We start from the raw sequence: 72,089 nt of genomic DNA on the forward strand, positions 1-72,089 counted from the left end.
GTATACTGATGTGTTAGGAGCAGGTGTGGCCTTATTAAGGAATTATGTGGTAGAATTTCAGATAATTAAAGGCTGTTTACTATCTCTGTAAGTAGGGTGGTTGAAAGCCAACTTTGGTAGTTTCATTTATAAGATTTATTTTGATATGATGTTGTAGCCTAACTCAACTGTATTAACTATTGATAACGGTCTCACAAAGTAATGTTATCTTGAGACTAACAATAGTATCCCATACTGGGGCTATGAGCAAACAACAAGGTTAGCTGTTTCATCCAGGACTCTGCTTTTAGATGTTGAACCAAGAGAGCTTTGATAAAAGACAGTAACTTACTCAAAAATAGAATTTGAAGTTGTTGTTTTGACTAAGATTTAACTTTTATTTCCAGTTTGTTTCCAATGTAAGCTAGGCTATTGGCATTTCTGTAACGTTGCCTATTTTTGTAAGCAACAGTTGAAATGTTTTAAATGAATTGATATTTTTGTGATAATAGTAAGTTCACTCTTGTGAATGTTTCCCCTCGTGTAGATACCACTGTGTTGGTTTAATTCGTCCAGTATATCCTGAACTCTAGCTACAACGTTAGTAGTTAGTTTTTTCGTGCTGCCTTTCTTCTCGGGCACAGCTTTTTTAAGTTTTCTAAAATCTCGTGGTAACGCGCATGTTGCTTGGCGCGTGCCACCGGTGTGGCAGTGAGCGGGTTAAAGGCAGACAGTGAGACCGTCCTATCAGTGCTCTACGGTGCAGCCCCCCCCCGGAGAGGGAGCAGAGAGTCGGGGCTGGAGTGTGTGTGTGTGCGGCTGTTTGTCATTCTGGCAGGACACACTCCCATGAGAAACAGCCCGCTCTCCCCGAGACTTATTTCCTTTCTACGTAGCGCATTGTTTGTTTAGCAACGCTTGCGGGACATTTTGTTGGCTAAAACCGAGGGATTCTTTTTATTTTTCTTGGCGGTAACGAAGCGCTGCGTGCTGCGGATCCCACCGGCGACAACGAGCGCAAAGCACCCGGGAGACACGAACACACGGTAGGATACTACGAACACTGGCCGGTTGCTGCTGCTCTTCACACGGGGTTTTGTCTGCTGCCCTGTTTGTAACATTTTCCTGCGGACTTCGGTGCCCTTTCTCTCAGACGTGGAAGTCGGTGAGCTACGTGTGTGCGTGTGTCGAGAAGTAGCGAGAAAACCGAGATGCGGGAGTTGTGTGCCGTGCGGGTCCATGCGTCTCCGTGGCTGAGCGTCAGTGTGTCTGTCCGTTCAGTGGTGTGGCTGGAGCGGAGTAGACGGATGTCAAAGTGACTTAATCTCTTCTCCCTTCAGCGTGTTTCTGGACGGAGCTGATGTTACTACACAACTATTGTTTCTATTTGTACGGAAACAAGCAACTGGTAGAATCTAACAAAGTTTGCCTTTTTAAGAAACAATATGTTTTCTTCATAGAGTGTAAGCTTACGCTTGTCTCTGCTTCCAATTCATTAAAACGACCCAGCCTTACTACAACTTGCTTCAGTTCGACTTCGTTTTTAACGGTGTGTACTATCATTAAGATGTATGTCAGCCATTAATACCGGTAGCCAAATGAAATTAAAGTGAGTTTGCTACCATGAATCCACAATGACACTGATGTAAATATTGGGTGAGGAAGGTATTTTGCTTTTTCCTTCTCATTCTGCATTAACTGTTATTGTGTAAAGCTGATCATATACCTTGCAGCATCTTATACATACATATAGATATATTATTTTGTATAATTGAAGGAATCAATTCCCCTAGTACCGCGAGACTCCCGGCTGTAGCCTTGAGCCAGCTCGGCCTAATTGGAATGTTTAACAGCCCAGCTGTGGGGAAAAAAGCACCCAGAGGGGTCAGATGTGTCCACAGTCTCTCCTGACAACCAGAAACATGTCAAACAATGTGTCCTAAATCCATGTCTAGCATGGGAGCACCTAGCAGGGACAACTCTGCCTGTTGTTGTTGATGTTGTTGTTGTTGTTATTATTATTATTATTATTATTATTATTATTATTATTATTATTATTATTATTATTATTAGAAGCAATGTGGTTAATAAGCGTCTCTTGACTGATTCCTGGTAATTACTGCCTATTAGCTTTAATTAAAGGGATGCAGGATGGCTGTCGCCCGAGGCCTCTCCGCGTCTCACACTCCGTAATCATAGACTTCACATGAAAGACTTCACATGAAAGACGGAGCGTCGTCATCACCTGCGTTATTCCCAAACCGCTCGCTCTTGGAATCATTACGCATGTTGGTTTTTGGTCGACTCTCCTGGTTATTTAAAGGGTCCGTGCGCTGAATAATTCTTCTAAGCAAGGACTGGTGTGGAGTGGGGGGGGGGGGGGGGGGTGGAAGCTGAGTGTAGCTGTCCTTACTGACACGAGTAAATCCCTTAAAGCTCCAGCTTTTGTGGTGAAAATGAGGGGGGAAATGACACTTCATCACATGTGGAAGTCTAGACAGTGTGTGTGCGCGTGTGTGACCTGCCGGGTTAACTGGGAGCGATTGTTTAGGATTCAAGGTCGCCTCATTTCATGCTTCTTTTTCATTAAAGTTCAAAGCCAATCAGAACCAAAGACCATCACTATACCCGTTATATTGTGGAGTTGAACTTTGACATCATTATTTCTCGCTGTGGTGCAGGGGTAGCTTAAGCAATGGCAAACTAAAACTAGCGATACCTGTGCAAGAGTATTTTTAAATGTTGAAGTGCCCTCTATGTTGCACAGTCTGGTATTTACGGTACCATATTTATTGTGTTTTTTTCTGCATGCTGCCCCTACTCTGCCTCTGATTGGCTACAACATATTAGCTTTGTATCTTACTGCTGATGAACAAGACTGTTGGAAGGTAGTAGAGTTATTGATCTACTATATGGACGGAACAAAATCACAGATTTGTTGGAAATATAATGAACAATTAATGTTAATTAAGGTTAATGTTAACCTTTGTGTCGATACAACACATTGGTTATTGGAAACTCTGATTAGAAACTTGAAAAAATGAAGTGCCATACCTCATATCAGACAGGTCGCTGACCCCTGTTGTAGTGGATTTAAAATGTTTTTTTGACAGTTAAATTCTGTAATTGAAATCCAGAAATCCTGATGTTATACATTTTTGACAAATCAGAGGATGAGGTAAAGAAAGTAGGAGGAAATCTCAATTCCACTACTTGATACACTGCTCCTTTATCCCTTACATATTTGCTAGCATGACCTTCTTCTCTTCTGTTAACAGGTAATCACTACCAGGCTGCTCTTTGGCAATGCTGATGTGCTTTAATTCAGTTATTCTGGCGTCTCTTTGACCGGGAGCACATTTCCTCGTTTGACAGATGGAACGGCAGCAGCCTCTCTGAGCCGTATAGTTCCAGTGGGTGCAGCTTTTCTTTTGAAGCGAGACACAAGACCCTGCTTGTGTCCGCACAGTCTGCCCTAGATGTCTCACCTGCCTGTCAACGCTCGGCATTTGTACACACACACACACACACACACACACACACTCTCATGTGCACACACAGCCAAATTCCTTCAGACTCAAACAGCAGACTTGGCTGCACATTTTTGTAGCTCTAAACTATAGATTATTCTCTATATATTATTTCCCCCGTCTTCATCTCCATGAGGCCTGCGTGTTTCCATCCACGCTCTTTAAGTCCTGACAGGCTCCTGACAGCTGTGGGAGCCAGACTAATGACTTCATCTGGGTTTCCCTCTGCGCTCTGCTATTCCGAGCTCTTTTCGTGGGCTCCGAAGTTTACCCTTCCTTGCCCCCCCCCAACCCCCAACCCGACGGGGCTGTCATGCTCAGGTTTCACCGCTCGCTCATGTCGAGGTGTCTCGGGGCGCATTGGTCACACACGCCGCGTCTCAGCGCTCGGCGTCGGATGGGAAAAACAGGCTGGCGTGATGCATCGTTTGCCGCTCAAATGCGAGCATTTTGTGATGAAATATTTTTCTGGGGTCACGGTTTGGGTGAAATGAAAAACTTCAAGCGTAAAGTGAGTTGCTATGATAAAACTCAAGGTGTGTACTTGATTCAAACAGAAGAAGATATACAGGTTCCTTAAAAATGAAGTCAATATTAATGGCTGAGTGGGCATTGGGACAATACGAAGGAATCCTTTTATACAGGATATATTGGAGCATGTTTAAAATGCCGCAGTAATCACTTTAGGTCGGGAGCATCTGGAACATTCTCCACGTCACCAGTCTCCTGTCGAGGGTTTAGCTCTTGAACAACTCGCAGATCGTCTGGCCAAGAAAGAGTTATTCACTATATGTGTCGAAAAAAACTCAATTATGTGACATTTGAAAGTTCTACGCAGTGGAAATAAAAATGCTCTCAGTATGATACATATTCAGAATGTCAGTCGCCAGTTGTTTCAGCTGTGGCCAACAGATTATTTGTGTTTACGGATCATCAGACCAGGAGAATGTAATCATGTGAGCCAACCCAAATGGCTGTAATGACCCTGGCGTATATACGCGCTCCGTGGCCTCGAACTCTGAGGCACGTTGCATGTCAGTCAGGGAAGTCAGGGCAGGTACTTGGCCCCGGGCAGATTTAAATACTTAGTTCTTACTTAATACTTCCTCGTCCTGCCCAGAGTAGAGATGTGTTTCCGTTATTAAAGACGAGCAACGCTGTTAGCGCTTGTTCTTCACACCATTTTCTTGACTTTTAGATTTTTTTGAACACAGAAACAGAAACTATTGTTTGACACAGGTTTAATGGCAATTGTGTAATGTCACAGACTATGTTCACTTCCCTCTCTCCCTCTCAAAAATTGTCATCTCTTTATTTATTAACGATGATTCTTTTTTGGCAATTTTTAGACTTTATTGAAAGTGACAGGGATTTCGTGTTTAATGGATTTTGCTAAAACCGCGGTTACATAGAGCCACGGTTTCATAAGATTGTAGGAGCTGCGATATTTATGGTGTTTCTGTTTCCTGCATTGTTGCCCTGTGAAAACAAATCTAAACCTTTGGTCCATTTAGAGTCAAATAGACCATAAAGCAGGCAATGTTTTAAGGCGGGGCTACCTTGTGATTGACAGGTTGTCTGGTCTGGGAGTTGTCCGTGTTTTTTGTCTTACAACTTTAACCTTTTCACAGTGTTTTCACTTCATGCCTGAAAATGTCTTTTAGCATTCTGTTATAATTAGCTCCACCCTCTTGTGTCACCCGTGGTTGCAAAATAACAAGATGGCGATGGCCTTAAAACCGAGACGGCAACGGGCAAAAACCAAGACGGCTACAGTCAAAAGCCGAGATGGCGACGGCCAAAAAAACCAAGATGGCGAAGGCCAGAATGCTAACCTGGAGGGTTCATAACAGCAGTCCACAAACCAGTGGTTTGGCGATGACACTACGTTCACTTCTCTCTCTAAAGCCTGATAGTTCGATTCTGTCATCCAGGCTCATGTCCCGGTTCTTTCCACCGTGACGCTGTAGTTTGGGCTCTGTTCCAACGACGCGGCCCACCTCGAACTAGCGTTACCTGTGAAACACAACTTAACCACTTCTGAAATTTTCAAGCCAGAGAGATGCACATCTTTTCTTTTTTTTCCTCTCCACACCCTTTCATCTTACTTTGCTAAAATAGCCCGATCCCATATCCACATCCCAGTCTCCTGTGAGTATTTGGTAACTGAAGCCGAAAGCACATATAGGGGCTGAAACTGTAGCATAACGTGAACCTCCTGTTATTTCTCAGTCTGTTGGAACCATTTCTGCAGTCCCCCTAATGCAGGGTGTCTCACGCTCTGTGATCCATACAAACACCCGAGATTCATGCCGGGTCGCCTTCACGCTCGGTAAATTGTATTGGTCTGAAACGGCCCTATTTGATGTGACTGTTGTGACTCCGATGATGAGACAGAAAACCAGTTCAGTTTGCCAAACGTTTCAGTGGTGATTCAGTAAATCATTAAAAAGAACTCCTCCCAGTCTAATTCCAGTGGGCAGGCGTCTGTAGACAGTATCTGCATGAGTTTTCATTACACTGGAATCGTTACCTAACCTCTTATATTATTTGATAAATTCCAGTGCAGTAGGTCAACAATGTGGATTAAAAGCCGATGAGAAAAGGTGAAGCTCCCTGTGATCATGACAGAGTGGCCCCCGCACATCAAATAACAAGCGCTTGTTCTTTTGTCGACAAATCGTAGTCGAAAATGCGACTTTTTGTATAAATGTTTTTGCATCTGTAATGTAATTAGTGTGTTTCCTCAGTTAGCAAAATAAGTGAATTACATTTTTTTTTTATGCGAACACTGGAGCCCTGTCACTTCCTCCAGTCTCGGTCCCTCTCTTCAACCGCTCTGAACGGCTCTCCTGCTCAGTCCCTGAGGACTTGTTGTCTGCCCTTTAAAGAGATCGTCCAGCCTAAAAGAAAAGAGATCTCTGTTCTCGTAAATTGATCTTGAGTTATTTATATTGGTATCAGTTTGGGAAATATGCTCAGTACCGCATCAGATAAAAATGAACGTGGATTTCAAAAGACGGTTAGCTTAGCCCGGCATAAATGGTTTCCCCCTGCCTCCAGGAGGCAAATCCAATCTCTCACTTTTTATTTACACTCAAACACAACACCTGGGGCCTCTCATGGAACTCTTGCCTCTAAACACAGGTGTCTGCATACGTTTGTGCTTAGAATCTAATTCAGAAATCTGTATTTATGTATTTGTTTTAGACGGATCACATTGATTTATTTACTCTGATGTTTCCTGCTGTTAACCTGAGCGCTCTTCCTGTTTCCTTCAGAGGAGTGACAGCGTCCTTGCCCGGCCCGCTGGGAGAGGACCATGGCCCTGAGCGACACCTGTGGCGACCCTCTGGCCCTCAGCAACGGGGGGCACCATCCTCTCAGCGCCAACGGAAACGCCCCCTCAAACGCCAGCACACCGGTCAGCAGCGGCCAGGACCCCCTAACTGCAGACGGAGACGCCGCCGCGCAGGACACGGCGCCTAAAGTTCAGCAGAGGTCGCACGTCGTCCAGAGAGCCAACAGGCCGAGCCAGAACGGCGGCGTGGTGGTCAAACAGAACGGCTCCCTGAGGAAACCTCCCCCCTCCTCCCCAGCGCTCACAGACTCCCAAAGGCCGACCAATCGCCACCTGTCCTCCACCCTCTCCTCATCCTCCTCCTCCCCTTCTCTTCAGCCCCCGCCGCTCTGCTGCCAGCACTGTCCCTTCCACCCCGCCCCGTGCTGCCCATGCGGACAACAGGAGTGCCCGCTCTTTCAGAATCCGGCTCCGGGGCCCGGATCCGCCCCCCACCCCGGGACTCCTCCATCCTGCCCGTGCTGCCTCTCCACCTGCACGTACTCTCACCCCCATCCTCCTCACCCGTCCTCCCCGCTCTGTCTCCAACACCACCACCAGCAGCGCTGGCAGGAGCACCTCCAGAACCAGACGCCTGGAATCAGGTACGGGGGAGGGAGGGGCTTTGTCCTGTTCTCCTAATAGATTACACCTCGGTTTATTCAATAAACAGAGTGATTTGTTCTCAGCATTCTGCTATTTCCCTGATCTGAAATGTTGAACTAATTCATCTCTCTAATAGCCGGAGACACCGTGTGTGTGTGTGTGTGTGTGTGTGTGTGTGTGTGTGTGTGTGTGTGTGTGTGTGTGTGTGTGTGTGTGTGTGTGTGTGTGTGTGTGTCTTGTAAGTTTTGCTGTTGTTTTTGTCTGCTGCCTTTTCAGTGTGTGATCGGATGCACAGGATCAGAACTCAGCCGTGTGTGTGTGTGTCTGTGTCTGCAGTTAGTTTAATGAGACCTGCCTGATCGGATAACCTTTGGATATGTTCGTGGTCAGAAGAGCGGCTGTCAAACACTTTTCATTTCCTACAAATTCTTCACAATAAAAGCCCCCCGTTATTTTCACTGCTTGCTCTTCTGCCCTATTGGAAGACTTGTTTTATTGAAGAATAGCCGCTAACAAAGCTCCAGTAATTTGGTGATAAACACATTTTCATACAAATTCTAAACGATAGACGTTTCCCTCAGTTTTCGTTATTTGTAAACTTTTGTTTTTGAAGCAGCAGAATCGGGAAGCATTTTGTGTTGGTCAGCAGTAACTTAACAGGAACCCTCTCTCCCCTTCTCCTCTGGAGAGGACCTCCCATGAGGGGGGGAGGGGGGGGGTGATGGAGACCTACGTTTAACAAATTGTCCGGTTTGTGTCATAAGTCAGTTCGGACATGCTTGGTCCAGTTGCAGAGAGCATATATCTCTCTACACCAAGCTCCACTGTGTGTTTGCTTGTATGTGTGTGGATGATTATGTATTCATTGACCCCAAACATATCCCCAGTTTGGGTAACAGAGGGCCTCTCATAGCCCCCATCACTGCCTGCCTGAGCCCCCATGCTAAACAACATGCCACATCCATGTTCAGGGATCATGTTGGGCCTGGAATGCAGCGTGAGCGGTGGTTAAGGGACTGTGATACATACGGGCAGGATTTTGGTTGTTTTTACCAGCAGTTTTCTCCATGATGAGGCTGTCACGGTTTGCTAATGGTCAGGGTCACACCCCCATGACGGCAGATGAGAGTTTGTACACTGACTGATGGAAGTCAATGATGAGCCTTTTGCCCTTTGAGTTTTGTGTTTGTGAGTTGTCGTGGCACAAAGCTGCGATGTGTGAGTTAAACTCGCTCATGATTTCACTGAAGATTTTGTCTTTGCTGCTCCAGACAGGTGTAGACAGATGTAGGGCAAAAAGAGCACGCAGGCAACCGCTTGTTCCCTACCTTGTTGCCAAATTCAATAAAACAAAGAACTTTTAGTTTAGGAGACTGGAGTCCTTCAGAATGAAGGTACAACTCTAAAACCGTTGGATCATCCTTGTAACCGTTGGAAACCTTACTTCAGACATTTTGTTCCAGGCCTGAATTGTCCTCCTAATACCAATGTATGTTGTGCACTATAGCGTTATTAGATAATAACGAATGAACAGCGATCAGGGCCATAGGCTCACTTTAAGGGGGGCTGACCAGCATTCATCATCATTTTAGTGGCAAGCTGATCCTCTTTGAGTTTTTTCATTTATGTTTATTAACTGTTTTATCTTATAGCATTAATCATTCCAAATTCATATTGTCGATTAACAGTTAAACGGTTACATCCCTAGTTGTGTCTCCAGCCTTCAAGGGTCAGTGGATCTCTTTGTCTTAACCTTTTACAAACTGCAGTCATAGTGAAGATGCATCCGTCTCCTTGAACACAGGCTCCCATGTGTGGGGATCTGATCAGCTTTAATAATAATAATACATTTTATTAGTACAGCGCTTTAAAAGGTGCTCAAAGACACTCTAGGCCTATAGTTGACGTCCTCGGTCGGTTCGCGGTTGTATCGGCTCTTATCTGTGTACGGCTTTGTGTCGTGTTTTGATGCCTCCGTGCCGGGAGAAATGTCTGTTTTCAGGTTGTGCATCCGTCCGTCCGTCCGGTCCATTCTCGTGAACGTAATGTCTCAGGATCTATCTAAGGACTAGTGGGCGGGGCCATACAACCATTCTAGTCTACAGTTTTCTAGTTTGCTCGACCCTCCTGGCTGCTGGGATACAAACAGCCAAAGCAAAGTTTATCCACAACACGAGAGGAATCTAGCAAGTTAAAAAAAATAAAAATAAATGAAACATGCATGCCAGCACGCTCATGGCCACCATGCCTTCTCCAGTCAGAAGCAGAATGTTGGCATTGAACTCATTCGTTGGCAAACTTCTTCTTTCTTTCCTCGAGCGATCCACATTCAGTGAGTTGTTTTTTTTCCCCCTTTTACACCAAAACCACAGGCCCTCCACCGCACGTGAAACTGGAGCCATTTAAAGCCTTTGCATAATCATTTGCATAATCCTATATTTACCGTCTCCACAGAAGTGATTATTTACTCATGTCGGCTCATTTTCTCTATGATAGCGGCTCGTTGTGGGGAATCTGATTTGCATGAGACTTTTATATCTTCTTCACTGCTCGACGTGGAATTTTCCTCACTGAAATGAAGTCGGATCTTCTCTCATCGTTTTCATTAGAAGGAAAGAACACTGTGGGTGGCACTGAAAGCTGAGGTTTTTGGTGTAGCCACAGCGCACCAGACCCGATGGGTGGGCAAAGAGACGCACAACAGCCCCCCCCCCCCCCCGGGGTTAGTTCTCCTCCCCGCTCTCAGTTTACTTTCAATTTTTTCTTTCCCCCCTCTTTCTTCTCTCACTTTATTAAGTCTCTCCCTCTCTTTTCCTCCCTCCCTCCCTCCTCCTCTCTTGTTTCCCGTTCCACATCAGAATGGGGAGCAGATGTGGTGCGGGACGTTCACGTCTCCGCTCTCTTTATTTACCAAACAGGTCCCTCTTGTTCAGCGATGACAGGTTTGAATTACGGGGCCCGGGGTTTGCTCCAAGACTGCACCCCCCTCCCCTCCCCCCCACTTTCCTGTACAGTTGTGTGTGTCAGATGGTGAGATTAGACGTAAGGAAACTATATACCTGTCTCACTTGTGTAGTTTTGCCGTTTCCCCTCTTTTTATTTCAGGGCTGTGTGCTGGCTGAAGTTCGATGGTAGTCACATGGACATAAACCAAGAGACTACAGATCCCTAATCCCCTCCATAATTTGAGGGTATGGAGTCAGACAAGATGGTGTCAGATATCGGTTTTATCTGCCTCGGAGCCGCGATTTGCCAGATTAGCCGAGGGATTACGTCTGTGAACACACACACACACACACACACACACACACACACACACACACACACACACACACACACACACACACACACACACACACACACACACACACACACACACACACAAGTCGTGACTTTATCTCCTTTCATACGTCCGTTTCACAACAGGGGATTTTTTATGCCCCTGTTCTCAGCTTCACCAAGCATTAATCCATTTAGCAAGATTAGCCCGTACTTTGTTTCCTAATGTTTCTATTTTTGAGAGCCATCTAAAGCCTTCGGGGTCTTACCCACGCATGAAATGAGGCGAACCTTTTGGAGAAGGCGGGGCACAGCTCAGCGGTTTCCGTACAGTGTGCTGAAAAGAGAAAGAAGAGCATTCAGCCCTCGGTCTTTGTCTTTTTTCACTCTGGGTCTGTTAAAAGTGTTAAGAGCTCGTCTGCGTCTCCGCTGTAAGATTATCTCTCGGAGCCGTTTTATGTGTATTATTTAGGATCGGACGGAAACGGCGTGTCCTTGGGATGTCAGCTGTTTGGGCCGGGTCAGCTCAGTGTGTGCCAGCAGGTTTAAAAGTTCTCCAGGTGAGAGCCTTTAAGCCACAGCACTGGATCCCATTTCCTCTGTGCTGCGGCTGCTTGTTTGGGACGTTGGACCAAAGAATGCAGGTTCCAGTTGACTGTGTCTTTCTGTTTTACTTTTTATTTTGTTTTTTTTAACACTCAATAAGTTGATCGTGATGAATTGCCATTAACGGGATACTTGTAAGAATCGTCACAAGTGACTTGAAAATGCTCTTTAGCTCGCTATCATGATAGAGGTGAAAAACACATGAATTATTATAATTTTATTTATCCACACACGGATTGATGTTCTGCTTGTTGGTCACATGTTGTGATAAACTGCTGCTGTTTCTTGCTTTACTTGTGAGTTCTCAGCATCTACTGGAGTAAAATGTAGCCACACGTTGTACTGAGCCGTGTGTCAGAGTAAAGCACAAAGAGACAGAGCGAGGACGTTTAAGACGAGGACTTCTAAAGTACCGATAGCAGAACCGTTAACTCTGGACCTTATCATACCTTGGGTATTTTACTCATTTAGAACCGGTTCCTGTTTGGAAGCGAGTTTTGAAAGACACCCAGTCCCTGCTATTGAGGCAAAAGCCCAGAGCGTGCAGTCCAAAATGGTTATCCTGCAGTTAAGTATGCACACTTGCATCACAGCTCCAGTTTCAGGGCTCTGAGTGCACACTTGTGGCAGATGCAGCCCAGAATGAGACAACACAGATTAAGTGTAGCTCCGGGGTAACCTGCTCCTACCTGCTCACCAATGAGCGTGCACACACAGCCACCAAACACTTCACTGACACTCAACCATCCGGGGGTCACGTCGAGTATTTAACCCCCCCCCCCCCCCCCCCCCCCCACACACACACACACTCTGCTCTCCTGGAGCTCAATGTTTCTGCCCTCTTCACCGATGCCTCTCTCGCAGCAGCTCCCTTTGTTTACGGCAACCACGAGTTTGGTTTAGATTCACGCCTTGTCAGATAGCAAGAATTCCTGTCTCACTCCCTCCGACGGCGTCTCAGGGAAGGTCAGCTTTTATTATCTTGAGCGAGTTTGAATCACGTTGTCTTTGTAGGCGCCAGGTGGTTTGGTTGCTATGAAGCTGTATAAAAACATGACGACTCCAAAGTGAGGAGCAGTTCATCATGCGCAATTGAGCAACTTTTTATCAGATGGATGGTTCCGAACTATTATTAATTTTTTGGATGGACCATGCATGTCTGCATAGTGTTGACCTGTCTGAGCTTCATCAGAAGCCTTAGTTGTAGTTTCTGCTCTGTTTGCCCTTACTTCTTTCTTTTTGTTTTACCTCCGTTCTCTGGTCTCCCTCCACCTCTCGCTCTCTTGCTGCAAGCCTCAACCAGCAAGGCTTTGTCTGAAAGTGATCCGTGTGCTCTGTATTTCAGGGTGTCAGCTTGACGAGGCTTAGCACATTATAAATAATAACAAGTCTTTGAGAAACCAGACAATGTGGCCAAGCCAAAGGCCTCGCAATCTTCTGAACCTGTAAGTATATAGTAGATATATACACTGTATACATATAAACACAGTTCAGTAGTTTACAACCATCCTTTTAGAGGTGTCATGCTTTCATTCAAGTGTTGAAATCTGCCCTTTTCTTTCTTGTTTCAACATATGTGTACAACATTTCTGATGCAAAGGAACTATATTCGGAAAAATGTGCATTTCAGTACTTTTCAAAGATGACTTTAAGAATATACCTAGGTACCCAGGTAGCAACCTCCGGTTTTGAAAATTAAAGCCAATGCTAAAGAGTCTTAAACTTGCATTCTGACCACCAGGGGGCGACTCCTCTGGTTGTATAGAAGTCTATGAGAACATGACTCTACTTCTCTCTTGATTTATTACCTCAGTAAACATTGTAAACATGAGTTTATGGTCTCAATCTCTAGTTTCAAGTCTTCTTCAATACAGCATGATGTTCATTTAGTAAATGATGGTCCATTTAGAGTCAAACAGACCATAAAGCAGAGTATGCTTTAGGGCGGGGCTACCTTGTGATTGACAGGTCGCCACTGCTACCAGAGCAGTTTACAGCGTCTCTACGTCACTCACCAAATGTATTTTTCTTTCTTTAGCTAGCTAAAAACATCAGGTCTCAGCATGACAAAGTATAGTTTTAGCACCGTACGTCTACCAGGGCGGCAGTGGACGACTAAATGATGGGACACGTTAGCTGTTAGCGAGCTAATGTTAGCTATGTGTTAGCTAAGGCACGGGAAACATAATTCTGCATAGCTTTGTGATGTATCCGCATTGGTGGTGATATGTGACCCTCTGGGCCACTTTACCTTCACAGTTCATTTACAGGGAGACAAACTAGCAATCAGGGTCTTTTTAAAAGCCTGCAGGCTCTATCTTCTCTATACACCGAAATAATTCAGTTAACAGCCCCAGTTACATGGTGTTAACCTCCACTGAGAAGAAAAGATTGCGTCTAGAAAAAACCAACAAGCGTGTTATGTATGTGTATATTTTGTGGCTCCTGGGGCGTGTGTGAAGAAGCTGGGTGATGGATGGAGGAGATCTACTGCCGTCTAATCCTCTCTGCACTGTAGGAGCTGCGAGGTTAGCCCAGGATAAACGTGTGACGCATGCTGACATTTTGAATACAAAACAACTGCTGGTGTTTTTTAGTAAACGTATGATTGTCTATGTATTGGTTTAGGAGAAGCATGCGTTGCTTTTCCTTTTTCACATGTCGTGCACTGGTTAGTGATTGCGTCTGGTTGCTATGAAAACGAATATCCACGGAAGTAGAAAAGTCGAGACATGATGGAGTTCTTGCTCTGGATGAAGGCAAGGCTGAAGCACGTATGGGAGAGGATGGACCTGTCGGTCTATGTGGGTTCAGGAGGTAATGTGGTTGAGGAGTAGGGCTGCACCCTCTCAGTCGGTTAGTCCACCAATCGGTCATTTTGATCTTAGTCGACTTAAGATTTCTTTAGTGGATTAGTCATTTGTTTATGCTTTTTCATGCTGAATGTCTTATTTTCAAGAAACGTATGTGAGCACATCTCTGTTAAACACAAGATTTAAAGTGGTGCTTGTGTGTGTGATTCTTGGTTTACAGATTGAATCCACTAACTGATAGCTTACTGAGTTGAACGAGTGTTAGTCGTCGTCGTCGTCGTCGTCCCCCCCCCAGGTTCAGAAGTATAGTTCCTGGGTTTGAAGCAAAGCCCATAAAGATAGCCATCCCAGATCAAAGGCCCAGCGCTGTCCCATGAAGCGGGATCAAAGCCTGATGGGAGCAGGACATTGTCATAACTTCTCATAAGCTGTCTGAGCAGCTAGCCAGGCCTCAGCTGGATAAAGATGGCTGGTTGAGATTTTCCCAGCACTTTGAAAGAGATAAACTACTACATGTGTCCAGACTGTGGCCAAATGTATTTGGGTTTTTTAGGGCTTTGTTGTCTTTGATCTGATCGGGGTGTGCTTTACAGACCAGCTAAATAAATGTTTTACTCACTGGATGTACTAAGTTTCAATAAGTGATGGTCGTTTATTAATTTGTGACTCAAACATGACATTTTCAGGCAGTGGACATGCTGCAAGAAGCTGAAACAATAACTAAACTTAAACCTTATTAACTTTGCAATAAATACAAAAAGCCTGAGCTCACGTCTGCTGCTGCTTTAAGCGAGGTGAGGCTCGGTACTTTTGGCCAAAACAGGAGTTTGTTTTTGCGGCTACAGCAGGCTTACAGATGAAATGAGCAGTGGCTATTTGAAAAAAAACAAAAAACATGGAGTGGTGCGAACAAGCCTTTAGTCTTGGTCCAAATGAACGGACCAAAAACATAGTCACCAGACTAAAATAACCCAACCAGCTCTACCACATGCAAGTCAACTAGTGAGTGCAACAGCAGGACAGTCAGCCAGTGAATTAGCGGTTCTCTAAATGCCGGTGTGGAAATCCCCAGATGTTTTTAAGAGTTGGAGGGTGTCAAAAAATGATTTATCCATTTTTTTTTTAATTAGCTATGGTATGAATTTATACAGAATACACGGGAAACATAATAATATAGTGTGCATAGTCAGTAATTGCTCTCATAGATGTAAGGCACGTTTTCAACTTTCTTAAACCTAAAGATTAATAGCAGCATATTTGTTTTGTTTTTGCTTCTCATTACATTTGCAACAAATGTTTATTTTTTATAACCACGGAATGTGTTGATTATATTCTCAAGCAGTCATTTAGTCCATAAAATGTCAGAAAAAAAGATAGATGACGTATTCAAACGACGGTCTAAAGCTCAAAGATGGTGTGTTTGAAAGCACAGAACAATCCAAAGACCCACAGGTGGCAGGAGATTTCATTAAGGTCATCGAACACATTAGCAGAATGTCTTCCGTAGTCTTTTATTTAACATTCATATCTGCAGTTCTGGTTCTCCAGAAATAACACCAACAAATATCTGCATTAAAGAAGCTGGAACCAGTGACATTTTATTTATCAACATTTTTAACACATTTTCTGTCACTTGACTTATATTACATTTAGTAATTCACTTCTACTTCATGTTTTTCCCCCAATGCTAGACATTCATTTGACCAGCTTTTAAAACAGAGGTGCTTGATGTTGGGCCTGCAGAACACCTAAAGGGGTCCAAAGTGAAGTAAAGTTCAGCTAAAGTGTAGTTTATGTTCACTATGAAATAGTTTGACTCTCAATATTTAGTTAAGACATCATTAGGATTTCTAGAGTACATGCATGTCTTTAATGGGTTTTATTTCTTCACATTATTGTTTGTTTAAAACTAACAGAACCAAGCGGCACACCTTTTTCAGATAAACAGCAAGTTTCTGTGTTTCTATTTCCTCTCCTGCACTTTGTGAACCTCCACTTGGAATTTTCCAGACCCCTCCACCCCAAGCACTCTCCCTTCCTATCACACACACACACACACACACACACACACACACACACACACACACACACACACACACACACACACACACACACACACACACACACACACACACACACACACACACACACACACACACACACACAGTGTCTCTCTGAGGGAATAGGGAGGACAGGCTTTGACTCAGCCATCATCATTAAGGCTCCTAGCCTCAGGGCCTCAACTGGGGCAAGGTCTCCTAAAATGATCTTGGTCAAAATAGCATCAGATATCATAGTTCCATTCTTTGAGATGCGTTTGATCTCCCTCTAAGTAACGATTGACAAATGAGACTGCAGCGACTGTCTGCTGCAAGGTGTCTTTATATCACCAGAGCTCTTCTCCAAAGCCAAAGGAAACTAGAGGGGCACTCGGAGAGCGCAGACCAAAAGCCTGATGTCGCAGTGTTGACAAAAGGGATTCGGATCAACTCCAAAATTGTATGGGTTCTTACTTGGTGCATGCTTCACTTTTCCACCAAGTTTTATGAAAATGGGGCCAGTACTTATTCCCTAACCCTGCTGCCAAAAGCAAACAGAAAACATAACGTCCTCAGAGGAGAATCTACCAGATGAAGGTTAGCCTGAGACGGAAATACCTGCAGCTACCATGTCCTCACATGGCCCAGGGTCAGACACAAAACACCGGCAACTAAAGCACAGAGGACAATAGATTGATGGTGCGTGGCGATGAGGTAATAATGGAGTGAGAACCTGGACATCACATTCCTTCCTTCTCTACCTTTCCCACTAATGGATGAGATCAACAACAATCAGTGAAGCAACAGGCAGTGTCTGAGTCAGCAGGCGACCAAGGAGTCGGAGACGGGTCGGATCTTATGGCACTGCTCTCCGTGAGCATTAGTATACAGTATGTGTGTTAATATTGGAGGTAGTTTGTATTGGCTGTCCAGTGTAGGCTTTGCCTCTTGGCCCTTGAAGAAAACATTTAAAAAAAGATACAAGGTTCATCACCATGTGTCTTTGAATTCATTTTGACCTGTTCCCCAACAGCATGGTCTGTAGCTAAATTGTCTCTCGAATGAGAAATATTGCCTTTTGCCTGAACATGCATCGCTCTCTTTTAATGCATGGTGAAACTTTGGTTGGACAATATTGAAATTCCCCTCCTGATGGAAACCAGCGATGTATGAAATGATCGTCTAAAAAAAGCAGAAGAGAGACGCACATAAATAAGTTCTCTGGTTCAAAACCAAAGAATCCAAATAGTGGCATTTGCATTCTTCTTGCTAACGAGAGCTCTCTCTGGTGTGAGGGCTACATGGGTAATAACTTGGGCTGTACCCAATAGTTAGAAGCTGCATTCATTACGTTGACTTCACATGACGGGGAGCGAGGCAGTGCGGTGTTCTCCTCTCCGTATTATGTCGGTCCTCAGTCCAAAAGATAGAATTCACAACATGTTTTTATCCAACGAAATATTCAGCCTCAATCCATATTTGTTGGTGTTGAGCCTTTCGCAGACACATTCATTAATTTGTAAGAGAGATTCCTGCCGGCACTCTCTAACAGTTAGACTACATTTCTCCTTGTAGAAGCAAGGTGTACTAATCCCATAAATGGCTGCAGTTCTAATAGCATAGGATCCTACATTATTTATGCCCCGGACCACTTCTTGTTATGTGAAGATCTGTTTGGAGGTTTCTGTACCAGCTGCTCCACGCTCTTGCATGTGCTCTGCTTCTGGGTTTGTGAGCTTAAAGACATAAAGATCAGGCGAGAAGCAGCCATAATAAAGACGTCACGCTGACTGACAGCTTGTAACTGTTGGCTACAGTGCTGAAGTCCTGTATGCCTGGAATTTGTGCGCGGCCCGTATTTCACCTCCAAGAATTCGGGGGAACGGCAGGTGCAGCCAGAAAAGCCCGTGCTCACCAGTGGACTCGCACACATGCAGACATGAAAACACATTACCTCCATTCCTTCTGCTTCAGAATATAGATATAAGGCTCAGACATGTTGCAGAAAAGAACCAGTGGCTACAAGCAAGCCAGGAGCAGCTAGAAACGAGCATCTACGCCGACTTCTGGGACAAAGAGCTGCTTACGTTAGCTTGTGTAGCGTTAGTCGTGTTACTAAGGCTAGCTAACACTAGCAGAACACGAACATCAATGATTTGTTGTCCATTTACTCTAATTAAAGAACACGTTTTCGTGAAACTACCTTCTTCAGTGGGTTGTATCCGATCCACTTGTGTTTGCAACACATAAAATAATCCCACTTTGAAACATTGTGGGGGGGATCATTGAATTTATTTCGCTTTGATTCCCACAGCATTTACATATTTTAATAGATGACACAACTCAGAAATTCAGGCACACATGATAATATGAAAACAAATAGAAGCTCATGGTTGTCCTCATAGTGACATGTAACATCCAGACATGGCCGATATATAACAATGTACCCACGTTCAGACATTCTACCACATGCTTCCCTACACAGAGATGTGAGGAAACGCACAACAGAACTTCCTCCACTTGACATTTAACTACACGTGCCGTGAAATGTCCCATGTCTCTGGCGATGATGAGAGGACAGTGTCCCCAGCTGACCTCCGTGTGTTTAAACAGCGCGGGCCTGTTCCACTGTTTATTGGAGGCCTGTTGGAAACGTGATGCCCTGTGAATCACACTGCTACTGCTGCTGAGGGTGATGTACCACGGAACATCGAGCGTAGCCCACTCATTTTAAACACATGTCTCTGCTTTTTTTTATTGCAACATTGGCCTTTAGATTTATTGTCCTGAAATTACATTTTCAGATTTCTTTTGTCAAGTGTTGTCTGTCAAATTTCTTGAGGTTAGAACGGTCCAGAAGAAGTGTATTGAAGATCATATTGAATACATTTAGATACACAAAGCGTCCTCTTCATAGCACTTCTTCTTCTAACACTCAGGTATTTCTCATATGTATTGAGTTATAGGTTTTGAAGAGTTTGCACTGATGGATTTTATTACTTGTTTACAGAAACTCCACTAACTTCATCCTTATTAGTTTTCAGGCCTTTTGTTGGACAACCCACGTATCACATGCCACTTAAAAGCCCCGCTTTAGACTCTGTCAGCATATGAATATAGGAGAACTTTAAAGTTCATATTCAAACATTAGAATTGTTTCTTGAACTGTCTCTACTTGACACACTGTTAACTATCCCCGTTTCCCATTTACAGCCGTATTAATGTCATACACCCTGGGCTCTGATTGGGTGATTGTTAGCATCCCTGTCAGTACGCTGCTGTAGCCGTGAGAGTCTTTGTGTAAATATACACCCACGAGCCTTCTCAGGCACAGTGCAGTGGCTTTCTGCCTAACTAGTCTGTCATTCCAATGGTAGCACTGGTAGTCTGGGTCTATTCCATGTCCAGTCCAACCTCTAAATGTGTGCAGCGCTCCAGCAAGGCACAAATCGGGGCGAGGCGGACCCAGCTGCCCGACGGTTGACACTAATTACTCTTGCTCCGACTTGAAGGCCTCGTTCACAAAGTATTTACCCGGCCGTCTGTTGACAGCCCCCCGGCCCCCCCCCTGCCTCTGAACCCTGCCGGCACACATACACACTCCTCTACAATAACGCACATACAGACTCATGCACGTTAATCTGCAAATATGGACGCATTACCCCACAATATTGTATGTTCCCTGGTGCAAACACCTCGTCCTTTGAAAACACAAACCTGGCAGAATTACTCACGTTTGAAGAAAAATATGAAATGAGATTGACATTTTCGTGTCTGATGTACTATATGTTATGCTGTAGTATTCTATCCCATAAACTTATTTTTTAAAAAATGCTGTCCAAAGTTTAAAACACGAGACGATAAAACTCTAACATTTTCACGATACAATCTTCACGATAGCAATGATAATTTGATGAGATTTGTTTATGATAAAGTTATTTTTCAATCTGTTTTAATTTACCTACAAAAACACCAGACAAACCGTAAATACGCTGTAATACATAATAGTATATTATAACCATAATTAACCTTCTAGTTTCTTCTGTTAGGATTCTGTCCGAAGGAGAATACTGTTAAAACTGCGTATTGAGCATTATTATTATTATTATTATTAATAAGTATATATTGTGATAATTATCGATCAATATGGGGGAAAAAGAAGGTTTGGGCCCTAAAGGTTAGCTTTGTTGCTAAAGGCGTCATGTATGCTACAGTGAAGTGCTTGTCAGATTGCAGTCTGGAAGCCACTCACACCTTTCTGACTTTGAAATTGGAGATCTGCTTCCAACAATTAGAACATTATGGAAGCCGTAGAGAGGCTGTCCCGTTTCTCCCACCATGTCTCGCCCTCTTTATGACGCCAGGCTGTAGCCACTCAGAAAGGTTCTACGCCCCTCTGCCGTTTAGATATGGTCACACAACACTTGGTACACATCCGCTCATTTCAAGCACACTCGAAGCTCTAAATGAGCCATCGCTGTACATCTCTCTGAGGGAAATCCCACGCCACCAAAAAAGCTCATCGCATTTCTCTTTTGCTCGTCAACGTTCATCTCAGAAAGCCCCAAAAAACGTGTGTAGGTCACACACACACACACACACACACACACACACACACACACACACACACACACACACACACACACACACACACACACACACACACACACACACACACACACACACACACACACACACACAGAGAGTCCCCATCTGCTTCTCCCCTCTGTCAGCACGGTGCTGAGTGAGCGGCCCGAGGTCTGTGTTTACCTTATTAATTAGCTCGGTGATCCTGAAACACTCCCTCTGGTAAATAGAATAACACTGAAAGGTTAGTGGGGGCCAGGGGAGAGAGTGAACTACTGAATCTAGAGCCTCTGTGATCATCAGTCAACTCTTCCTCTCTCTGTTGGCACCCACCAACCGCCCCACCGTGGTGTTTTTTATTTATTTCCACGTGCATCGGTCTGATGGCGTCGGGTCCCTTTTGTTTAGTCGACAGATTGAGCCCAAAATATAAGTCCCAGGCACTGACGTTCTCAACTCGCCAGATCTTGAATTCATCTCCTTCCATTGCTATGAAAGGTCCCTCTGGTTTTATGAGAGGGGGATGAATTATTGCCATTGACTGGATGGATTCCCGATCTATTCATCTTTGCCGTTTTAAAGTCCTCGGGCCAAATGGCCTGCTCAGGTATGCTGCGCGTCCTTCCAATCGGCTGAAAATGGATTCCGATTGGAGCGCCGCAGACCAAAATTCAAAACAGACCTTCAGCAGACTGATAGATATGGCCTGAAAGCGCTCTCGTGAATCCATTCCAACTATTTCCAATAGCTCCTCTCCTCCATTTTTGGGCCATATCTGTGTCCTGAGGTCTGCAGTCAGAGGCCATACATGGAAAGACAAGAGCACAGTGAAAAGAATAACATTAGCGATACAGAATGTTCCCTTGGCGGCTAGTTGAAAGCAGGGCAGGGAAAATGTGGTTTTCATTAGGCACTGTTTGTTTAAACCAGGTTAAAGGTCACTTGATGAAGGGAAAGTCCGCCCTAGGGAAGTAGTCACTTATATTGTTATAATAATTCAATATTTCAATATTTGAGAGCATGAAGAAGTCTCATAGAACACAAAAAAACTTGATCAAGTCACTTTTTCACACCCATCACATATGTGTCTCCAGAAGTGTGCAGAGATGCATATTGTGTCTGTGTGTCTCTGTGTGGACCACTTACATCTGGCTGTCGTATTAATGTGTGCAGTGAAACGTTTAAAGGGATTTACGGCCTCCCCACAGCCCCCCCCCCGTAGAGTAAAATTCCTCACCAATAGCTCAAATTAATTTGTGCCTCCCATTACCACTAAGTAGAACATTCCGCAAATTTAACTTTGATGGCAAAACAGGCAAAAAATACGACAAACAACCACTTTGGGCCCTCTGGCCAGATTGCTTAAATCTCAGACGGGACCAATGCCCTGAGTGCTCGTGACCTGATTGGCTGCAGCAGAGGCCCACCCCAGGACTCACTTCCTGTTCCTCTGTGCCATTTGGGGGGGTTCAATTAAGGCCACATTTCCTAGAGTGGGGAAGTGAATCTGTGATGCACTGAGAAGCTATTAAAGCAGACAATTTATCTGTACACTGTAGTCTTTTCTGGCTGCATATAAATCCAAGGATCAGTGGTCCTGGTTGTTATTTAATGTCCTCACAGGGAAGTGAAGACTCTTTTTTTTTTTGTTTTTTTTTACTCTCCTCCACCAGAGAGATTAACTTTTCCTATTATAAAGCAGGTCTAGGTGCAATATAAATGCTGTGACAGTATCGAGACGCTCACAGCCCATATCCAGGCACTGTGCCTCTAAACGAGTCGTCCGGACTTCAGGATGTGACGTCACAACGGTACAGTCGCCTGTAGAAGTGATGCTAAACTCAGCGTAGGTGACACACTGCAGTGACGCTGTGAAGACAGGCAGATGTGGAAGACCGGGGAACGCTGACCAATCAGAGCAGACTTGGCATTTTTCGGTAGGGGGCTCTTAAAGAGACAGGCGCTAAAACGGAGTGTTTCAGATGAAGTTTTGTTTTTTACAATAAAGCATGTAAACATTTTCTAGTAGAACCCCAGAATACAAGTATGACCCCCCCCCATATTCTTTCCACATACACTAGATCCCTCGTCCCCCTGCTGACCCTTTAGCCCATGTGACATTTATCTCCTCCAAACCCTGCTGTGATCCGGTGGCCGTATCTGATTCTCCCCCTTCCTCCTCTTCCCCTCCACCCGGGGTGCTCGCTGCTCACGGCATACCGGACGCTTCCCCACCGCCCCCCAAGAGGAGCTGACGGATCCTGAGCAGCTGAAGGCTTCACACTGTATGCCTCTGTGTGTGTCGGTAAACTCCTGTGTGTGGCACCTTGTGTATCAGAAACGCGAGTACTGTAAGCATGTCCGTCACATCTGAAAGGGTTTGAAAACGGGAGCAACGGGTATTGTGAGACGTTTCCTGGGAAGAGGTGTTAACAGCCAAGTCATTTTGACTGCTTTCAGTGACCCCGTGACCCCAAGAGTCCAAGAGTCCGCTGCTGGAAAGACGGCAGAGGATTAAAAAGACAAGATGTTCACTTTTGCTCATTGAAGTCTCCGCCAATGTGTTTTTTATCGCCTGTTGCTTTGACTTGAAAACATTGAGCCTGATTCATCTCCCTCTTTCTGTTTTTCAGCCCTGTGAGGCCCTTTCGATTCCCCAAAAGGTGAGACCTGCCAAAAACTTTCCTTTCTCTCCGTGTTGATGTTCTGGATCGCAGAGCTCTCTCCTCCCTTTTATTTTATTTGTGTCACCCATCCATCACGGCCCCCACAGAGCCGCCATTCCTCAGTAGTGAGTCATGAGTTATCGGCGGGAGTCTCTCTCTGTACCTGGCGTCTGTTAGCCAGCAGGTCGGATCTCCTCCTCTCTGTATCGCTGCAGTAAACTGCTGTCTCAAAACCAATCCACACTGTCTAATAGAGGCAACAGGCCACATTAACATAAAATAAAATCTTGTGTGAGATAAATTTGACTAAAATGATTGGTTTGGCTGGACTAGACTAAATATAATCTGATGACTAAAAGAGGACATCTGACACAGGACTAAATTATAAAGAAAACATTCTGACTAAACGTTGATGAAAATGTAATAACCTTTTGTCGTCGACTAAAACTATTAAGGATAAAAATGACTAAAATGTGTCTGGAACTAGTCTGAATTTAAAACCACCTCATCCTGTGAATGTCATCACTGTGTTCACTGACTTCCTTCTTGTTTCCAGCTATGCCGAGCTGATTGCTGATTGGCCGGTGGTGGTGCTGGGGGTGTGCACAGTGCTCATCGTGGTGTGTGCCCTAGTGGGCGTCCTGGTGCCCGACCTGCCCGACTTCTCTGACCCACTGCTGGTGAGCACAGAGCCTCCATGCTCTCCTCTGTGGAGGCTCTCCTGCAACACAGAGCTTAGATATGGGACATTTACAAATAACAAACTCCAAACAGATACTTGGATTGACTGCCACGGCTATAGTTATACACTCGTGTGAAAGTGCTCGTACTGTTTATACGTGCAGAGGAAAATCTGCCTCATAAAACATAAAAATTTCTGTTTGCATTAGTACCCTTAATATTTTCACACAGCTTTCAGTTTCAGCAACTTATAAAATCATATTCACACATTTGCCTGCTGTTTTGTCTATTTTTCTCAGCTGTATCTAAGTATAGATAGTGTCTGAGATCAGGGTCAGTTCCATTTGGTTTTCCTTGAATACTGAGTAGGTGTGATTCAAACGGCGTCTGATTGCAGCCGCTGCTTTGATTGGCTCGTGTGGTCAAGAACGCCCACTTCCTCTTCCTTTTATGTTCTCAATGCACAGCTGGTACTGGTTATTACATTATCATTGCAATGTTGCGAGGTGATTTTAAAATGTAAGCATGTTGGTCCCAGGTTGAATGGATAGCTACTGTATGACATGGTCCTCACTTTGTATCAGCACCATGAACACACTTTATCAAACCCTCTTTCTCTTTCTTTCTTCCCCCAAAAGGGTTTTGAGCCTCGGGGAACAGCCATTGGGCAGCGACTGGTCACCTGGAACAACATGGTGAAGAACACAGGCTACAAAGCCACGCTGGCCAACTACCCCTTCAAATACGCTGACGAGCAGGCCAAAAAGTAACGTCCCACTCATCTCTTCCACCATCCACACTAGTTTCACACACTTTTCTTTTTTTTAACCAAGAAGCTGCTCAGGAATTGTAATAACTTGCAATGCAATTTAGTGACTTCAAAGCATTGAATCAATTACATTTTGGCATATTTTTTTATGAAATATATTTCCTCATACTGTACTTTTCCTCTCTCGCTCTCGCTCTCTCTCTCTCTCTCTCGCTCTCTCTCTTTCTCTCTGTATATTTATTTACTAAACTAAGTTTTATAAACTGTCTGAACCCCACCACCGCCCCCTTTAACTGGCGGCGGGGGGGGGGGATTAAACGATCACAACCTGGGGGGTGGGGGGTCGCACTGAAAAGTCTGATCCCTTCTTGAAAGGAAAGGGGAGCAAACTAAGATCTGTCCATCCACAAGGTCGTCCACTGTGCTCTGTCAGTGGGAGGCTGTCCACTGATCCAGAGCAGGTCTGTCTGTCTGACATCACTGCTCAATGTCAGATCTGTTTTTCCTGCTTCTATCAATGTTGTAGACAATTAAACGCACAATATGTCAGTTTCTGCTCTCAATCAAAACTCGAGTATAACAAACGACGGTGCTGAAGTAGTGTGGGATCATGGGAGTTGTTGTCTTCATTGCAGTCAGCTTCTTGGATTCCTTCAGTGTTCATCGTTCAGGAGGTTGTTACTGCAGAGATCTCCTCTCCGAAACACCCGGACCCGGTGATTAAAACCGGTAAGAACACTGAATAAAGCAGTGTCGCTTAAAAAAAGGTTCAGCATACAAAGGTAGTCCCGGAGGGACTTCACGTCGAAAATCCTTCATCCCGGAAAAACCCAGAGATCTATAAATGTATAACAATGTGGCTTAAACTGGATAAAAACATCTATATATGATAACCACAACGCTGACGTTTGTGCGAAGCGGATATGACATTATGTCACATCATGTTGTCATATTAAACATGATTTTAAATTACAGATTTCTCTCGAGTTGTGTACTTAGAATTTCCCGAACAATTTTTCCAGTTTTATGTATTTTTTATATATATATATGACATTTTAATGTGTAAAAGTTACATATTATATCTTTAAGTCATCCATTTGACCTGTAATGGCTGGGTTGTCTTATTACGTTGACATCTAAATCATGACACGCTGTCTCTGATGAATGACATTGCAGTGAGGCCACACCCCTGTGAATCAGATTTTGTATATATATATATATATATATCATATATCCATGTTAAGAAAAAACTGCATCTCCACTGTGCTGATTAGAAAATGGATCCTTTCTGCTGCGTCTGTGGATCCCTTTGTCCTCCCCCTCTGTCTCGCTCCACGCGTCTGTCCGCGGATGTAATTGTGTGCGTACGGAGCGCCCACCAGAGCCCTCTGCTGCTGTCAGCGAGCTTCCCTGCCTCGTCCCCCTCCGTCTGTCAACCCCCTCGGTCTCTCTCTGACAGCCACCTGATGACTCTGCCTTCCTGTTTGGAGTTTTTTCTTTGGGGGGCTCCAGAGACGCACTGAAAGAAGGCCTGTCTGAACCCTAATCATCCTTCGTTTGCTGGCATGCAGGCACCTACACGACTCTGCACTCCGCCGCCGCATCATTCTTGCAAAAAGAACACAATGCAAACCTGTACGCCAAAGACTTGTCTGCACACCCCCCCACACCCCCCCTCTCGGGGGCCCCCCGTTCAATCAGAGCCACTATTATGATTATTATTTTAATGACACCCGTATGCTAGTACTGCATTGCGTCATTCATCTGATTTCGGTGGGGGGGACCAGCAATTACTGCTGCTTATTTCATTACTAAGCATCAGATCTGCTTCCTTCATTTTGTATCACGTTGACTTTGCAGCCTCGGACACAACAGCATCTCGGTCCACCGTGTATAGAATCCTGCGACTAGTCTTCCTTTGCTCTTCCTCAGAATGCACTGTGAGCCTCTGGAGGGCATCAGCTCCAGCACCTAAAAAGAATTGTGATAAAGATTTGTGAGATTTTCTTTTGCAACAAAAGTGCAGTAAAACTCAAAGAACACAATATAAACATAAAAATGGCTGCCACATGCTTTGATAGTCAGCTAATTAAAGACGCATTAAGAAGCAGGATCAGACTCTTGGGAAACAATGATTTGACTGCCAGTTCTACGGCGGTGGCTATTTTTATGTCTCCGTGCCAGAGAAAGCTGTGACCAAAGGGTCTTCCGTCCGTTCTCGTGAATGAGATATCTCGAGAATGGCTTCAGCGAATTTGGCACAAAATACTGCTCTATTGTGTGACTGAATTTTCATTCGCACATCTCAAACAACAGATACGCTCTTTTTTTAATCCATGCCGATGTCTGCACCAGCTCTGTGCAGACACGCAACTTAGCTCTGTCTCACGATCGTAACCACAACTTGAAGCGTTTATATCAGGCGGCAACTTCCAGTTCTGCAGAGTGAAGCCGGAAGTGTCTTAAAACGTGCATTCTCTCAACTAATCAGCAGGGGGCGACTCCTCTGGTTGTATAGAAGTCTATGTAAGTCTATATAAAATGACTCTACTTCTCACTTGATTTATTACCTCAGTAAACATTGTAAACATGAGTTTATGGTCTCAATCTCTAGTTTCAAGTCTTCTTCAATACAGCATGATGTTCATTTAGTAAATGATGGTCCATTTAGAGCAGGGGTGTCAAACATACGGCCCGCGGGCCGGATCCGGCCCGCCACGTCATTTTATGTGGCCCGCGAATCCGCCAGCAAAAAAAAAAAATGTAAAAGTCGGACAATTTACAAATATCCGTTGTATCGCGCAAGGCGGAGCTCCTCCCCGATCCGCACGCGCCGCGCACACCTCCACCAGCGTATGTGGCAGCAGCAGCAGCAGCCACCCTCCCCGCCGACGAAGAAGGAGCAGCACCCCCCCCCCCCCCCCCCCCAAGATGCACTCTGCTGTGTTATTACTAGCGACCCCCTGCCGGCCAGGGGCCGGTTAAGAGTAGTGAGTGAGTGGCAGTATAAAACCGGCAATAAAAGCTTTTATTAACCACGAGAAGTCCTCGAGCAAGCAGCAATAAATGGCCATCCAAATTATTACAGTTTGCTGCAGCAGAATGCGAGACTACCCGTGGACAGACACGGATGTGCACACTCGCGTGTAAACTGCTACATGACTGCGAGGCAGTGATTCTAGTGTCAAGCATAAAATGAATGGCCATGTTTTTTTTTAAAGTTGCCTTTCTGGCTGATTGAATAAAACAAACATCTAAGTAATGTTGGTGCTAATCTTTCTTTTTTTAATTATTATTGTTTTTTAGTCACCAAGAACCCAGATGGCCCGAGGACCACTTTGAAAGAGACAAACGGCAAGCAGAGTGGGACTTCAGCAAAGAGTTCTTCTGTGATGTGCCAGGTAAGAATACAGAAAAGAACAACCAAAAGGCTCCCTGAAAGTCCCAAACAGCCCCCAAAGGATCCTGGGCGAACTCAATACAACACATATATCAATTATAAATATATTATGTATTTTGAGTTGAATTAAAATAAGAAGTAATCTACAAAATGTACTAGTTTACCCAAATAGGCTCACAGTATAGCTGCATATGTTTGTAACAGGTTTTTTTCAGTCAGATGGTAGAATTGTCTCATATGTCCTAAGTTGTATTAACTCAAGAAAGATGGTATTCCCATTTGAGTAACAAAGGTCTTTTCCTTACGCAGGGGACAGGTACTCTAGACTGGTTTTCACATCAGCTGAGGGGAAGAACCTGTGGAATATTCAGGCCATCAAATCTATGTGCAATCTGGACAACACAAGGGTGCGTAGGACAGCACAATCCTCCAGACTGATGATGATGATACAGGATTTCTATTTATTTGTGAATTCACCTTTTCTCTCTGTTCCCAGGTGCGTTCCCATCGCGACTACTGGAGTCTCTGTCAGCGCACCAATGACGCCTCCTGCTGTCCGAGCTGGACGCTCGGCAACTACATTGCCGCCCTCGCCAACAGGTCGTCCTGCCAGAAGATCACAGAGCGCGACGTATCGCACACGCTCAAGATCCTGCGCTCGTGCGCAAAGTACTACCACAACGGCACACTGGGACCCGACTGCTGGGACATAGCGCTGCGAAGGAAAGACCAGCTCAAGTGCGCCACCGTGCCCCGGAAGTGCACCAAGTACAACGCCATCTACCAAGTTCTTCACTTCCTGGTGGACAAAGACTTCCTCAGTCCCAAGAGCCTGGAGTACCCTCCCCCCGTGCTCAAACACAGCATGCTCTTCTCGCCCACGGAGAAAGGAGAGTCGATGATGAACATTTACTTAGACAATTTTGAGAATTGGAACTCCTCAGACGGCATCACCACAGTCACAGGGATCGAGTTCGGCATCAAACACGACCTCTTCCAGGACTACCTCCTGACGGACACGGTGTACCCCGCCATAGCCATAGTGATCGTCCTGCTGGTCATGTGCGTGTACACGCGCTCCGTTTTCATCACTCTGATGACGATAATAGCCATCATCAGCTCGCTGATCGTGTCGTACTTTCTTTACCGATTGGTCTTCAACTTTGAGTTTTTCCCCTTCATGAACCTCACGGCCCTCATCATCCTGGTCGGCATCGGCGCGGATGACGCCTTCGTGCTCTGCGATGTGTGGAACTACACCAAGTTCGACAAACCACACGCTGAGCTGGCCGAGACGGTCGGTGTGACGCTACAACACGCCGCCCTGTCCATGTTCGTCACCAGCTTCACCACCGCTGCCGCTTTTTATGCAAATTACGTCAGCAACATCACCGCCATACGGTGTTTTGGTGTCTACGCAGGCACCGCCATATTGGTGAACTATATTCTCATGGTGACGTGGCTCCCGGCTGTGGTGGTGCTACATGAGCGCTACCTGCCCAGCATGTTCCCCTGCACCAAGCCTCCGCACCCACAAAGGGGTTGCTGCACCCGGACTTTCTGGGCGGGTCTTTGTCAGAAGGCCAACAATTGCCTGTTCACCGTCTCAGAGGGGTCCCGGATCTTCTTCGAGAAGGTGCTGCCCTGCATCATCATCAAACTGCGCTACCTCTGGCTCTTCGGGTTCCTCGCCATTACGATGGGCGGGGCCTATGTGGTTTGCGTCAACCCAAAGATGAAGCTCCCGTCTCTGGAGCTGGCGGAGTTTCAGGTGTTCCGCTCCTCGCACCCGTTCGAGCGCTACGACGCAGAGTACAAGAAGCTCTTCATGTTCGAGAGGGTTCATCACGGCGAGGACCTCCACATGCCTATCACCATCATCTGGGGCGTGATGCCCGTGGATAACGGTGACCCCCTGAACCCAAAGAACAAGGGAAAGCTAATGCTGGACAGCAGCTTTAACATTGCCAGTCCAGCCTCTCAGCTGTGGATCCTCAACTTCTGCCAGAAGCTGAGAAATCAGAGCTTTATCTTTCAGTCTGAGGAGCAGGACTTCACCAGCTGCTTCATTGAGACGTTCAAACAGGTCAGTACTCAATTTGTGTATATATATGTATGTATTTAATTATAAGTACACATTGAAGGACATCTTACTGACACTACCCGGTATAATCACTATGGTTTAATTTAGAAAATTCCACTGAATATAATGAACTTCAACCCCCTCCTTCTGTCAACAGTGGATGGAGAACCAGGACTGTGAGGAGGCTTCCGTCTACCCCTGCTGCAGTCAGTCCACCTTCCCCTACAAGCAGGAAGTCTTTGAGTTGTGCATCAAGAGGGCCATCATGGAGCTGGATCGGAGTACGAACTACCATTTAGACAGCAAGACCCCCGGACCTCGATTTGACATCAACGACACCATCAGAGCCATCGTGTTGGAGTTCAAGAGCACCTACCTCTTCACCCTGGCCTATGAGAAGATGTACCAGTTCTACCTTGAGGTTGTAGTACCTAGGTGTTTATTTGGTGCAACTTGATGTAAAGGATACGTTTTGTATCTGCTTTGGTTCTTCTGACATTAATGACCGTTGTTCTGTTCCAGGTGGATGCCTGGATCACTGAGGAGCTCCGGCACGCCCCAGCAGGCCTCAGCCACGGCTGGTTCATCAGCAACCTGGAATTCTACGACCTCCAGGACAGCCTGTCGGACGGCACTCTGGTTGCCATGGCGCTGTCGGTGGCTGTGGCCTTCAGCGTTATGCTGCTGACCACCTGGAATGTCATCATCAGTCTGTACGCCATCCTGTCCATCGCCGGCACCATCTTCGTCACGGTCGGCTCCCTGGTGCTTCTGGGCTGGGAACTGAACGTCCTGGAGTCCGTCACCATATCCGTTGCGGTTGGGCTCTCCGTGGATTTCGCCGTCCACTACGGCGTGGCCTACCGGCTCGCCCCTGAGCCCGACCGCGAGGGAAAGGTGATTTTCTCCCTCAGCCGCATGGGCTCTGCCATCGCCATGGCGGCACTGACCACCTTTGTTGCCGGTGCCATGATGATGCCCTCGACCGTCTTGGCCTACACCCAGCTGGGCACGTTCATGATGCTGATCATGTGCATCAGCTGGGCCTTCGCCACCTTCTTCTTTCAGTGCATGTGTCGCTGTCTGGGACCCCAGGGGACCTGCGGCCAGATCCCCCTACCCAAAAAGATGCAGTGCCAGGTGTTCTCCGAGGTCACGTCCATGAGCCCCTCGCCTCAAGGGAAAGGCTCCGGCCTGGGGAAGTACCAGCTGGACAGCAGGGGTGGGGAGGTAGAGCATTACGAGTTGGAGCCCCTGGCCTCCGGTCAGAAGACTGAAGATATACCCAGAGAGGAGCAGGAGGTGTGTGCTCAGCTCTACAATGGAGTCCCTCCTCAGCACCACAATGCCCCTTACTCCCACATCCATTACAAGGGCAAAACCGAGACCGGCAGAACCGGCCCTGAGAACGGCCTCGTGGCCGCACAGAGCACGCCATCCAGGTGCCAGTACTCTCAAAACGCTAACTGCACCTGTGGGGACCCCTCCCCTGCTCACCATCCATCTCAGCAGTGGACCCCCCACTCCTGTGCTCAGCCTCCCCAGGACTCTCCTTCCTGCCCCCCCACCCCACAGCTCCTCCCGCTCTCAGGAAACACCCCGGGCACACAAAACCCGCCTCTGTTCCCTACAAACCTGGACCCGGTCTACACACACACAGAGTGCCGTATGCACTATGTCCACTGCCCCCCCTCCCATTTCCACCACTGCTCCCAGGGAAGAGTAGTGGCCCCCAGGCAAGGACCTGCCCACAGCTGCCACTTCAGGAAGTATTGCGTCCACACGGCAACCCTGCAGGCTGGTTCAGCCAGAGAGCAGAGACCCACAACCGCGGACCCGGCTGCTGGCTCAGAGCCTGCGGGACACGAGGACGACCACAGAAACGAAACGGGGCCCTCAAGCCTCGACAGTAGCCAAAATATCAGCACCCCAGCCCTGACACAAGCTCAGACTCAGTGCCCCTCCTCCCCCTCACTGTGCTCACCGCACACAAGCAGACATGAAAGACAGACGGGAAGGGACAGCGACCTTTGTTGCGGCGATAACCACGTGTCCACCACAACTACAGATCCAACCCCACAGACAGACGCTTGTTGTAGAATCCCTGGCAACCAGGAGAAGCTCAAAAGTATTCCCGTCACACGGGAGGAAAGCGTCAAAAAGTGCAAGCGGAACTCCAAAAGACAGCGGGCGTCCTCCGCCTCTCCAAAGAAACTCTACTGTTTTAACAGGACGTTGAAAGTGAAGTGCAATTCAGCTTCAGAGTTCAGCGTGCCAAGAACTGAAACCAGCGTGCCTCCTATTGCGATAACCACCAATCCCTCTTCTGAAAGCTTATGTTGATGATAAATTCATATTTCAATAAACACTCGATCCAGAACAAATAGCAGAAAAAGGAATGACACATATAATGTCTCTGTGCAATCGAACAAGGTTTGTGACGCGTTTGCTTACCAAGTGCCTCAATGTGTTCCACTAAACAGCACAGACCTACTAACTATAATCTGTTTACATGTCTTTTTTCTACTCACCAGGTCTTCACGTGCCACATTATGTGTTCCATTTTACACTGTTGCTAAAGCTATATAATTATGGGAAATTACTGGTCTTTTCCCAAAAGCACCGTCATGGAATTTTGCTAACTCCAGCGTTTAATATACTCATACAGCAGCCATTTGCACTGACATGAAATGGTATAGTATATATTGTGATATTGTGATTAATTGTCAGTACTTGTCGTCAGATATGATCACATCAGCCCGAACGAAAATGTGCCACATTTTTACAAGTCGTGAAAAAGTCGTCGCCGGACACTTTTTTCTTTTTTTTTAGTCTTGGTGGGAGCGGAGTGTCTGTGTCTCCACACGCCTCAGATAAAAGATGTACTGTATGATTAAAATGTCTTTTTATTTTATCACTCTATGTCCCCATTGTCTACTCTTCCTGTCTGACACACACACACACACACACACACACACACACACACACACAGACCATAAAATGAGAGGAGGCCCTGCTCACAGAAGAAGCTGCATCTTTAATCACAGCAGCCTACACCTGTTTCATTGTCTCGTAACCGCCGGCAGCTTCAGTGCTATCAGTTACACCTGACCTGAGGTCAGCGACTGGGTTTAAACCGGCCTGCTCTTTACGCTCATGTAGACTTGATTTACACCAGACTACTGCTGCTGGTGACATCTCTTCTTCTCAGAGTCCATCTGCAGCATTTCTGAGCAGCAGCGGTTTCAGTTTGGGAACAGCATAAAACGATAGAACCGTAATGATTTTAGGATCCACGTTAATAGATGTGTAAATTCATTACACATCAGCAGCGAGGACTTCTCTGAACTGTTGGGCCTGCTGAGGCAGACTGCTTTCATTACAGGGAAGCACCAAGCAAGCGACCCAGCCGCAGTTCAACAGATATCTATTTTGAATGAGTTACTGTTTCTGTAATATTTCCAGGGCAACGTTGGAACAGAATCTGCTGACTGTTCCGCCCGGTTTGTCTTTGAAACGGGAGCCGTTTTATGGCTGCGGTTCGTTTATTAGCCTTCAAACTATTGTTCACATTCAGCGTCTAAAACAGCTGCAATCAATATGTTTACAATAACGAGAGAGAGAAGAGTCTCGTAGGGATGAACGCAGAGATTTATCCGAATCAAAGTAAAGAGCTCTGGTAAACACGCTGCACAGCTAAAGTTAGCATCCAGATGTGAAAAAGACCGAGTTCCCTCAGACTGGACCTGTCCCTTATTGAGCAGTCTATCTAAACAGGACTGAACGTAATATCTCCGCTCTCTCATCCCTCCCTCCTTCCTGATCTGACCCCTCTAACCTCTCCCCCCCCCTCCCCACACAGCAGGCCTGATCTCTGGCACTAATTCCCTCTTCACACGATATACAGACATTTAGAAGAGATGTTTCATGCACACACTATTGAAAACATGAATGCATGTTCAATACTTCAATGAGACCAGATGTAGCCACCTAAACATAACGGATTACCTCATTCTTTAAACCGAATGTACGCGAGCCTTTCACATTAGAAGCGGTGTAATTAGTAGCTCCAATTATCAGAACAATACGAACATTCAGGCTCCCTCATGTGGCTCAAACGTGAACTGCAGATAGAAATGTAAAATGGAAGAAATTCTGCTCATTTATTTTAATAAAAAGTCCTGCGACCGACCTGTGGGTCCCGACCCAGTCATCCACAGAGACTGTGTTTTAGGGACAGGAGGTTTGATACTGAAGCACCAAACTGAAGCTCGTCATCTCTTTTTGATCGTCCTGTTCACAGGAAGCAGTTCACTCCAGAGATCACACCTCTCGTCTCCTCACTGAGCTGCTCTGACGTCTCTAATTTAGTGCTTTATTATTTCTGCTTCCCAGACACTTTTCACTGTTTGTGGCTACGGGGTGTTAACTCATCATCAGCATTAGCTTCAACTACTTTCAACCACAACCTTTGGCTCCAAGCAGCAGCTGGAAGAGTTGAGGGACGAGTCTCCGATTGAGCTCCAGCATGTGATGGTGTCGCAGAGGAAAAGTACCGCTGTGCTTCTGCGGGTTCTTTTCCCTCTCATCCCCGTCACGCCCCTCAACCCCAGAACAAACTTCCACAAACAAACAAGCCCCATAAAACACATTACGTAAGTAACCCGCCCACACTGGGGCTCGCTTGATGCTCCCGAGTCGAAGGAAAGACTTTATTCTTGGCTCACAGAGATCAGTTTGTGTTCCCCTTCAGCCTCAGATCCCCCCCTCCTCCTCCTCACTGCAGTGAAGATGAGTCCTCTTCCCTCAGAGGATCCCTCCTCAGGCTTGTGCTTGAGCATCCCTGTAATTATATTTGCTCAAACAGGTCAAATATTAGCTGCGTCCATGGGGGCAGGGTTTATTACATTTCCCCCAGCCAGGGAGAAGCTCAGAGGCCTGCGTGTCTGTCCTCAGTATACATTCTGCCGGCCTGAAATAACTGAGGACGGCGAGCTGGAGAGCTTGTTTACAAGGTCAACATTTGTTTCCACTTTTCAAATGAGATGTTGGTGGAGCCAGAGATACGGAAGTGGAACAGTGGTTTCTCTTTCTGCTTTGATCAGAGTCTTTTTCAGAGAGTATTTTCAACAATTAAAATGAAAGTTACAAGGATATGGTTTAATAAAAACAATGTAAGGGAAAAGCTTTTATTTTAATTTTTATTTTAAATAAATATATAAAAAATGTCTTCAATTTTTCTTTTACGTACCTAATGAAGTAGTTCTTTGGTCTTGGCACATCTTTAATCATGTATCTGACTACTTTCCTCACCACATTTCTCACCATAAATCCTTAATGCTCACAGTTGGCCCCCACTGCTCAGTGTGGGGCCAACACGTGCCTCGCATTTCACAGCGCTAAAGGAGCCCGACGGTGGGCTTCCACCACGGACCCCAAAGGAGCATGTTTGGTGGTTGCACTGCTCTAATACGGCGGTTAGAGCTGATAACAGCGTCCGGACTGCTTACCAGAACTGGAGACGTGGTGAGGAAAACAAGGAATACTGACCTGATCATGAGTGCTGAGACACTAAATGGGATGACTGTGGAAAATAGCATGTGCTTGTGAAAGATGAAAATAACTTAACTGTGGCAGTAAAGGAGAAACATTTAAAGAACATGTTTTCCTTTTTTAAATTTTGATCCCAAATGATTTATTATCGTTGCATTCACAGAAGGCTTTCTGGGTCTTTATTGCTATTAGGTCTGTCTTCATCCAAATGATACCCCCACATTTTGCATACTGACGTCCAGGTCCAAAACTGGTACAAATCCCAGAAAATGTAAAGAACTGCATCATGAGCTGGGGTCAGACAGATGTGAATGTTGCGCCGTGCTCAGACTAATGGACTGTCCACAGTGTATAAGCTGCAGGAGCCTGCGGACGGGGCTGTAATGTTCCCAACAGCTGGCTCATAAAGGCTGGGAGGACGGAGGCGGCCGGGGCCTACAGGACGGAAGCGCTCCCTCTGCCCAGCGGCTTCCTGTTTTCAGACACGCCGCTGAAATGAAAGAAGAACCTGCTGACCCCCAGATTCCCTCTCATCGCAGAGTCCAACAAACCCGACACAGTGCTGACAGAGAGGTGGAGTCCTTTGCTGCCGATGTTATAATGAAAGAATTAGAAGGAGTCTTTGTTGGATGGGTGTCACTAGAGACAGTCTTCATGGGGTCCCTCACTAATTAGCACTAGTTTTCACTGATTCCTCCAGACTTGACGTGAAGAGCCAGTAAAGACGACACTCGCCATCTAGTGGTGAAAGTAGTAAATACAAATACAAAAGGGGTCCTTTCAACCAATCAGGCACCTGAACAGTTACCACATTCCCTTTTTCTGGATTTATTTTTGGGGGTTCTATTTCTGTGATTTAAAAAATTGGATTTGGACGATTGGATTTTCAAAAAAATGGGACAATCGTAATGATGATGCAATCATTTAAACGGAGGTTTAGGTTGGGTGAAACAAACCCAAAGCAGAGATTAGGAGAAAAAAAAGAAAATCCCATTGAATGGATTTAAAGAGAGTTTTATAAGAGTTCTGATGCAACCATGAAAATAAGTCGTATACTTTGAGAGACTCTTTTGACGACTCAAGCATTCTGTTATTGGATGGTTTCACTTAAAGCCTCAGGAATCTCGTAGACCAGCTGGAAGATGAACCTTTGTTTTCAAAAGGCGTCTTCAGTTTAAGTTGCTATATTGGAGCTTTTTATTTAAATACATGTCTGTTGAGTCACCGTCTGTCGCCGAACGACGTAACACGATGGTGATTTGGCCGACGGCCGACTGATGAAAGTATTGCAATGTTTGTATACAGTATTTGTAGTGTTATAAACTTGAAGTCTGAGGCGGCATTCCCGGAAAACATGCTGTATTACAGCTTTTCTCCAGTTTTATACGAACACAAAAAGGGAACTTTGCACATAATTCAGAAAAGTAGTGTGCTCGTACGGATTTTCGGACAAATACACTTAAAATAAATGCACTATAGGGATCATAGGATCAACAGCAGCTCTCCACATGTCGACAAGCCAAACTGGCCAATAACTTTTTCAACACGGCCATGTTCAGGTCCGCATTGAGCTGCAGTGATTAAAAACCACAGCCAGTCTCTGGGGATCTGCTTCATCCTGCAGGCTACTGGAGAGAACAACGCATTCGATATTAGTGAGAACAGACCACCTACACTGGAAGCAATGCAATGGTTTGGAGCAATTTTGGCAATATTTAAAATGGATAAGTTGACACGGACGTGTACTACTGGAAGTGAAGGAATGAGACTTCTCCTGAGTTACGACACACAAAATACTGACGCGTTTATGTGTTTGGTTTTCTGTGCATAAGCATATTTACATGCATATAAACATTTGTAAGAGGGATTTCTGTAAAGATGTTGAAGTGAGTTTGTACACATATTGCCGATTCAAAAATAAAAGAATTACAAAAAGAAAGATATTAGTGAGAACAGCTGACTAGCGCAGATGCTTACTGTTATTACTCATTCAGTTAACACATTAATTCCAACAACATAATATCTTAATCATTTACTGTCATTGCCATGGAGCACTGTAAATGTGGACAATGATAAAATATATACAATATATATATATATTTAATATCTTACCACAGATCGCCTAAATACAACGAAATTAAAAGGCAAAACTGTTCAGGACCGAACAGGTTCGGCACGACTCAGTCTTTGCCTTTACTTCCTCTGAAGGTTGGTAAGACATGGTCCTCATCCTGCCGTGTCGTGCTGTCTCAATGGGGACACTCCAGCGAGCTGGATGTTGGTGCCGATTCAACAGGTGATCTCGGTTAAAGCTTTTCTTCCAGACAGAGTCAAGAGTTCACACGGCGTTCGCTCTGATGTCCTCAAGCTGGATAGCGTCCTCATTGTGAGGTCGGATGTCGGGCTCAGGTTTCTCCTCTGCCAACTCTTTCACCTTGGTGTCTTTGAATATCTGTGAAACGAGGCGCTCATAAAACCACTCCAGGTCCTGAGGGTCCTCCGGCCAGGTGAGGTACTCTCTTCTCTGGACAAAAACTCTGACTGCCTTGTACTTCATCAGCTGGTAGTGAGCCACCTTCAGTTGTATCGTATGAGAATGGAGAAAAAGGCCGTTAGTGAAAGTCAAGAACTGTCTATTTTTGTATTTTCAGTAAAAATTGCACAGCACCAGTTTTCTGACCTTTGTGTAACAATGTCAATTTAACGTTGGATTATTTTTAAAATCACCCATGATCAATATTTTTGTGACAATGGATCACATGACTACTTGTACATTACGGCCTGGGTGTAAAGACTAACTCAGCGGCCTTGTACACACCTTCCCCACCACCAACATGATCAGTACGTTGGTCAGCTCCTCCAGCATCCGGCCCTGGGCCAAAGTGAACGCCTCCAGGCACCAACCATCTAGAGAGAGACGCCACCCAGTTAGTTTCTTTAACCTCTACCTTTGTCAGGGTTGAAAGGAGTAATAGAGGAGTAATAACGTGTGAAATAATTAAACATTCACAACAACAATGGTGTGGGAGTGTCACTCAATGGCCCATTGACCCCAAGTGAATGCATGACGACGAACATCTCTTGTTCCGTCACGGCAGGGTCGCACAACTCTGGATCGCCGGGAAAGTGATAGGCGGGTTGTGTTTCTCCAAAAGTTTATTTTTGTTTTAACAACTCTTCGCAGTTTTTTTGCGGCCCCCACCGCCGTAGCTTGAACACATTTACCCACGTTCAAAGAAATGACAGGATTCATTCAGTGGTGATCGTTAGATGATAAGAACAATTCCATTGTTATATCTGTTGGTCAGATTTTATGCTACAGTCAGCAGATCTTTAGCTTAGCTTAGCATTAAGACTGGGGGAAACTGCTAGCTTGGCTCAGTCTAAAGGTTAAAAAAACGCCTCTAAAGCTCACTAATTATCACTATATCAATAATATTGTCCCTACAGTATAACCGAAGTGCTAAAGCATCAAGTTGCGGTTCAAAAAGGAGATTGGGCACCAGATTATTTCTTGGCAGGGAGGAGGGGACTTCCTCAAGTCTCTGCTGGCTGGCTGGCAATGTCACATGACTCATAAGTCACTGTGCCATGGCCAAGAAAGCAGCCAGGTGAAAAGTGTGAAAACCACTGGAGGTCAGCAAAAACAAGATTTTAAGGAGGAGTTAGGATACCCAAAAACAAACATATAGGAGAACAATATGGATCTTCTCATCCAACTCCCGGCTAGAAAGAACATTAGTGCATCTTTTAAAATGTCAAACTGTTCCTTGAAAGAAAGCAAAAGAATATTTCATGGCCAAAAGTGAAGCAGACTTATGTAACTTTGTGCCTGTTACTACAAATGAAAGTCAGAAAAACCGTACCCTTAAGGAACTCTTTGGAGACAATGCACACGGTCTTCCTGCTGCCCCAGATGGCATCTCTGATGTTGGAAAGGTGATCCTCGCCTGGCAGGAAGTCTCTGGCCTCGAAACAGCAGCGGAAGAGGTTCTCCTCCGAAAACTGGTTATCCAGCTTCTTCAGCAGAGCAGCCTCCACCCAGCCATAGTCGTTGTCGCTAAAACAGAAGAAGGCATCGTGCTGCACTTCGTCCACGGGAGGCGTTGGCTTCGGGCCCTCGAGAACCCTACCCACGATCTTTTTGTAGATGATGAATATGCGCCCTCGGAGACGGGCGTAGACGATCCCGCTGAGGACCACGGCGAGGATGAGGAGAGCGGACAAGATGAAGAGAGCAAACTTAAGATCTTGGACGGCCTTTTCGTCGTCTTCCTCACACGGTTTGACGATCGTGGAGTATTCCAGCAGAGGAAGATTCTGGAGAGCGGCTGGGAACTCACACCTGTACTCCTCAATTGGACTCAGGAAGGTTACATTCGTCGCGTTCAGCCACTTCGCGAAGCTCTCCAGACTGCAATCGCAGTGGAACCGATTCGCAGCCAGGCTGAGGAAGCTCAGAGACCGAAGAATCGCCGGGTCCGGGGAAGCTAAAAAGTTGTTTGAGAGGTCGAGTCTCTTCAGGCCAATCGGAAAGATGTCCGGCTGCAGATAGGTTAAAGCATTGGACGAGAGGTCGATCTCTATGATCGAGCCTAGGCCGCGGAAAATCCCTTGTGGGAGAGTCGCAAGTGAGTTCAGGCTTAAATTAAGACCGAGCAGATTCTCTAGATTATCAAAAAGGTCGAGGCACTTCCCCTGCGCCCAAATGGTATGCAGGGAACTGTCGTGAAGATCCAGCACTTGCAAACTATTATTACGAGGTACAGTAACTTTCGGACTCGGTGTGCACCACTTGATGGAGTTGCCCCCATAGAAGAAATTCTCGAGACGATTGAAATTAGTAAAAATATTATAAACGTCCTCCAAGTTAGTTAATCTGTTGTCTGCAACATCTACGTGGATACTGTTGTTGCCCAATGCAACAATTTTACTTAAGAATTTAAGTTTATTGTCGCCCAAAAATAGATACTCTAAATTTGGTAATGGCGCCGGAGAACCCAGTTCTCGCAGTGAATTTCCAGTCAGATATAGCGCTCGTAATTTTGGAAGACCGCTGAATGCTTTGTCTCCTAATGCACCAATGTGGTTGTTGGATAAATCCAACACCCGAAGGTCCATCAGATTGGTGAATGTGTGAGAGTATATTTCCCCCAGGAGGTTGGATGACAGGTTGAGCAATCATAAATGTCCTTGAAGACCGTCGAAGGCATTTCTGTTAATCTGATTGATTTTGTTCATGGAAATGTCAATAATGATCGTATCCTTTAGAGGACTTAAAAAAGCCTCCTGCAAAGCAAATATACGGTTTTTAGACAGATCCAACGTGGTAATTGAACTGTTCACGAGGCCTTCGAATGTGCTTTTATCTGGGTCGGGAAGGTTGTCGTATGAGAAGCCTTTGCCTATGTGTCCAGAGAATAAAAGGTGACGAATCGGAGTACCCTCTATTGCTTTGAAAAATTGCCTTGCTGTGTTCATGTTAAACCCATTGCTGGATAAGTCAAGGGTTATAAAACCCATCCCTCTGAAAGGGTTACCGCAGCTCTCCCAGTCAAAGCCTTCACTATAGCTGGTATAGAACTTATTGGATTGCAAGTTCAGGAGTTTGAAGTATTTCCCCCGGAAACCAACAAGATCATCTTCACACAATCGTTCAATCTGATTCAATTTGAGGTTTAGCTGTGTGAACTTTGAAAGTCTTGAAAAGAACAGTCCTGGTCGAACTCTCACTATTTTATTACCAAAGAGGTCGAGCGTTTCCAGGGACAAAAGCGGCTGCAGATAGCTGTCTGCTAGTATGGAGTCTGCCAAATCGCAGTAATCCAAAAAGAGGTGTTGTAAATTGAACAGTCCTGCGAAAGCCCTCGGCTCCATCTGAAGGCCAATATTGGAGCCTAGCACCAACCTTTTCAATCTCCTCTGCCTGAGGAAAGCGTTGTTCCTGATGACGAGCTGCACACTCTGCCCTCCAAGATCTAACTCCTGCAGCTGGTCATAGCTTCTGAGCAAGCTGCTGTTGATCTCACGGATGCTGTTCATCTCCAGGTAGAGGTGGGTGATGTTGGGAGGCAGAGCAGGAACACTGTTGTGCCGCCGTGAGGCGCAATTAGCCACAAGTCCGTTCAGAGTGCATGATGGGTAGCATGTGGGTACCTGCAGGTAGGAGGGTTGCATTATTTCTGTAAATTGAAAAAGGACTGAACGTTATAAGTTTTAAAGGAAACATTTTAGGGAAATTTGCCCTTTTGCTTTTATGAATCTTTTATGAATCTGAATTAGATTGCCTTAGGATACAAAATAATATTTCTGATTGCTATCTTCTTACTGTTCAGTTTGAGAAAACAGACAAAATACAACTTCAATGATCATGAAACAATCTAAATGTGATACACATACCTGTAGGTATAATCCGATGAAAACCGACTGAAGAGCCAGTGTCCACATTCTGTTCCTCAAGAATGCCATGTTGTTGCATCGGCTCAGCAGTGAACATATAACAGAGGACGGGTAGGTATTTGAGCATTTAGTAACGTCTGTAGAAAAAAGATTGTTTGCTTTAGCCGGTTCATAGTTCGCTGTGGAGCTTCAGCGGCACACTGCTCAGTACACAACCATTCATGCCTGATATGAGCTTTAATAACAAAGCTCTATTCGTATAGCTGACATGTTTGCCTTGAGCAAATAACTGTCCTATTGTAATGACCACCTGCCATACAAGTTACAATTACATTTTATTAGAGTTTGTGACTCTAAAATTATGTTTTTTAACAACAAGGTTCACTTCACTTTCTTGCCACATTCAAACATAACAAGTCTAACTTTACATTTTTTTTTTTTTTGCTGGCGGATTCGCGGGCCACATAAAATGACGTGGCGGGCCGGATTCGGCCCGCGGGCCTTGAGTTTGAGACCCCTGCTCTATATGCTCAATTATGACCATTCTCTTTTTAACCATCCAACTTTATGGAACTGCAAACATTGGTTAAATACCTCTTTAATAATTACAACTGGATAATACTACTAATTCATAACTTTTAAATATGTTACAAAAAGCAGACATGATACTTTATTTGGTATATGTTCTCCCTGTTATGTGTAGTGAGTAGGCAGTGTTCAAATAAACTGTGTACCCCTAATAATAATACTTCACATAATAATACTTTTTAGTGAATAAGGGGGCGGGGCTGTACTGCGGAATGTGTTCCGTATTTAAGTTGATAACGTCATAACGGCGCTTCTCCTGCGCATCAACACCAATACACAATCATGTTACAGGCTATTAACGGTGTTAGCAGCTTCACCTTAATACCTGTAGGCTAAGAGCTTTTAAAATAAAAGCTGCTACGTAACTTTGAAAGTTTTCGGTTTATTAACGTTACTGAACAGGCAGACTGACTGGCTTATTGCACAATGTAGGCTATTTTTAACAGCGGATGTTAGTCGATAACAGAGTTCAAACAACCCAAATGTTTTCCCAACTCTCGAGAATGTGTTGGAGAAACCGACGAAAATGAAGCGAGTCCGTCGCACACGTTTCAGGCCACAAATCGTATTTATGATTCGCAGTTTACAGTGATAATGAAGTGAACATCTTACCTGTGTCGGTGTTGTGTGAAATGGGACAACCCTTCAATGTCTCTCCTGTGTACAGAGTGGGAACCTCCTCCCTGCAGACCTGCCCACCACAACACTGCTTATGATCCCGATAAATATCTGCTCTGAGGCTCGTCGACATGCGTGGATTTGTTAACTGTCAGTGAGGAAAACCCGTGAGCAAGATAAAGAACATGTCGCAATTTCCTAAATGACACAATAACGTTTTCATCTTTCAAAGATAGACTTTCCTCATTGTCTTGCTCTAGCTGTTGCATTGGATCCTCGTATTAACCTCCTGAGACCCATCCTATTCATTTGTGTCCTCTGTAGTGGACCGTTTGGTTTTGCAGCTCTCCTTTTACTCATTTGAGTTACCATAATAAGTCCTGCTGTACACCTGTCATCATGAAAAGTAAAAAACAAATAATGATAAAATAAAATAAATAATATGTATCTACTGATCTGTGCAAAAAATGTAATTTCGGTATGATGTCAATCATTTTAAGCATTTTTATAATCAAAATCGCTGAATTTGCGCATGCCCTGTTCAAACAGAGAGGAGACCCGAGAGGTGAGGCAGCGAGGAGCTGTGCCTCACCTCAGATTGCGCAATCCCTAACAAACTGGTTTGAGCGCGTGCCTTTTGCTTTCTCATTGTTTGTCACCACTGTAATATTTGTTGACACTTGTATTATAAGTCCTTTCGTTCCATAGAATAGGACATGTATTGTATTTCTCGTGTGTGTAGAACATATTCAGTCTTGCTGATCTGACATTAAACCGCAGTGAAGAAGCACAGAGGGGAGCAAACAGTACCTCTGCCTCACTGAAGGGGGCGAGCGAGGGCCCACGGGTCGGGTTCATGCTTGTAGTTCCGTTACTCTTCTTCTACACTTCTCTTCTTCTTCTTATATTTTGCTTTGACCGCAAACATTGAAGATGAAATATCTAAGCTTTATTTAGTTCTCAAAAAACAGGGAAATATGACCAAATCAACAGCAATTCAACGTCGGACAGGTAAAGTAACCTTTTATGTGTTTGTTCTCTTTATAAATCCCTGGTTGTTACACTGAATTTGAGTATTTTGCTCCTTTTGTTTTGTCGTGTAAAATAAAACTAACTCTACATGTTGTTTTGTTACAAGGAGCTGAGGGGGGAGAACGACGGCCTCTTCACCGGGGACAAACATTCAGCAACCGTAGCTTTGAATTAAGACATTAGTCCTTTATATATCATCCTTGTGTTAACATTATTGATACAGGTTTCTCTTTTCATCATTTTCTCAATGTGATTTGGACAATTTTGGAGAAAGTAACCCTGCAGGGGAGGGTGACTGCCTTGCAAGCAAAAAAAGGACAACTTATAGAAAAAATATAAAGTATGTGCATATGTGTTACTGCAAGTTAATAAACACGTTTGCTGACATTTGTTTTGCTGCTGTTGTTTTTGTTAACTGTCCTCTGCCTTAGTATCTGCAAGTATCCAGGCTCTTTTCTCTGCTAAGATTCATTGAGAAATAAATAAATATATATGTATATATACATGTGCGTATATATATATATATACATTTATGAACATATGTATACATATATACACCGAAGGATGCAGCTGCTGGATTAGGACAGAGTCCGTGTTTACAGTGGAAGCAGATACCAAGAGCCAAGTCGAACTCCTAGAAACTCCTGGCTCATTCAGCAGCGTATGCCCCGCCCACTACATCCATCATTTTCTGAGAGCAGAGCTTTTTGTTTTGAGAGCAAAGATTTATTTTTTGAAAGCAACGATTTTTGATTTGCAGCCAAACATTCTAGTTTCATAAGCAAAACTAACAAATAATTTAATCTCAGTTTATATATTTTTACTTACAAACTTGATTTTTGATTGCAGTGCGAGAAATTTGCTCTCAAAACATTTGTTTTTGTTTGCGTAATAAAGACACAAATATACCTTCATAGTGGCGAGATATAATGAATGTGACAACCAACCCCGTTCTCCCCTACTGTTACTTCTACTACTGCTGCAACAACTATTACCGACACAAGAATGAAAAGTGATGGATTAATAATTTGGACATTTTCATTCTAAAATAAATTTTTATTCCATTATTTTCAGGGGAGGTGTTACATTTTAGAAGTTATTCTCCAGTCCATCCACGTATCCATTTAACATGTTTTCCAGGCTAAAGTGTGCCTAATGAGTGTGTGTGTATGAGGACATTAATGGGGTTCCTTATAACAGGGAGCTGTGTGCACGTATTCATGGTTGACCTGTAGTTCTCCTCTTTCTCCACAAGGGGGGGGCAGTCGGCCCGTGTTTGAGGCAAGACTGGCACAGAGCGCTGCATTCATTCACTTTTTTTTAATAACTTAATAATGCACAAACTTAAAAATAACGAAACAAAGTTCTTTGGCATATTTTATTGCATTGCGTCTGGTGTATTTGTGTTGAATGGCAGAAAGACCAGTACTCCAAGGGCAGTGAAAAATATTTGTTTTGTATAATACTTCTGTTGTCTCGTGAGTTCATGGTGGCATTGTCTCCTGTTGCATCACTCCTGTCTCCATAATTGTTTTTGCTGAGTCACCTCATTGTCTCTGTGGTTGTTTTTTGAGGCTTCACCTGTACATTCACGTGTCGTGCTGTATCTGTCTATGTATATATATATATATATATGTTCTTTTTCTTTTTCTTTTTAAGAGTCACTCGTCATGCGTAAACTGTGCGCTTCGTCCCCCGCGGCTTTGAGCGCGCCCCCGCTCTCCATCTTCCCTCTGCCGCTGAGGATGCGATGAGCCAGAAACACCACCAGCAAGATAAAGAACACGGTGCACACTATGATCCCCACGAGACCCCCCGCCGTCACCGCCGAGGGCCGCCTCGTCGGATCCGGACGCGGCGCGGGGGATGTCGTGGGGACGCCCGGGGTCGTGCCCTCTCCGGAGCCCTCCGATCCTCCGTCTGTGTCCGTGTCATCCCCGTTTTTGACGCACTTAAATTCTCCAACAAGCGTGTACCCTGGAGAGCACGTGCACACGTAGCTGCCGAACGTGTTTTCGCAATCCTGATCGCAATACAAGAAAGAGCACTCGTCCATGTCTATGCAGACCGTGTTCGTCTCCCTCTCCTCCGCCAAGTACCCGTCCGGGCAGTAGCACTGGAACCGGTCGTTCGGGTCGCACTCGGCGACGCACTCCTCCTCCCCGCAGTGGAGCACACACTTAGTCGGTGCCTTCGGGTCCTCTTTGTATCCATCATAACAAGAGCACTTGTAGCTGCCGGGAGCGTTACCGCAAATGTGCTCGCACGGAGCGGACGCGCACTCGTCCACGTCGACGCACAGGTCTCCGCGCGCCTCGTATCCATCCTCGCAGACGCACTGGAACCCGCCGACGACGTTGACACACATGAAGTTCTCCCCGGGACACTGCCGCTCGTCCCGGCAGTCGTTAAAGTCCACGCACGACCTGCCATCCTGCGCCAGCTTAAAGCCGTGGTCGCACAGGCACGCGTAGGAGTCTTCGTCTTTGTAGCAGGCATGCGCGCAGTGCAGGGCCACGCACGGGTTGTCCGCGCCCGTCACCTCGCAGGTGACGTTGTTCGTGGGGTTGACGGCCTGGCCCGACGGGCAGAAGCAGACGGGCCTGTCTTTGGGGTTCACCGCGCACCTGTACTCACACCCGCCCTCGTGTATCTCGCAGCGCCAGGGTGCCTGCAGCCACTGCTCGGTGAAGCAGACGTATTTGGTCTCGGACGGCATCCGGATGGCGGTGCTCCCGGGGGGCAAAGACAGCACATCCTCGCCCACAAACCCCATGGGGGTCCTGTAGGTGACGGACTCGCCCTGCGCGGCCGTAAGACCTTTGCACGGGTCATTGAAGCTGTACTCGCAGAGGAACCCGGCCAAGTGTTCGCCGCATGGTTCCAGGACCCATTGAAACTCGTCCTCTTGGGAAACCGAGACGCAGCGCTGAGAGGAACAGCTGTCGTCCAAACCCGGGGCCCAGTTGAAGAAGTCGCTTTCGCTGTCCTCGGTCACCCACTGGAAGCCCCTCAGCTCAGCAGCAGAGTCCGGGCAGCCGCTCGCCAGATGTAAGCCGATCCAGTACCGCCCCGTCAAGTTCCCCAACAAGATGAAGAGAATATCGTGGGAGACAGACGACCGCACTGTCATCAAATGTCCTTCCCGGTCTCTGCATCGGTCCTGCGCGGCTGTGAAATCGCTGGCGTGATGGAACACAGTGAAGCACTGGGTCCCGATGCAGTACCCGTTACTCGGCTCTATCCCGCCGGCTCTTCCCATCAGGAAAGTCAACAAGAAAACAAATAGTCCCGTAACGTCCCTCATGTTTGAACCTCGCTGCTGTCCGTTTATGTTCTCGCGCGTCCCGGCAGTGTATATGCTTGTTTGTTTTTAGAAAACGTCAAGCTCGCATTTATAGCCCTCCGACTCCATATTTAGTACTCTGGCGGAGGAAGGAAGTGGCTCTTAATCATCCCTCTCCGCTGCTCACTGTCTCTCCCTCTCCCCATCCCCCTTCCTTCAGAAACTTTCTCCTCTGCAAGGCGGACCACATCCCCAAATTACTCACGGCTTTTACGCACGTATACGCAGCGAAGCCGCGCGCACGCAAGTGGAGGAGGGGGCATCTACCCAACGCCCCCAATGTGCAGTAGCCCCTCCCCACACCACTCTTCACTAAGTGTGAACGAGTTGTTTATTTAGTCTCGTGGTCAGACTTTAAATACATTTTAGCTTGAGGTTAAAACTTTGACAGTTTAGAACTTCGTTCCAACACATGTTGACTTGTTCCGGACATTAACGTGAACATGAGCGTCATCATAGCTCATAACTAGGCAGAATAAGGAAGAGGTTGAGACGATGACAAATCTTGCAATGTGTTGATTTTCATCTGAGACTTGAGGTCAGCAGTGAAATGTCGAAAAACTGCATAAAATAAGAGAAAAAGAATAAAACACTACAATGCAAAGGAACGTCTATTATTTAAGGGGGTTTCTCAGTGTTTCTTCCTCTCAACTCATGTATTGTAATTATGATTATTCTGTTATGAATATTGCTAAGTGACACCAAGTCCCCCTTGCTAAATGATTAGTAAAAGTACAAATATTAATGAAAATGAACCACACACCAACATTTACTGTTCAGAAGTTTATTTATCATTCAATTGTGAAATATTCACCGACCGCTAAAAGCTCCATGAGCCGTCAGTAAAGGCAACAACATTCAACCTCATGTGACTGTCAGTGGTAGCACAGCATTATCAGAGAATACGGTAACATGTCCTTCAGTTATAGTTCTAATGTTCTCAGTGTTATACAGAAGGAGTCGTGTGCCCAAATCAGGACCTGGAGAGAGACGGGATGCCCCCAGAAATACAAGTCTCTTTAAGTCAATAAACATTTGGACATTCCACAATGTGGATATATCATTTCGGATGATCTCCGTCAGGGAAGCGCATGTGAAAAATGGCCCGTAACACCTGACTATACACACTGCTGTGAGTTATCAGACACGGTTTCCATAGCAACCGATGCATCCCAAAACAAATAGTGGCCAAGGACACTAAATGTAATAAATATAAATATAAAACTAGCATATTAAATGAGAAAACATTGGTCAAACACAAAAACACCACACACTAGAAGAAGAATGTGCATTTGACAACAAAAGCTCCTTTTAGCTCCACTAAAGGTTTACAGTGTCACGTTACAGAAGAAGCGATACGCAAAAGTGTGCAAAACGAGGATGTGGAGCAAAAGCCCTTTTGTTTTCCTTTTTTAAAGAACTTAACTACAGCTCAGTACAGTGTAACAAGACAGCAGCTAAGTGACATCAGACATACAGCTGGTTCTGGTGTGAGAGAATCTCGTCTTTCAAATACATTGAAAATGAAAGGTTGACATTGCTGGATTTGTAGTAATTAGAAAAAGCAACCATACTAACTTATTGGTACCATGTAACAGCCTCTCGTTTGTTTTATAAGTCCAAAAAACTGTCCTCATGGAAACAAAAAGGTTGAAGTGAGACAAATGAACAACAATTATATACAAAAATCTACTGAACATTCATAAATCAAGTCCAATATCTAGGACTTTACTTTATCAGATATAATGATTACTCTGACTTAAGATCTTAAGTTAGTGGCAACTGTGGCTAAGTGGAGAGCAGGGCCGTCCTTCAATCAGAGAATCAGCAGTTCGATCTCCGGCTCCGCTAGCCGCATGCTGATGTGTCCTTGAGCACGACACTTAACCCCAAACTGCTCCCGTAGCCTACGGTGTATGAATGTGATCGAATTTGAATTGTAGGTCGCTTTGGATAAAAGCGTCTACTAAATGACTGTAATGTAAACATACATTTTATTTTTGGGATATTTTTTATAATTATACCATTGTTGTATGAGTATTGTATATCTTTATGCTTTTTTGTGAAATCTGGCACCGCATTTACATTAAAAGTAGAACAAAAAAAATTCCCATTGTGAACCAATTTCTTTTCATAGTGAGTTAGACAATGGTTGGCGGGCCACCCGTCACCCTATCACGGGACAGATCACTGCTTCACAGAGTGTTGAGGGCAGCTTTACAGATAAATAACCAGTTTCCTGTGAAACAATATGTGATAAAAGTCCAAAACTTGGACGTCTCTTGAGGAAATAAACTAAAAATCAAAAGGTCGAAAAGCAGCATACTTCCTTACGGGTGTGATTAAAAGTATTTATGAGTCACTTTTGAAGTGTTTGTCCATAGACAACCTCTTGTATGTCTCCGAGGTCACCTGCTGCAGATAGAAAATATCGATGTCCGGGTGTTTGATGGAGGAGAGCTCGAATCTGCCGCAACGCTTGACTGCGTTTCGGATGAGAAAGTACACTAGGGCCGCGCACAGCGCCATGAACACGCCGATGCCCAGGACGCTACCGGTCTTGACGTAAGAGGGCACCGCAGCCGGGTGTGCGCTGGCTGGGCTGGGGTACGGAGGAGGAGTGGAGCCCGATCCATCGTCCTCCTCGATGGGCACGCACGTGTTCCTGTCCTGGTGCAGCCTGAACCCCTCGTCGCACAAACATCGGTAACTCCCGAACAAATTCACACACTCGTGGTCGCACTGCCCCATCTCGCATTCGTTGATGTCGGTGCAAAAGGGTGCGCTGCTCTCCCCGTCTTGGAAGTCTCGGATGTAACCGTTGGGGCAGTAACACGAGTCCTGGTCGTTCCTGTCGCACCTGGCCGGACAGTCCTTCTCGGTGCAGATCATATCGCACTTGGTAGGGTCATGGACCGCCACCATGAACCCCTTCGTGCACATGCACTGGTAAACCCCATCAAACTTGTCACACATGTGCTCACACTTCTCACAGATCGTGACGTTTACGCACCCCCCATCCTCCTCGATGAAGCCATCACTGCACGTGCACTTGAACCCTTCCCGGGTGTTCTCGCACTCCTCACCCTCGCCTGTGCACGGGTTCTCCTCGCAGGGACCTGTGGTGCAAGATATGTTGTTCTGATGGAGGACCTTCCCCGCGGGACAGATGCAGGTGTGTGTCGTGGCGCTGCAGTTGTGCTCGCAGCCCCCCCACAGCACCTCACACGTCCAGGGAGCTTGCATCCAACCCTCGGAGTAACACACATGCTTCGATTCCGGATATATACCGCCAACCTTAACCGTTACCGCGGTGGTTCCTGGTGGAAACGTTTCCGATTCGTCCGCCCTAAAGTCCATGGGCGTGGGCGTGGTGTAGTTCACCTGCACGTCTCCGTCTGTCTGTAAGCCACTGCACGGCTCCTCGAACGTGTACTGGCACAGGAATCCGTTCAGGGTGCCGTGGCACGGCTCCCGCTGCAGCTCGTTTTTGCGTCCGGTCGTCACGGAGATGGACGGGCAGCTTTGTAGACCTGCTGCAGCTTCCTCTGCTGCCGTGTCTGTGCTGGGCAGCTCCACCCAGTAACTACCGCTGACAGTCAATATCTCCTCTACCTGTTCCAAGCCTAACGCGTACAACTGTCCGCCAGAGTCTTTGCAGCTTTTCCGTGCGCCTGTAAAGTCCTCGGGCTCCAGGAAAAATGCGAAACACTGATTCCCGGCGCAATGTCCGCGTTGGGACAGGACCGTTTCCTCCAGCGCGCAGAGGACAACCACACAAATGAGCAGCGCGTTTGTTGAAGGAAGCATGGTGGCGATGTTAGAAAAGTGGTGACCTGCGGGGGTGTAGAGCTCCGTGTTCGACGATCTGAAGCGGATTCAGCGACTGGAGGCTGAGCATAGCCCCCCATTTATAAAAGCCTCACACTGTATTTTTTTTTATGTCGGACCAGGCGAGGAAGGAAGTTCCGTCCAAAGCCCCGCTCTGATTGCTCAACCCTCCCTCCCCCGCTGTCCAAAAGCCTTATCTCAAAGAGACTGTCCCATCAAAACACACACACACACACACACGCACACACACATACACGTTCAACGACAGAGCGCACACACATGCACGCACGTGAACTTGTAATAGGGGGGGGGGGGGGGGGGGGGGGGGGGGGGTGAACAATATCCCATAATCCTCTCCCATGAGTTTTCTAGATTTAGATGATATTCCAGTAAAGCCTCCAGGGAAGAGAAGAACATCTCTCCACTCTGACAAATACATGAAGAATCTTTCGTATTGTCTTTTTTGTGCCTCTTCCTCATTTAAGTTAATACTCTGACAACAATATGCCAAGCAAAGAACTAATCATGATATGCTCCATGATGTCACAATTTGACATGACATATTTCATATTTAGAAACTCCGGCAGTAGATGGATCAGTGTTGAGAGGCAGAATCCAGTTTATCATCAGTGTCACTTTATACCATGACCCTTGTATTTCTTTATTGGGCTAGTGGAAGGCTGGTTTAGCTTCAAGAGAAAAAGGAGACAATTAAAATAAGTTGATGGGAACAGGGAGTTTTTTTGTTGAGTGGTCAAATAATGTTGGTTATTAATGTCAACATCGCATAGAAATTTTGGGGGAAAAGACTTATTTAAATGACATTCTGCAAACAAAGTAACAAAAGAGGGAGTGTACGGCTCTACATATTTCAGATCGGTGCAGCTTTAGATCTTCTCTTCAGAGGGAAATGTTGCACTCTTTAATCCACTACTGGTATTATCTACCTACTTTACAGATACAGATTACACATATAATAACTGCTGATCGAATTACAAAATGAATTTATGTCTTAATTTAAACTATACCAATAGCCTCTACAATATAGAGTTATTGATTTTGTAGCACCCATAACAGATAGAGACTCAATCTCAGAACCCATCGTCTCTGGGGGCAATGAGATATATTTCTGGAAATCCCCTGCTGTTGTTTAAAGTCAGACGAGCAACTAAGACTAGAGACTGCTGTGTCTGCTAAACATGTCAATAAGTAACAATTTGCTGGCACATTAGCCATATCAACTTTGTAGGGTGATAATGTGTCAATGATGTGTTTTGAGCTAGTACCGTTGCCCCAAAGTGGCCAAAAAATAACCAATTAACGCAGCCTTAAAGAACATTTGCCTCACTTGCTGTAGGTGAAGGGCTACTCCAAAACTATGTAATTTTTCTAGCTTACCATGAACAAATCACCAGTTATATTTACAATGTACTTAATTAATAATAGAAACATTAACTAAGAAAAGCACTCCTTCCCGAAGAGACGGATTCAAACTTTCTTTAAGGTACAATAATAACTGTTGAGGAAGAGACACAATTGTCTGACTTATGTTCAATCTTGATCAATCATCACCCTGAAACTATTCATAGCTTCCCTCAGATCGGCGGGGCTGGCGAAGGAGGAAGAGAGCTACCTTCCACTTTCCTCAGGGGGGGAAAGTGACTGAACAGGAAGCGGAAGTGGGAACAAGAGGGCTGTACACACTTCCCACAGCCCCTTGGTGCAGAAACTAAACGTGACTAAAGGTGCATTGCGTAAACCGGAGTTTTGGTCGAGTAGATTTTAAGGAATGTGACAGACTGATTCCCTCCCAAATTGACACAGAGTGACTCAGTGGTTGTAATGGGGGATGAAACATATGTTTCAGTGCAGTAGAGTGTAGAACCATAAGAACATTGTTACGTAAATGATTGTCAGCTGTAACTAAATTTGTATTCGGAGACGTAAAAAACTGATTAAAGACATTTATGCCACAGTGAAGAACTACCCACAATTCAAAGAAGTAGGGAGGCTCAATGTTATTTCAGTCCCCTCGTTAAAGGGGTGTGGTGAGATGGAATGGGGTGGAGGGGATGTGACAGAGGCATACAGGGATGGGAACCCTTTGTTCACGTTATAGAAACAAATTAATCAGTGTTTATATTTGAGTCTTGAACGTTCAACTTTAAGATTCAGATCTTGGCTAGGACGCCTAGCAGCGGGCGCCGCGGTTACAATCCAATACAGTGACACACGCTTCCGTTTAACCATAACACAAAGTCAGCTTGGCGACAAAAACCAGGCCGGTCGGCCACCGTAAATATTTTCTCTGATATCTAGCTTCAGTGCCCACGCTGAGTTTACCCGGGGGGGCGTTCAAGAGGTGCACTGAAGTCTGTTTAGTTTCTCCTCGCTCTTTCCAGTCGTCATGTTCACTGTGTTTTCACTGTGTTTTCACAGTGAACTCACGGGGCGCAGTTACTTTGACGAGGTCTGGTCCCAGCGCCACTGACAACATCCTCAGCACAGTCTTGGTTCAGACTGTGCTGAGCACCAGAGCGCCAGAGAATACAAAACAGGGGAAGCTATCGCAGCTTTTAAAAATGTTATTTATTCATTCTCATTGAGGTTAAGAACAAGAAACATTCACAAGGACACAATCAGACAGCAACATAGAATAAAAAATTGTGCGCCGGGCCACCCAGTGTATAAGAAAGTGTTGCCAAGGGGTCTGACGAAGTTGGAATGAAAGTGTGTTGTAAATCTTTAAAATCTCTAAGTCAATGCAGGACCCTATAGCTCGAGGGCCGTTTGCAGTTCATTCCATTTTAAAATGTGCATAGTACCTGAAATCGGTGGTGCCAAAATAAGTGTGTACATGAGGGATATCTGAGTCAAGGTAGTTACTGCATCGTGTACTAGATTTAAAGTAAGAGTGTGGAACATTTAGGGGAATATATTGGCAGAGATGTGTTTTCGTTAGTTCAGAATGAGCCATTTATATCTACATACGGAGCGGGCCCTCTTCATAGAGCCGCCATGTTTCTACAGTAGCAAAGAACAGACAAACCAACCAGTTTCTGCTTCTCAGCTGTGGTTGGAAAACAGAGTGGGCACTGTTGTTTTGCTCTCCTGGACCGGAAAACGAAACACAGGAAACCTCCGTTGGTCTTGAGGAGCAGCACCATTTATTTCTGCACAAACTGCGACTTCCACTGTACATTCACTTGAAATCCTCAAAGCTAAGCTAACTCTCTTCAGCCCCGCTGCCAACTCGTTCGCTCATGCAAAGGCTACTCTTACAACAGGCTCTAGATTGGGGCCATTCACGTTTTCACGTTTTCGATTCTGCCACCGTAGTTCTTCTACACCAGGGGTCGGCAACCTTTACTATCCAAAGAGCCATTTTGCCCGACTTTTTAACCAAATAAAATGTGTCTGGAGCCACAAAAGCTATATTGATATCACAGCTTATAAAGTTTTATATATAGTTATATTATATATACAAAAACTATAGTTTGTTGTATTTATGAAATTATAGAACAAGAATAAAGACAATTCCTGACATTTTATTGCTATTTTACCTGTTATAACAATATAAAAACTTGCTCAGTTTGCTGCAGCAGTTGAGAAATTGCTCTTTTCCGCTCATCTCCAGCTTGAGACTTTTCAGCAAATGCTGTGTGTTTGTTCTGGAAGTGTCTTTCAACATTACATGTTTTGTTGTTTGCTAATTTCTCGCCTCATTTCAAGCATACAGGTAAGCCAGCATCGTTGGCAGTGAAAGCAAATGAAGATGTCCACGCAGAATTAAACTCTCTATTTTCCTCTGTGACTTTTCTTTTTGGGGATTTATCCATTGATAGTATAGCCAAGGGTTAATGTTGCGCCTATATTTTATGATAATGATACAATAATAAACACGGGGCTCCGTAATCTGCGCCAAGACGGCAGCAACTTTATTCACTTCTCCCACACTTCACCAGAACCTCTTTTCTTCTTCCGTCTCATCCTCCACAATAAAAGCACCAAACACAGACACAGGAACACTGCTTAGAGCTCTTAATGTCCTCAACATAATAGCTTACAATAGTTTACTGAGGGCGGGGGTCTGCAAATCATAATTAGCCACCTGCACGGAAAGGTGCTTGACAGTGACGTAATATGATGTGACGCACATTTTAGTTGACAAATTATTAACACATTTTTTATTACATTATTTGTTACCAGACCTACGGAGCGGCTGTCTGAAGTCACGGTTAGCGGCTTTGAGGAGGACGGACACAAGACTGATTATTATTTACTTATTATTGTTTATTTTGTTCTGCACAACTATTGTGAAGTCCACACACAAACTATAAAGGAACTAAACATTGATCCTCCAGTAGGACAGAGCTACGAGTGAAAGACGTGTGTTGATCTCATTTATTAATCCATAATCTATTAAACTTGTATGTGTAAGTGTTCATTTTAAAGTAAATGTGATGTGAGAGAGATAGAGCAAGAACCGCAGCGCTGTAACTAAGTCTGAAAAATAAAACTTTCCACTAAATGTGTCTGTTTGAGTTCATAGAGGAAGATTTTAGAGGAAGAGCTTAAGTATCAAGCACAGCCTTTCATTTTTTAAAGACTACTTTATTACTCTGTTGTATTTTTTAAACTAAACAACCAATCTACTTCCTGTTTACACCGGCACTAACCCGCAACAGAGCCGCAACAGAGGGGCTGTTAGAGCCGCATGTGGCTTCGGAGCCGCCAGTTGCCAACGTCCCTGTTCTACATACTTGGCATGCCGGAGAAGTTTCAGTTGGTTGCAATCTCCAACCTCACCGCTAGATGTCGCTAAATCCTACACACTGGCCCTTTAAAGAAAGAGGAGAAATGAGGATGATGGAAGCTTTGTAAATGAATAACATGAGATGGCTATTTCTTCTAGACTATAAGGAGTTCCTTTCATCTGTGTGCTACAGAGAATGAGTCTGAAATTTGTCCTTTGTGCTTACTCGTCATGTGCTACGATACACTGGGTTATTAGCTGTGTTGCACCGTCCACCTTTAGTATTGACTGCTCCACAAAGGAGTTAACCGAACGTAAAGTTCTATTGTCGTTAAAGTACAAGAGCTGTCACCAGGCGAGGAGGAAAAGGGAGGGGTTTTCCATGTCCTGGATGAGGATGAAGGGAAGGAGAGCTGAGGTTAATTTACCCGTGGCCTCTCTCTCTCTCTCTCACACACCTACATGCACATAATCCTATCTGCACATACAGACACAGAGGCACATGGAGGCTCCATGTGTGTGCATGTGGATGAACTCTCTCACCCACGCACACACACACAGACACAAGTGTGAGGGACACTTCAGTTTATCACTCGCCTTGAGCCACCCACACCCTGAGGAATTGACTAAGCTCTGCTGCAATGTCATGGGTGGCACCAGTGGACAGACAGAGCACATGCCCAACCATGACCTTTCCAATGGCGCACATCCCCTCCAGGGAGGGAGTGGTTGGTCATTATGTAAACACACACACACACACACACACACACACACACACACACACACACACACACACACACACACACACACACACACACACACACACACACACGGAAAGGATATTCAGACCCTTGTCAGTAAAAGTACAACTTATGAGTTTCCTTGCAACTTTCCTTTATAGTGATCTTTTTCAAAAACATTTTTGTTACATTGTCTCATTACATCCTGACAGCAATCAATGAATCAAATGCTCTGTGGCCATCACAGGACTGTAATCAATCATCTCAGTCAGCCCGAATGTCATGATTGGACGGGTTACCTGCTTGCCTGCATGCACATATTCTGACCGTGCACTTATTGTCACCGGAGTCGTCCACAAGCTGCTAGCTTAACGTCTGTGGGTAATAGCAATAGCCATGTTGGTTGTTAACGTTCATAATGATAATTTGATTTAGTTTTGCTGTTGTTAAATGCCGTCCACATTTACTTCAATTCATTAAGACTTCTCTCTGTTTTTTGATTTTGAAGTAATCTTCTAAAGAACGGGTGAGTAATTGATGCACAGGTCAATTTGTAAGTGAAGAAATCTTTTAAGCCTTAAAATCACAAAAAGTTCTCCATTTTAGGTAACTGAAACTTGATGTAATCTCAACAACAGCCAGAACGTGACGGAGCAACGTGATGTTCATAAAGTAATATGTTCACAGTCCTGTCAAAAATACCTATCTCAGCTAGTCATGGTTTTGAAACTCTGGCAGGGATGTGTCTTGCGTTCCCTCCCCGAGCCTCGCTGACCTGCGAGGAACTTGCTGTGAGGATATTGTGTTTCACCATCTGAGACGCACTGATAAATTTTGGAAGTGTAAATCATGTCCTGCGTTGGGGCGCAGAGGGGGGAAAGGTAGATCCACCGCCTCAATGGCAGGAAATGCCCCCTCGGGGACTCCTGGCTGATATCACAAGCCGTCAGGTTAAACAAGCAACAGCTTATTACAACTTCATCCTCTTTGTTTTCATTCCTGCTTGACATGGTGGCTCATGAACCACAATAAAACAAATGACAAAAACAAGGGAAACCTGTTTCAAACTATGGTAAAACAAGGCACAGAAACTGATCGGGATACATTCTTGGTTTATGTATGACTGACGCTGATAGATTTTATTGGCTGTGGAACAGGAGCTCTACCAGAGGTTATGAAAGACATTTTTTTGTTGTGATGTATTGACAGTTGTTGCCTCTATTACTCCGTCTTCAAGAGAGAGAACTGAGTTGGCAGGTCATGCTGTCTATGTTCTACTGCTCATGTGTGACTAGTGACTGCTGTGGAAGACTTTAAACCAGGAGACCAATGTTTGTGTCCCAAAGTGTTGTTGCTTTTGTGATGTCTTTCCTAAACCTAAACGTTCATTTCGTTGCCTGAAACGTAACATTGTGTTCAAGGTGCTAACATGTAATTTTAACACATTGAGTGCCACCACCACGTAATGCTCTTTTCAGAGATGGTGGTCTTTCCATGTATTTCTGTGAGACCACGTTGGACAGGACAGTTAAAAAACAGACTCAGTGTTGACGTAATGCACACCCCCGTGTCCTGAGAGCAGACTAGCCATCTTTCAGGTGGAGAAGCAAAAGGACTCTGTTTGTTCTTGGACATCTAGTACCCGTAAAACACAGATTATGGTGAAGTATTCCCCCAGTAAAGCACTTTGTTGACTCGTTAAGGCTGCATTTTCACTCAGATATGGTTCAGATATGTGTGAATCAATCAATATATACTTAATTGGTGTTTATTTGCTCCATCGCTATATAATCATCTGCCTTATGTGTGGTTAAGAAGTAGCTAACTAGGCTGTTCATGTTTATGCAAATGTATATTAAGTATATGGACACCAGCTTAAAAGTTGTTCCGATCAAGAAATTCTTAATATATTTTTTTATACTGTTCTGCTGAGCTATGATTTTTTCAGTGGGGAAATTGAATGCATGATTGACCTGCAGTAAATACACTTGCCGATTCTGATCTGCATACATGATCATATTTGAGAATAATATTATATATATATCTGAGAATGTTAGATTGTTAGTTCATCACACACACACACACAGCACAGAGATCCTCTGCTGTCCTCTGGTGCATGGAGTCTTGCAACCGTTGTCTCTTCGTGTGTGAGGGGCCTGTCAGACCACAGGCTGTATAAAACATCTCGTCTCCGTGTCACTCATAGGTTTCTGAAGAGCCAAAATAAAGCTCAAAGTGGGCGGCTTCGCCCGTCGCCATCTCGGCAGTGACGACACAGCCTAACGCCTGGCTACTCTGCTGACCGTTATTCCAGGATTTAGCCAAGTTTCACAGTCCTTATTATTTAGCACCATAATGCTTTTCATCGCCTTTTAACCTCATTGTTTTGGTTCTCTGGCTTACAGACTTGTCTCCAACTGGGAACTGTTAGCTAACACATTCACTACAACAGCTTTAGAGTAAAATGTCAATGTCAAATGTCAAAAAATCCCATAATGCAGCTTTGAACCAGATGATTGAAGAGCATCTTGGGAAATGAAGGGAAATGTGCCAGTTACAAGAGTTACATACTCTCGCTTTAGTACTTAAGTTATTCTGGTTAGGGTTTTGGATGATCCAATTTTCCAATAAATTAGGCTAAGAAACAATACACCACCGAAACTTGGATGCCACTTTAAAATGTTGTTTCTTTTTGCAGAAATGTCTGCAAAAATAAACAAGACATTAGCTGAGTGTTTCTTGTATTGATTCCCAAAAATGCTGATCTTGACAGATTGATTGCAAGGAAAATCCATCTTATTGTGTTTGCAGCGCAAACAAACTCAGCCTCCCTTGTGGGTCTTTACAAAGCCCATAAACACCAGCGTTTCCCCTCAGCTTTCCTCCTCGCTCTTCCCAGTCCCACCTAGAACGCTGCTGACCGGTGACAGATGGACGGATGGACAGGAACATCATCTGTTCTCTTTACTTCGGCAGTAAAAAAGACCGCCCCCGGCCCCCTCCCCCCGAGGAGGCAGTCTTGGCAAGCTGACAGAAATATTCTGAACTTCCTGTGACCCCGGAAACAAGAACAAATACCCAGGACCCTTGCAAGGTGGTTGTAAGTACCAGTCTCTCACACACACACAAACACACAAATTGTCTGTTTCCGCTTTCCGTGCTCTACACTTTCCATGTACTACATGCACTTGGGCACACACACATTTATTTTCTGGCTCCTTAAACACCTTTTGTTCTTCATAAGAACACAAAAGTCAACACAGACCGGTGATGACATTTGACTAGTTGATTGTTTTCATGTCGCTGGCTGGAGTAACGAGTAATCCTAATGAAAAGCATGAGAGTGGAAGTTTGCATATCACGAAGATTACAGACCCACAGATTAAAAGGAGAAAAATATTTTTTAAAACCACCAGTGTTCTAATTTTGTATTGTGTACTAAAATGTATCCTTGGCGGTGTATCGATTAAAAACGAAAAGTGCAACAGATGTATGTGAAGCATATAACTTAAAAGTCCACTGATGAGGGGAAAACATCAGATCTGTGTGGAGCGATGAGGAGACTGTATTTCCATTCTACATTATTCATGATTTGAGGTTTGACTGGTACAGCATCTAATATTTATCTCGAAGAATCAACTCCAAATATTTGCATATTTGTAGTGGATGAAAAAGCACATTAATTAGCATTTTCTTTTGCCAGTGTTATACCCGAGCAGAGAATGAAGTTGCTCTCCCTCTGTGTGTGTTGTAATCAAAGCTTCTCATAGCTGGCCCGACTGCGCATGCATTTTAGTGCATGCGCATCTCTCTGCTCTGCACTCATACGGTGGTTACAGCTGATAACACCGAACCACGACATCATCGCGGAAGGCTAGCGCCCACCCTCTATTTCCCCCTCAGGTGAACTCTGTTAGCACTGTTGCTGTGTTTTGCGCTGTCAATCATGCTGTTAGCACCGTTTGCTGTTAGCTGCTGGCTCCGCCGTCGCCGTGTTAAGGCAATAGATATGCTCTGAATTTCGTATGAAGCACCTTGAAGTTGTAAGGTACTGAACGCTATCATATAAAAAAGACCCTTACTTTAGAGGAAGTTCAATGCAAGTTGAAGTGCCTTCAACTTGCATTCTCTCTAGTGTCCATCAGGGGGCGACTCCTCTAGTTGTATAGAAGTCTATGAGAAAATGACTCTACTTCTCTCTTGATGTATTTCCTCAGTAAACATTGTAAACACGAGTTTATGGTCTCAATCTCTAGTTTCAAGTCTTATTCAATACAGCATGATGTTCATTTAGTAAATGATGGTCCATTTAGAGTCAAATTGTGATTGACAGGTCACTACCACGGCTCAGACCAGTCTGGGAGTTGTCTGTATTTTCGTCTTACAACTTTCAGTGTGTTTTCAATTCATAAAAGTGCGTTCGGTTGCACTTCACCCTCTTCTGTCACTTCTGTTCACAACCGTAGTACACAAACCAATGGGTTCTAACCACTTCTTATACACAGTCTATGAGCAGAGGTTCTTCTGCAGAAAGGATCTTTACTGAGGATCACCAGCTGTCATGTTCCAGTAGAACAAACTCAATTAGAAACAGGGTGTTTGACCTCCCATGTGTTAAAGGTCTGGAGGTTTGTGAGTGTGTGTGTGTCTATGTGTGTGGTGGAGATGGTGGGTTTGGAAGCCTTGAGCTAGTCTAGTGAGGAATTCATGTATCTTCCATGACTGCAAAGCGTCTAGGGTTCATGTTCACACAGTGGGTCGCGTCCTCATGCAGGGCAACTATTCCCACCCATCCTGTGGTCTCGTCTCCAGGGCTTTGGTGTATTATATCTAGACATACTGTATGAATGCGATGGTCAAGGACTACTAAATTTAATTTTTTTTTTTATGGAAAATGACCCAGTCTGCTTGGATTAGTCTCAGAAAAAGCTCCCTGAAGACTTAGCAGGAGATAAATAACAGGGAAGGATGTTCCTCTGAATTTCAACACTAACACACAAACTATCGGTGAGTCTGTCTTGGTTTTCCCACACAGCGAGGCCTCCCTATGAACCCCCCTGTGTAAAACAACCTCGTCCCTAATGCTCTGACCTACATGTGGTTGTACAGCACATTGGGAAGGATAACATTTCTCTCCCAGTGTGGTTGTGTAATATATTTTTTGATCATGGCATGAATTTCAAACAAATTTGAGACCGTCCCTGTTTGGAAACAGTTTCCCTGAGGTAAAGTGTGTTGATCTATTGCTAGTAGTGCAAAGAGTAAAAGTTGAGAATCATTAAAAAGCCTTTATATACTTTCATCGCTATACATTATGCAAGCATGGCTCCATTCTCCAAACCGCTTATCCTATTCAGGGTCTCGGGGCGCTGGAGCCGATCTCAGCTGCCATTGGACAGGTCGCCAGTTTATCGCAGGGCACATAAAGAGACAGAAAAACATTAATGCTCACATCTACAGGCAATTTTGAGTCTCCAAATAACGTAAGCTGCATGTCTTTGGACTGTGGGAGGAAGCCGGAGATCCCGGAGGGAACCCACGCTGCTGCGGAGAGAACGTGCAAACTCCACACAGAAGGACCGCCCGAATCGAACCCGGGCCCCTCTTGCTGTGAGTTGACCACTACACCACCCCACCAGCATGGCTCTTCCACCTTATATATTCTCATATTGGTAGGTGTGATGACTACAGGCAGTCAAAAGACAGCCTTCACACTAGTGGTCCTGCATTCACATTATCGTCTTTTTTATTTTTATCATTCCGTATTCCACACAAAGTCTGTAACTATTTCTGCATACTTTCATAAAAACAAATAAAAAACAAATCTAAAAAAATGCTCATTACTTTAAGGACATTTGTGTTTGTATTTAATTGTTTTCCACCTCCTATTCTTAAACAATAGAAATACCAAATAATTCATTTTTCAGGGAACTGAATGGAAGAGATCTGCAAATCCTCTTCAACCTTCTCTATGTTGAAGTTCTACTCTACTACTTTGACATACTTTGAGCCACAGACTTCATTTAAGCTTAAAACATGTCCAGATTTCAGCTATGAAACTCTTACCGTTTTTGTAGTTTAAATTGTATGGTTTTCAATAACTCATACTCAACAATGTGCATTTCTAATTTGAATGAAGTTTCCAGTACAGGTGCACAGTTATAAATACAATGGAACTGAAGGGGTTTCCATAGACTTTAATGCAGTTTATAACTCAAAAGAACTCATCTGCCATCATGTTGATCACTGAGCAATACTGACCATCTTCAAATTTCAATGAGGATGTACTGTAGCTGAGCTATATTCAATGGATGTTTCCATAGGTATACAAATATTTAGCATCTTTGTAGCACAAAAGCTGTTGGAGGAGTTACGCACCAAATATCTTTAAACCTTTTCACATATTTTAGGGTATATCAGATTTTCACTAGATCATCATCATCATGGTTCAAAAACATTCACAACAACACTTTTGTCCCGATATAGAAATCATCATCCTGGACACTGATTTAAAGAATTCGTTCGAATATACACATGTACAAATGTGCATACACTGGTTTTGAATTACAGTGAGAAAAATAAAAGGCATGAACGAACGATAATGACAAGCATTACTAAAAACATTTGCACGTATTTTTTTTCCATCTTCTGGCACAGTTTGTCTTAAAGGTTGATAAAATGGGTGTATTCTTGCACAAACACTCTGCTGAGTTCAAAGGTCCAGTTGGCATAATGAAATGGAAATCTTGTGCAACGGTTTTGGCTTCGTTGCAGCAGAGTGAGGTAGAGTGGGATCAAAGTTGATCTGGAACATACCGGACCGACTGATAGAGGAGAATAGTGAGGTTGTGCCGGAAGAGGCTTGATGTGATACGGAGTGAACAGAGGATGAGCAGACCATTGTTTGACTAAAAGTACTTGATAATTAATAATGTGGCGCAGGGCTACTTGAGGCTTGATGGTGATGGACCTACTTAGAATATGAGCAGATACCTCAGAGTTGGATTATACTTATGAGTATTTTGTGAAGTATTCTTTGGATTTATATTTTTTTGATAGCTTTCACTTTTAAAAACTCCATTTTACCAGAAGGAATAGTAAAGAATGGAGAATTAATGCTAACAAATGAGATGCTGCTGAAGTCTTTCTTTCAGATAGCCTCTCTTTTTTGAGATTCAACGTCATGACAAACATTGGGCAGTCCTAATACTATAGGCTGCTATACAAATGTGGCACTGTGGAGTTTTTATTGTGGTTGAACAGCAGCAAATTCTCAGCCCATTTTTTTCCACTCAACATCTGGAAAGAGGCCACAGCTCTCAGTATCACCCAGCTGCAGCAGCAGCCTTGTTGCTCAGACCTGTTTATGACTTCTGGCTCAACTTCCCAAGAATAGTCTTCTGTATTTCTGCTCTACATATTCTGCTGATTCAAATTCATGTTAGTGCTCGTAGCTCTCTTAAGGTGTTTCAGATCTGTAGTTGGGTTCATTTGGTCCGGACCAAGGCGAGAAAATTATACATTGTTGCATATTAGTTTTGGTTCCTGTTCACACTGACTTCTCACAAACGAACCAAGAGAAGTAAACATGTTATACAGACTGACAGGCAACTCGTTTGATTGGACAGTTTTGGAGATTATGATCCTGCATATCCAGGACCAACGTGGAGAAATCATATTCCAGCGCCCTGACAGAAGTTTATGCAGCACTTGAAATCATGCTAAAATCATGTCTGCTATCATAAAATCCAGTGGTTGGTGCGTTTAATTTCCCATCACAAACAAACAACACCAGAGTCTGCTTTTCAGGTGGTCTCTGTTCAATTGTCTGGTCCACACCAGCCCAAACAAAAACTAAACTATCCGACGAAAACGGTCCAGGGTTGGGTCAGAACGGGTCAGGAAAGCGACCTTAGAAACCAGACGATGTTTAAAAGAGCGGTGCAGCTGAACACACAATAGTGGCATATTTTCACCTTTTTTTCTTTTTCTTGGGATAGCTTAGATGCTAATAAACAGTTGGTCATCGTATTCACACATCCAGCATATAGGGAGCAATATTAGCATTCATGTGGACTCTTGATTCTGGTCACCGGATGAATGTGAGCCCAATAGTCACTCTCATTTTAGATCTCTCTTTAGTTGATAACAACTCCTGAGGGAAATATATCCGGCTCTTTAGCAGCTAAATGCTCCACTATGTTCACCAGCTAGTCTCTAACTGTGTCTGTCTGTGGTTTGGTGCTGAGCAGGTAGAGCGCAGTGGCATTTTAGAGCTTTTTCTTTAAACAGCTGTGGCTGAAAACAACTCTATGAGAGAAAAAAAGTTGTGCTGCACCGTAGAGCTGAGGGGAAATGCAGAGTCTGAGTGGTTCTCTGTGGGTTCTTGACTATAAGCGACAATGTAAGTACAATGGTGGATTCACCTCATGATCGTTCAAATACAGAATTGACAAGTTATACGGTGTATACAAATCATTTATGTGCATTTGTGGTTTCCCCATCTTCCGTTAGTCTAATCCCACATTAACAATATGTTTTATCAGCTGACACCTAATTTAAAAGCAGACCTTCATTTTTTTCATTGCCTGCCAACAACTGAGCCTCTACATCTTCAATAAATACTCAGCCTTGTCTCTCCTGCCTAGTAAACGCACTGCTTCCTGGTTGTGTTTCCTTCTATTTGTGTTCTCGTGTCTATCTGAGGGGTACAGGAGGCTGGGACGCTGTGGGCATCCAAGAGTTGGCTGTTTCAGGCAGAGCTCAGTACACAGAAGCCAAAACATAGTGCCAAAGAAAAGTTTTTTTTACTTTACGACAAGAAGTGCAGAAGCAAATGATGGATATTCAGTCAAAATATTTTCAAGAGCAAGGGCAGGGAAATGTGGCAAAATTTGTTCTAACTGTTCTTACTAGAAAATTGGCACAACTTGAGCCTGCAGGTAGCTCAGCTGGAGTCAAAGCGACACTTAAATGTAGAAACAAGACTGTCACAATGATGGATGGATTATTAAAAAACATATTTCCATTTTTTTAATATGTTTAAGTATGTTGAACTCAATAAAAAAAGTTCTAAAAGAAAAAGTATTGATTAATTGATTTACAGTCCAACTCCGAGTTGACATTCATTGTCAAAGCAACAAATGGACCAGAATCCAGATGACGTAAAGTAGGCTGGTTCCAATACAAACACATTTTAAGTGCTGTCTGTATAAGAAACACTAAATTCTAAACAAGCAGAGACACAATTCATTTAGTTAAAAAAATGAATCATGTCATTGTTTGTGGCAGCTGTATGCACTCTCTTGTATTGATGTAAGATGTTTGGACTTCAAGCCCAACCTTATTCCCAAGTCATCAATCTGACATACAAGTGTCAAGACATCTTCATTTCTAAGGTAATTTACTCAGAGCCTTTTACTTTAAATTGCAGACATTGATGAAAGTAAGCTGTTGGTTTTAATTCCTGAAGTGTAATAGTAGAGAAATGGCTCTAGGCAAAAGAGTGGATACAAGAAATATTCAAAAAACACATTCAAGTCTATAAACAGAAATAGACAATAAAGTGTAAATCATGTGTTGACTTTAGTTGTAGAATCTGTGTTTTATATGCACCAGTATCATATTAACGAGTTAATAAGGGTTAATACACTGAGTGTAAAATGGAGACAGTTAGTTTAGTCAGTATTATTTTTGCCAGGAGGATCATGTGATCGGTCGCATGTTTGCGTGTGTGAGTGAGTGTGCACCTCTGTGTCTGTCCAAGTCTAATAATAATAATAATACTTTAATTTTATATAGCGCTTTTCTAAATACCCAAAGATGCTTTACATAGGGCAGAGACAATCAGAAAAAAAAGCTAAAAAGGCATTTTTGGTTGGATCATATTTGGGAAATGTTGATCATTTTCCCTTCATACAACTTCTTAAGACTTTTTTTCTGCCCTTTCATATTGAGGACAGAAAATCCACTGAATTTATTTTTGTTGCAATCTTTGTTTATTCTCAAAATATATATTTTTTCTTTTAATATTATGAATCTTTTGTCAAAATCTCAGATTTTTTGTTTTGTCCTGACAGTGGTCCTAATACTGTGACAGGAAGGTTGACACATATCTTGGGACAGACATTTTCTCTTGGAAATGCAGAGCAGTGCGGTGCTTCGTTTCCAACTCATTTCATCAGCTGGCATCATCAAGTTTGAGTTTTCAGTTGTGAGGCACAAAAGTTTCCATCGTTCTGCTTACGATGTCCCGGACAGTGAGTAGTATTTAAGTTGGCAGCAAAGTCGGACCCCTCTTTACGATAGCAATGGGAAAAAAAGAAGCAATCTGCGAGAGGAGAAAGTCCCTTGTGTGAAAGCGTTCCTGGCAGGCCTTTGGCGTCATCTGTGACCTGTTGCTTCTGTCTGGCCTGAATCACCTCTCGTCAGTGAATGCTGGTTTAGTTTTGAACGTGGAGGGACCGTGAGTACTAAGTGTGAGTCAAGTGGAGTGTGTGTGAGTGCGTATATGCAATTCATGCTTCAGATATGTTGTATTGAAAAGAACAGTGAGTTTAATGCTATCAGACAGATGATTTGACGTCATGAACTGCATCAGGAATCGTTTGGGACGCACTTACTTTTTACTCACAGGAAGAAATGTCACTCCCACAGAAAATGACATTTTCTCAAGTGCTGTGCCGTATTTTTGTCAGATAATGATTAATTTCCCACTCCAGATGTAAGACAAAGAGCTCATTTTGCCACAAGGGATTCTGTTGACCTTTGAATCCAGAAAGAAGTTCATCTAAAATATTTGTGGACTATCTGGGAAACCAGTCTACTAGCAGCAAGCATGAGACAGTTCAATTTGGTGTCATCAAGTCAGATCAAGTTGGTCTGTTTTTTCCCTTATCATGCTTCTTGTCCTTGTGACAAGTCTGAGAATTTTTTACTTTGTTTTCAGGTAATTGTAACAATTTGGTCACCTAAAGATGTCTTTTTCAGTGTTTGTTTGCCCTTAGCTCCTCCCTCTCTTGTTGCATATGGTTGCAAAAAAAGCAAGATGGCGGCGACCAAAATGCCGAACTTGAGGATTCAAAACCATGGTCAACAAACCAACGGGTAACGTCATGGTGAAAAATACAAGACAGTCTCACAGCAGTTTATGAAACAGTCACGGAATGCAATCTATTGGTTGCTAGTACGACATCAATGGTCAGTTTTATTTGTGTCGCTCGATGCGACTTTGTTGGGGGGCCCTATTACATTACAAAATGAGAGTTAGATTTGGGTAACAAAACCACTTAGTAAGGTTTAGGAAAAACATCATGGTTGGGCTTTAACTAGCAGGATCATAATTGACTTTCTATTGGCATTGTTTTCATCCTTTGTTTAAATTTGTGTCATTGCACATAAAACAAAAGATTGCATTTTCGTGACTATTTCACAACCTGCCATGATACTGAGCTAGACTATGTCTACTCCTTATATACAGTCTATGGCCAAATTCATTGTCCCTCTAGGCTCCCTTACAGGCAAGGTGCCAGCGAAGATAACAAAAATGAATCTAATCTTTAGATGCTTTGGTTCAAAATGAGCCCAAACTTTTTCATGGATGTCAGTTTTTGAGCCACGACAAAGGCCAAAATGTGGCCAGCGAAAGACTAGTAAACTTGTTTTTGGCCAAGCTGATTGGCGGAAATGAATGAAAAGAATATCAGGCTGATATGTCGTAGTGTGCGAGATTATCCGTGGACAGACAGATACACACTCACACAAGACTGAACAGACGATCTCCTCACAGACTTATGCCAGGCGGAGATAACTAACAGTTGAGCTGATGGTCAAAAGGCTACTAAAGTTGGGGGAATGTCAATTAAAATAATTTCATTCTCTAATCCCAAAAAGAGGATGGGAAGTCACCTTTCCTGGTGAGTAAACAAGTGCTGCTTGCAAGATGTTTGTACGATATCTTTCTTCGAAATACGAAATCTGTGTCTCTGCCATATTTACAAAAAAAACAATATTTTGTTGTTACACACTTGTAACAAAGAATGTAATTGGGTTTAGGTTACCATAATATATACAGCATTATTCAAATCAAGAATAAAGTGTATTCATGAGAGGACAGAAGTTACAGAATTGTATTCCTAGACCTGAAACAATTGCCATCCCTTGTTAATTCCAGTGTACCATAAATTCCCATGAAAAAGCACTTACATCCTGCTGTTACAAATATGTCATCACTCTCGCTGTTTTTGTATGTCTTTGGCACGTCAAGCAAACCCGTTGAAGCATTTAGAGAGTGACCTTTTGAGTATTTTTAGCCCATTAGGTTACACCTTGACTTTTCTAAGTAACCTTGAGCCTTTATCCGAATGCGTGTGGCAGCTCTTGTTAAACAAAAAGTGACAATAATTTTTCAATGCTTGTTAGTCAACATGTGCAAGGCCTTGGGACATCGCCCTTCCCACTATGATACAGTAATTGAATATCATTTTTATTAGCTGATGATTTGAGAGGGAAAGTGTCTTTGTCCGCACATCCTCTTTGGCAATAATGTTGTTTTTGTCACTACGGCGGTCTTTTAATAATAAAACCCACCACTGAGACGCCAACTCATAAATCCAGTACGACAGTGGCTTGCTGCACTGCCAGTTGTGTTCTGTGCTAGCGGGTGATTTAGTTCTTCCTACAATCAGAGGCCATTGTTGCTGGAAACACGTCAACGTAATTACCAAAAGTAATACATTTACAAGAAGGCAAACCACAGACAGAGCCATCATCGCAAAGAAAGAAAAGTCTCACACTGAAGCGGCTTAGTGGAATAATCAGTGGAATAAATGCTATGTTGAATTACAAAAAAGAAGTCTCCAAACGGCAGGGTTTGGTTAATTGGCACGATCAGTCGTCTTGCAAAACTTCCCGGAACACCACAGCTTTGGAAAGGCCTCTGCTCGCTCTCTGGCCCCGTGTGAAGTCAAAGATGAACTGATTCCCAGTGTAACCAGCCACAAAACAAAGAGCCAAGTCAGACGACCAATTTAAGAAATTATTTGAAAATCCCTTTTAAAGCTACATCATAAGTCAGCCTTAAATTAAGGATGAATGGAAGCTCTTTCCTTGTTTTCCATTTCTTTTGTTGGAATTACTTATATAGTAAATTAGTTAAATGTGTTTTAGTTTCCTTTATCGTTTGTTCAGACGTTTAAAATTACCCGTGTTTTGTTTGAGTTCAGCGGCGAGGAAGAAAGTGTGTTGTAATATTCGTACATAAAATGTTTTTTGTATGATTAATTGATTTTAAATATATTTTTTCCAACTGTTGTTTTGGAGTACTTTCACACATAACATGAATGTTATGCGGTGAAAAAGCAATGTAATTTTTTTTTTTCCAGAAATAAGGTCTAATTTTCTGAGCATTGCTGAAATCAACCATCACCTTTTACGGAACGGACACATTCAAACTATAGTGTCCAACAACCATAGAATGTATATAAGAGGTGGAAGGCCCGTTGAAGAATGACGTAGAGACTCCGTATACGGCTCTGGTAGTGGTAGCGACCGGTCAATCACAAGTTAGCCCCGCCCTAAAGCATACCCTGCTTTATCGTCTATTTGACTTTAATAATTTACTAAATTAGCATCATGCTGTACTGAAAAAGACTTGAAACTAGAGATCGAGACCATAAACTCATGTTTACAATGTTTACTGAGATAATAAATCAAGTGAGACGTAGAGTCATTTTCTCATAGACTTCTATACAATCTGACTCCTTTTTGCAAGGAGTCCCCCCTGCTGGCCATTAGAAAGAATGCAAGTTCAAGACACCTGTATTGTCTTCACTTTTCAGAACTGGAGGCTCTGTAGTCTGAACCAAACAACAAACTTTATTACATTTAACCGTGACAAGTAGTTTTGCCATAGTTTTAATGCGAAAGTCATTTTCATGTTAGTCATTAGTCAGAAATAAAAAAAGGTAATATTGATGAAAACTTTTAAGAATTCCTTTTCACTTGTCAACTACAAAAGCAGAGAACGGCCATGCTTGTAATTCTTTTTATTAAGCCGTTATCTCAAGATCACAAGTTAATTATCCTTGTTATCTTGAGATGACGAGATTATGATAAAACGGTAGTTTTCAGTCTTTTTGTATTAAACTTTCTATACACAGACTTCTTTACAGTTTATGGACTTCTTTACAGTCTATGGTCAGCTCCATCTGGGCCAATTGAATGGTATTTACCATGAGGGTCAGTATATGGGTGTACAGCAACCTTTGTGTCCGTCAGCTGATTTGACTGCAGCGTTGTGGGTTTCAGTTATCGCTATACACGCTGGCGTTGTACTCTTGATCTCTGATCAACGTAATAAGAGGAAACAAACTTTGTTTTCTTGAGAAAATGAGTTCATTACTTTGTCATCTCGAGGTAACAACATTCGACAATTTACATTTATTTTTATTTTTTTCCAAACATGAATCTGTCCATTATTTTAATAGTTCAGTATTGAATGCAAGATAACAGGTATGTTTATGCATGGCAGTGGCACGAATAGGCCATCACTCATTTTCGTTTCCACATTTATGTTCAAAATGAAAACCTCAATTTGAACAGCTTGTATGCATGATTATCATGCAATTGACAGGCAATGTTGATATTGGCATTGGTATCAGTTGACAAGGTATGTTTATAAATGGCAGTGGCACGGCCGCCCTACTCACTGTACCTTCACATGTTTAAAATAAAAACATGAATATATGAACCTGTGTATTATTGAATGCACAATAAAGAGGTATGTTTATACACGGCACTAGGCCCAGTTTAAGATAAAACACAATTTTACACAATATATATAGTCGGG

General features: G+C 44.1%; 4 protein-coding genes across 4 annotated transcripts; 1 reads left to right on the forward strand and 3 right to left on the reverse strand.

Annotated features, from left to right (window-relative positions):
- The first annotated feature begins 6,809 nt into the window (after positions 1 to 6,809).
- Positions 6,810 to 33,292, forward strand: disp1 (dispatched homolog 1). Its single transcript, XM_079180061.1, has 9 exons — positions 6,810 to 7,454; positions 23,413 to 23,442; positions 24,002 to 24,125; positions 24,765 to 24,892; positions 28,202 to 28,296; positions 28,605 to 28,702; positions 28,792 to 30,381; positions 30,536 to 30,799; positions 30,901 to 33,292. Exons 1-9 carry the CDS (start codon positions 6,832 to 6,834, stop codon positions 32,719 to 32,721), a joined length of 4,773 nt encoding a protein of 1,590 aa, XP_079036187.1. The 5' UTR covers positions 6,810 to 6,831; the 3' UTR covers positions 32,722 to 33,292.
- A 4,977-nt stretch (positions 33,293 to 38,269) lies between these two features.
- LOC306711634 (toll-like receptor 5) lies at positions 38,270 to 42,449 on the reverse strand (the record flags this gene model as incomplete). Its single annotated transcript, XM_079180650.1, is given in 5 exon segments — positions 38,270 to 38,506; positions 38,750 to 38,838; positions 39,798 to 41,112; positions 41,116 to 42,087; positions 42,331 to 42,449. Coding segments are annotated over 5 exon segments (2,682 nt in total). The 5' UTR covers positions 42,400 to 42,449.
- A 3,232-nt stretch (positions 42,450 to 45,681) lies between these two features.
- On the reverse strand, positions 45,682 to 48,040 carry thbd (thrombomodulin). The gene has a single exon (XM_079180028.1). The coding sequence runs from the start codon at positions 47,873 to 47,875 to the stop codon at positions 46,223 to 46,225; it is 1,653 nt and encodes a 550-aa protein (XP_079036154.1). The 5' UTR covers positions 47,876 to 48,040; the 3' UTR covers positions 45,682 to 46,222.
- A 661-nt stretch (positions 48,041 to 48,701) lies between these two features.
- Positions 48,702 to 51,879, reverse strand: LOC306711321 (thrombomodulin-like). The gene has a single exon (XM_079180198.1). The coding sequence runs from the start codon at positions 51,722 to 51,724 to the stop codon at positions 50,267 to 50,269; it is 1,458 nt and encodes a 485-aa protein (XP_079036324.1). The 5' UTR covers positions 51,725 to 51,879; the 3' UTR covers positions 48,702 to 50,266.
- Between the last annotated feature and the right edge of the window lie 20,210 nt (positions 51,880 to 72,089).

This window comes from Pholis gunnellus (assembly GCF_910591455.1).
Source record: "Pholis gunnellus genome assembly, chromosome: 19".
Classification (NCBI taxonomy): domain Eukaryota; kingdom Metazoa; phylum Chordata; class Actinopteri; order Perciformes; family Pholidae; genus Pholis; species Pholis gunnellus.

Bases quoted from the DNA above. Each gene is read 5' to 3' on its own strand.
- disp1 (XM_079180061.1), top strand. From the start codon at position 6,832: ATGGCCCTGAGCGACACCTGTGGCGACCCTCTGGCCCTCAGCAACGGG. The intron at 23,443-24,001 runs GTGAGACCTGCC...TCTTGTTTCCAG, and splicing joins CCCTTTCGATTCCCCAAAAG to CTATGCCGAGCTGATTGCTG. The intron at 24,893-28,201 runs GTAACGTCCCAC...ATTGTTTTTTAG, and splicing joins GCTGACGAGCAGGCCAAAAA to TCACCAAGAACCCAGATGGC.
- thbd (XM_079180028.1), bottom strand. From the start codon at position 47,875: ATGAGGGACGTTACGGGACTATTTGTTTTCTTGTTGACTTTCCTGATG.
- LOC306711321 (XM_079180198.1), bottom strand. From the start codon at position 51,724: ATGCTTCCTTCAACAAACGCGCTGCTCATTTGTGTGGTTGTCCTCTGC.